This window comes from Phyllobates terribilis, unplaced genomic scaffold, assembly GCF_046119375.1.
Source record: "Phyllobates terribilis strain yellow unplaced genomic scaffold, ASM4611937v1 Scaffold_10__3_contigs__length_209671492, whole genome shotgun sequence".
NCBI lineage: Eukaryota > Metazoa > Chordata > Amphibia > Anura > Dendrobatidae > Phyllobates > Phyllobates terribilis.
In genome coordinates, this window is record NW_027362770.1 from 146,152,338 (window position 1) to 146,224,426 (window position 72,089).

Here is a 72,089-nt window from a genome sequence, read left to right on the forward strand (position 1 = left end):
AAATCCATTTTGGTTTCGTTTTGGTATGTTTTATTGTGAGTCCGTAAAAGTGGCGTAATACTCTGACCACGTTGCTGACAGCAGAGATATGGGAGTCAGAGATACTTCCAGGGGTCTTCCCCATGCTGTTCCCATGTCATTTGAGCACTGTTCCCATCGATTTGGGCAATTTTTAGGCCCTCTGCAGACCGCCGGGGGGAGCCGCCTGAAAAATGCTCGAGTTTCCCATAGACCTACATTGGGCTCATTGCTCGGGTCGAGCACCCGAGTATTCCAATGTGCTCGACCCGAGCATCGAGCACCCGAGCATTTTAGTGCTCGCTCATCACTAGTTACTACTACTCATATAGTAACAGTTAGTTTGTAACCATGGATACCTAAGCTACTGCAATGCCCTGCACATGGGGTAAGTGACACAGCGAATCAGAAAAACTATACTTCTGGAGGTATTTGCTAATATTATTATTATTACACCTTCTACATATTGGGATAGGATATTGGAGATGGGAATACCCCTTTAAGTTATCCATCTGCAAACAGCGATGGGAATTCATACCACAGTCGTTTCCTTGTTATTTCTGGTCAGGGACCAACATGTAGATTCACTAAACTAATCCCTAGATCCAGACTGAATCATGAGCCTATAAAGCCGGGTCTCGATGTCTTTCTTGGCACTCGTATATAATCCCATTAATGGTGCACAGTGTTACATCCTGGGCAGAGACAGGGAAGACATCACACAAGCCACAGCTAACTAAAGCAAATACAAATAATAGGAGTCAAACACAACGTGCAGACGTAGGACCGAGATGTATTACACCGGACTTATAGGAAAAGACACGGGAACGGAGCAGCAGCTCCATCACGGCATACACCAGAGGTGTCACCTCGTTTTAAAGATTCAGTTTAGCGCCTCCCATCCAAGCTATTACATTTCCAGATCTTTATAAACAAATACAATCTCCAAAAAAGATCCCTAAAATAATTTAGACCCCAAACCAGACCCCTAAACTAATTAGCACCCCAAACCAGACCCGTAACTAACATCCCAGACCAGACCTTTAAACTAATTAACACGCCAAACCAGACCCCAAAACTAATTTAGACCCCAAACCAGACCCCAAAACTAATTTAGACCCCAAACCAGAACCCCTAAATTAATACAGACCACAGACCAGACCCCTAAACCAATACAGACCCCAGCCAGACCCCTAGACTAACTCAGACCCCAGATAGAACCCTTAAGTTAATGCAGAGTCCAGACCAGAAGCCCTTAAATAATAAAGACTCCAGACTAGAACCCTTAAACTAATTCAGAACCCAGACTAAAACACTAAACTAATATAGACCCCAGACCAGAACCCTAATCTAATGCAGACCCCAGGACAGAACCCTAAACTAATACAGACCCCAGACTGAAATCCCTAAACTACGGTAATACAGACCCCGGACTGGAACCCTAAATGAATACAGTCTCCAGACCAGAACCGCTAAACTAATACAGACCCCAGACGAGACCCCTAAACTCATACTCCAGACAAAACCCATAAATTAATGCAGAGTACAGACCAAAACCCCTAAACTAATACAGACCCCAGACTAGAACCCTAAACTAATTTAGACCGCAGACCAGACCCCCTAAATTAATACAGACCCCAGACCAGATCCCTAAACAAATACAGACCCCAGACCAAAACTCTTAAACTAATACAGACCCCAGACTAGAACCCTAAACTAATTTAGACCCTAGACCAGATCCCCTAAATTAATACAGACCCTAGACCAGATCCCTAAACAAATACAGACCCCAGACCAAAACTCTTAAACTAATACAGACCCCACTAATACAGACCCCATACTAGAACCCTAAACTAATTTAGACCCCAGACCAGACTCCCTAAATTAATACAGACCCCCGACCAGATCCCTAAACAAATACAGACCCCAGACCAAAACCACTAAACTAATATAGACCCCAGACCAGAATCCCTAAACTAATTTAGACCAAAGACCAGAATCGCTAAACTAATTTAGACTCCAGACCAAAACCACTAAACTAATATAGACCCTAGACCAGAATCCCTAAACTAATACAGAACTCAGACCAAAACCCCTAAACTAATTTAGACTCCAGACCAGACCCCCTAAATGAATACAGACCCCAGACCAGAACCATAAAAAAATACAGACCTCAGACCAAAACGCTTAAACTAATACTGACCCCAGACCAAAACCACTAAACTAATACAGACCCCAGACCAAAACCACTAAATTAATATAGACCCCAGACCAGAATCTCTAAACTAATTTAGACCCCAGACCAGAATCGCTAAACTAATTTAGACCTCAGACCAAAATCACTAAACTAATATAGACCCTAGACCAGAATCCCTAAACTAATACAGAACTCAAACCAGAACCCCTAAACTAATTTAGACCCCAGACCAGACCCCCTAAATTAATACAGACCCCAGACCAGACCCATAAACTAATACAGACCCCAGACCAGACCCCTAAACTAATACAGAGCCCAGACAAAAATTCTTAAACTAATACAGACCCCACACCAAAACTACTAAATTAATACAGACCTCAGGCCAGAACCCCTAAACTAATACAAACCCCAGAACTGACCCCTAAACTAACTCAGACTCCAGATACAACCCCTAAATTAATGCAGAGCCCAGACCACAACCCCTAAACTAATACAGACCTCAGACCAGAACCCCTAAACTAATGCAGACCCCAGGCCAGAACCCTAAACTAATACAAACCAAAGATCAGAACCCTAAGCTAATACAGACTCCAGACCAGAACCTTAAGCTAATACAGACTCCAGACTAGAACCCCTAAACTAATACAGAACCCAGACCAGAACCCTAAGATAATATAGACTCTAGACTAGAACCCTAACCTAATACATACCACAGACAAGAACCCCTAAACTAATATAGACCCTAGACCAAAATCCCTAAATGCAAACCTTGCTGTGTCCACCCATCTTTGAAGTACTAGATGTTGATTCAACATCTTATTTCTAGATATTGTTAAAAAAAAGACTGGCCGGGGACCAGAAGGACGATGACATTTGATGTCAGGGACCAAGGAAGCATCGGCAGACTTTTTGTTATATTATACTATTATCATTTGTAAACTAGTTAATGGAGTCGGGAAAAAAATAAAACCCTAAGCAGAAGGGATTGTGAATCAACTTCACCTATTTTGATTGCAAATAAAAGTGATGATGTGGCGCCCTGCTGCGCATTGGTGCCACAGAACCCAGAAGGGTGCATGGATGGACTTCTCCACAAGAGGCCCTCACTACATTCACACACCTCCACCCTACCACCTCAGACCAGCAGAGGGAGCCCGTTAGGGATATATATAGGGAGGGTGGAGCCAGGCAGCTCAGTTAGTTAGTTCTAGTCAGACAGAGAGAGTCTGAGAGCGTGCTGACGCTCAGAGAGCAGCGAAGAGGCAGCAAGCTGGCTGCTGTGCTTAGGCGAGCCGAGGCCTACAGCACGTGTGAATGCCTAGTGAGGGCCTTGAGTGGCCGAAGGCGAGAGTAGAAGGAAGAAGTAGCGAGGGGGCAAAGGAGCATACCAGGCTCATCCCGATATATATACAGGACACCGGGTCCGCGCCTACAGGGACCCTTTACACCCAGTAGGAACCACCGGAACCCCTGGAGGACTACAGGTCCCAGGATCACCAAATGCTGATTACAGTACCAGGGCTAGGAGTCACGGAGGCCCTAGCGTCCAGGGAGAGTGATCTCCAAGAGAAAGCTCTACCACCAGGTCAGCAGGTGCAAAGAGAGACAGTAACCAAGCTAGACCTGGCTCCAGGCAGGTCAGAAGCTTAGCGAGTAAAGCCACGGGTCAGGAGGCCCTATACCCGCTCACTGGGGAGAGTCCAAAAGTGCGCCCTTCGTCCGGAGTACCCTGGACCGTGCCTGCACCATAACCAGTAAAGGTACTGAAGCTTACCCCCGTGTGAGTGTCCGTCTTTCCTCCGGGACCATCCTGCCGTCTCTCCCCTGCACCACCATCCATTACACCCCACGCTGCCCTGGAGCTAGCTCTACCTGTGGAGAGCCACACCTTAACACCAGCTCCAGAGGACTGCTCCGCAGCGGCGGCACCCCTTAGCCACATTCCCCAGGTGGCGTCACGAACACTTTAAATCCCTTATAAATATTCCCCTTTTTACTGACCGCCCTGGGTCACGGACGGGGCCAGCCACCGTGATATCCCCCACCGGCATACACCGAGGCCCGGCTGCCGAGTACGCCACGGCCCAGGGGGCGCGTCAGCTTTGGCGTCACGAACAGGATTCCGTGCCCGTTGCCACCGGGTACTGTGCGCCTTAAGAGACAGTAATACTCACTGTGGTGAAGTTTTCCCGCCATTCCCGAGATTTCCCGCCTTTGTGCGCCATCTTCCTGTCGCCGCGCGGGAAGAAGAGGGGTGTAACCGCGAGAATCGGAGAGGCGTAACCGCTGGAAGCGCGCGAAGCCCAGGACACGCCCCGCCCCTGACGTCAAACCAGGAAGCGCCAGGTCCTGGAAGGAGCCCAGAGGACGCTCTGACGTCAGACGCGAGCGACGCAAGGTCCTGGAAGAAGACCGTCGCCCGCGGAGCTGCGGCCTACCCAATAAGAAAGTGAAGAAGGTAGGCTCCGGTTCACTAGGGGGGCGCAACTATGGCCGACGACCAGCAAGCCGCCGGAGCACCGGTTAACACTTCAGATGCCCAACCTGCGCCCGGCGCTGCACAGGCCAGAGCAGCCGCTCCACCAGCAGGGGTCGTGACCCTGTTGATACCCATGGCCCTGCCATCCCTGGATATATCCCTGGATCGAAATGGCTTCCCCAGTATAATGGCAAACCAGACACCCTGTCCGGGTTCAAGAGAAAAATATGCGGTGTGCTAGACATGTATTTTGTGACCGGTAAACAGAGAGCCGCCGTTGTGCTGGGACAATTGACTGGTGCCGCAGAGCGTGAAGTTGAAACCTGGCCAGCCGCAGACCAGGAATCAGTATCCATCATCTTTAAGAGACTGCAAACTGTGTTTGAAAACCGCACTGAGACAGATCACCGGATGAGGTTCTACCATTGTGTCCAGAAACCTGAGGACAGTGTCCGGGACTACGCCTGGCATTTACAGGAAGCCCTGCGGGCCCTGAAACAGGTTCGTCCAGCCAGCATACAAAGTGAAAATAAAATGCTGACGGAACAGTTCATCCGGGGGTTGAGGTCCCAGGAGGAGAGCAGAACTGTATGGTGGTGGGCCTTAGACCATCCAGATGCCACCTTTGACACCCTTAAGGACATGGCTATAAAGGGTCTGCAGCCCCTGGAAACATCAGATACTGCTATCCAGAGTTACCAGGGTGGGGCCACCCCAGTGCCCGCAGCACCCACTGCTCTTTCACTAACGGCGGAAACAAAGATGCAAACGGTGCCTCCTAGCAAGCTGGACAGCCTACGCTCTGAAGTGCGCCAGTTAAGTAAAACCCTGGCCACTGTCCTGAGCACCCTGCAGCTACATGAGGAGCTCGAGCTGGATGGAAGGATACTACTCGCCGACAGCCCTGAGGATGTCCCCTGGATGAGAAGAAGAAGAAGGACAACGCCACCCCGTAGGAGGACAACGCCACCCCGTGGGAGGATCAACGAACAACGTTGCCCTCCAGGAGAATTCATCTGCTACCGCTGCCAGAAGGCAGGCCACGCAGCGCGGAACTGTCCTTTAAACGAGCAAACCCTGGGGCCAAGGGCCGACACCCAGGAGAAAATCAAGCAGGCCCATCAAACTGGTACCATCGGTTCGTGGGAGGAAGACCTTTCCTGTCCATTGTGCTGGACGGCATCGCGACACCTGCCCTGCTGGACACTGGATCGCAGGTAACTATCATACCTGATGTCCTTTACAAAAGGTACTGGTCCGTAGATGAACTCCAGCCGCCAGCCCCGAACCTCTCCGTGTATGCCTCTAACGGCCTTCCTCTTAACCTAGTAGGGGTTAAGGATGTGACAGTGAAGGTGGGGAGAGCGGAGCTAAAGGACCAGGGACTGATTGTAGTGGAGTCTAACCCTGGTGATACAGACTTGTATATGATACTCGGTACAAATATTGTCGGTAACTGTTTGGGAGAAGTGTTGTTTTTGCTGACACCGCCAAACCAGGGCAGAGGAAGGTGCTCCAGAGGGAGATACGAGCCCTCCTGTACCAGCAACAGGTAAAGCTAACAGGTGGTGAAATTGGTAATGTACGGGTGACAGACCCGATACCCATTGTGATTCCCCCGATGAGTGAAATGCTGATTTGGTGTAGGGCAGCCATAGGTCTCAAAGGGCAGAACTACCAGGCGGTAGTGAAGGCCATTAGCTCAGAGCACAGACCTACACTCTTAACTGCCAGGGGGGTGGTTGATGTACGCAGTGGGAGGGTACCCGTACGTCTCCTAAATTGTGGGGAGGATGAAGTTAAATTACCAAGATACGCCACTGTTGCTAGGTTGTATACTGTGAATGATGAGGCCATACACACAGTGGAATCCTTGACCCCACCAGATACAGTGGAGGACAATGACTCCGAAGCTCAGTTGGAGGATTGGTGTCAACAGCTCCATGTTGGGACTGACGCCTCTCCTGTCCATCAAAAACAAGGTGTATACAGGGTGGTCCAGGAACACCCACTTGATTTTGGGAGGATTAAAGGGGTACAACATCATATACCCACAGGTGACCATCCACCCATCAAAGAACGTTACAGGCCAATCCCACCAGCACACTACCAGAAAGCGAAGGGAAATGTTGCACGACATGCAAGCAGGGGTAATAAGAGACAGCTGTAGCCCCTGGGCAGCTCCCCTGGTCCTGGTCAGGAAAAAGGATGGAAGCATGAGGATGTGTGTAGATTACAGACAGGTAAATCGCATAAAACATAAAGATGCATACCGTTTACCCCGTATAGAGGAATCCTTGGCTGCATTAAAGTCTGCAAATTACTTCTCTACCCTTGACCTCACTAGTGGGTACTGGCAAGTAGCAGTTGCGGAAGAGGACCGGGAGAAAACGGCCTCCACTTCCCCGATGGGACTCTGCGAGTTCAACAGTATGCCGTTCGGACTCTGCAACGCCCCTGAAACGTTTCAGAGATTGATGGAGTGCTGTTTGGGACACCGTAACTTCGAGACCGTGCTGCTATACTTGGAGGACGTGATAGTATACTCCAAGACGTATGAGGACCATTTGAAGCACCTGGCGGAGGTATTGGGATGAAATTGGTATGGGATGGAATTGAAGCCTTCCAAGTGCCACCTGCTCAAACAGAAGGTTCAGTACCTGGAGCACATAGTCAGTCCAGAAGGAGTAGCACCAGACCCGGAGAAGGTCACTGCCATCCAGAAATGTCCGGAGCCGAAGAATCTCAAGGAGGTACGTCAGTTCCTGGGACTGGTCGGGTATTACCGGAGGTTTGTAAAGGACTACACCAAGAAGGCTGCGCCTTTGCAAGATCTCCTGGTAGGACAGTCCCACAGAGGCAAGAACCCCCCCTTCCAGTGGGGTAAAGAGCAGGCTGAGTCCTTTGCAGTGATGAAAGAGATCCTGACTGGCGAAGAAATCCGGGCCTACCCTGACTACAGCCAACCATTCCTGCTGTACACTGATGCCAGCAACGAGGGACTAGGAGCTGTGTTAAGCCAGAAGCAGTATGGCAAAGAGAAGGTGATTGCCTATGCCAGCAGGAAGCTCCGTCCTACCGAGAGGAATCCAGAAAACTATAGCTCCTTCAAGTTGGAGCTCCTGGCCTTGGTCTGGGCCATCACTGAACGATTCAAGCACTACCTGGCCTCCACTAAGTTCACGACCTACACTGACAACAACCCCTTGACACATCTAGAGACAGCCAAGTTGGGAGCCATGGAACAGCGTTGGATGGCCCGTTTGTCAAACTATCAGTTCACCATCAAATACCGGGCAGGCCACAAAAACGCCAACGCCGATGCCCTATCCAGAATGCCTCACCAGTTGGATACTGAAGAAGAAGTGGATGACCTGGAGGAGATTGAGCTACCTGCCTTCCACAGAAATGGGATGGTCCACGAGCAGCGCACCTCCAGGAGGTATCGTGGTAAGACACTAAACCCTTTCCCTCATCACAGTTGGAAGGAGACCCAGGACAGCGACCCGGTTGTCAGCCGTATCAAAAAACTGATAACCCAGTAAGGTTCCTCCCTGGAGAAGGACGCTTCTCCACAAGCCAAGCAACTGTGGAATGAGAGAAGCCGGCTGTTCATCTATAGAGAGAAGCTGTGCCGAAGGTATGTCAACCCTAGGACCCATGAGATGGTATGGCAGATCGTAGTGCCCAGGACAGACATCCAGATGGTGTTGGAGGCCTACCACGATCAAGCAGGGCACTTTGGCTGGAAAAAGCTGGAAACTCTCCTGAAGAGTCGGTTTTATTGGGTTGGAATGTGGAGCTCCATAGAGAGGTGGTGCCGGAATTGTGGACCCTGTAGCCTCAGAAGAAAAGACTACAGCAGCCAGAAGGCACCCCTGCAGTCCATCAAGACAACCCAGCCCCTGGAGATCGTCGCTTTGGTTCACGTCAAGCTGTCACCCAGCAGGTCAGGCTACTCTTATGCCCTGACCATGGTGGATCACTACTCCCGGTTCCTGGTGGTAGCCCCCGTCAAGGATCTGACGGCAGAAACTGCAGCAAGGACGTTTCAAGCATACTTCTGCAGGCCCCATGGATACCCGGATAAGGTGCTGACGGATCAAGGCCCTGCCTTTGAAGCCGAGCTGTTCAAAGAGTTTTGTCATCTGTACGGGTGTAAGAAGATCTGGACTACACCGTACCACCCCCAAACCAATGGGTTATGTGAAAAGATGAATAATATAGTCATCGACCTGTTGAAGACCTTACCTCTAGAAGAAAGGAATCAGTGGCCAGACAAACTACCTGACCTGGTAGACCTCTACAATCACATACCTGTGAGTTCCACCAATTGTACTCCAGTGTACCTCATGAGAGCAAGACCCGGAAAATTGCCCATGGACCTGGAGCTTGGAGTGGTAGAGCCAGAAGCAGATATGTCCACTGAAGACTGGGATGTGACCCGACAGGAGCAGTACAAGAGAGTACAGGCCTGTGTCGAAGACAGTCTAAGTAGGGTGAGAAATAAGCAGGGAGCACAGTACAACAAGAGTGCACCAGCCGAACCCTTGACACGTGGAGAAGTTGTGCTGAAACGAAAGAGAAGAAGCCACAAGCTTGACGACCAGTGGGAAAGGGAACCTTACACTGTGTTGAATTCCAGATTCGACAATAGAAAAACCTGTCTAATTAGCAAAGACGGAGGAAGAACAACTGCAACAGTATCAAGAGACCATCTGAAGTTGTGCCCAAGTCCGCTGAAGCCCCAGGAGGAAGTGCCTCTCGCCGTACCGGAGGAGCCTAAAGAAGAAGTACTCCATACTGTCTTAGGAGATTTCCCGGCAGATTGGCCTCAACTGGATGGAGCGGTAATAATACATGTGCTACACTTCTATAGACAGCCAGAAGACTCTCCACTGCAAGCAAGACCTGTAAGTGCCCCAGAAGAGCCTGCTCAGGAAGAATCCCCAGAAGAAGGATCACCGGTAGAAGCAGAGCCAGTAGGCCCAGTAACCAGTGAACTTGCCAGTCCCGTAGAGAGGTTAAGGCAGTCTTGCAGTCCATCAACACATAGAGCGGAAAATAGCGCAAGCATCCACACTACACGCATTCCAGTACTACATAGGTCATCGCGTAGCACAAAAGGCCAGACCCCTGTCAGGTATAGAGAGTAAACAGAGGAACGCTGACAGTATAAATAGTTACCCAGTAGGGTATTGCATAATGTTTATTGTATAAACTGAAATTAAATATATGTGTTTATTTAGTTACCCGTAAGGGTATATATAAAGGACTCGGTGGCTGAGGATTGTGAGCAGCCCAAAAACTGTCATGTACATAGTTGCACTCCCTGGACTGCCCCTTAAGTGACCATGGAACAAAAACCTGTTTGGCGTGACGGAAGCCGTAGTCCAGCACCTGGATCACCTATGCCCTGTAGCCACGCCCAGGGCCTACGTTGAGGGTTTTCAGGCGGGTCCCTCATGTTCCTTCATCAGTGAAATGGACACCAGGTTACAGGACTTGCTGTGACTTAATTAATGTTATTTATAATTGCTATTATTGTATTATAATGTTACTTGTAACGTTCAATAAAAGTGCCTCCCATAAAGGGAAGAAATGTTATTGTTTAACCTGTTTTGAGAAAAATGCTTCAGTCCAGGAGTACTGAGTTTTACTAGGGGGGGATGTGGCGCCCTGCTACGCATTGGTGCCACAGAACCCAGAAGGGTGCATGGATGGACTTCTCCACAAGAGGCCCTCACACATTCACACACCTCCACCCTACCACCTCAGACCGGGAGAGGGAGCCCGTTAGGGATATATATAGGGAGGGTGGAGCCAGGCAGCTCAGTTAGTTAGTTCTAGTCAGACAGAGAGAGACTGAGAGCATGCTGACGCTAAGAGAGCAGCGAAGAGGCAGCAAGCTGGCTGCTGTGCTTAGGCGATCCGAGTCCTACAGCACATGTGAAGGCCTAGTGAGGGCCCTGAGTGGCTGAATGCGAGAGGAGAAGGAAGAAGTAGCGAGGGGGCAGAGGAGCATACCAGGCTCACCCCGATATATATACCAGACATCGGGTCCGCGCCTACAGGGACCCTTTACACCCAGTAGGAACCACCGGAACCCCTGGAGGACTACAGGTCCCAGGTTCACCAAATGCTGATTACAGTACCAGGGCTAGGAGTCACGGAGGCCTCAGCGTCCAGGGAGAGTGATCTCCAAGAGAAAGCCCTACCACCAGGTCAGCAGGTGCAAAGAGAGACAGTAACCAAGCTAGGCCTAGCTCCAGGCAGGTCAGAAGCTTAGCGAGTAAAGCCACGGATCAGGAGGCCCTATACCCGCTCACTGGGGAGAGTCCAAAAATGCGCCCTTCGTCCGGAGTACCCTGGACTGTGTCTGCACCATCACCAGTAAAGGTACTGAAGCTTACCTCCATGTGAGTGTCCGTCTTTCCTCCGGGACCGTCCTGCCGTCTCTCCCCTGCACCACCATCCATTACACCCCACGCTGCTCTGGAGCTAACTCTACCTGTGGAGAGCCACACCATCCCTGCTGCCGTAACACCAGCTCCAGAGGACTGCTCCGCAGCGGCGGCATTCCACAGGTGGCGTCACGAACACTTTAAATCCCTTATAAATATTCCCCTTTTTACTGACCACCCTGGGTCACGGACCGGGCCAGCCACCGTGATATCCATCACCGGCATACACCGAGGCCCAGCTGCCGAGTACGCCACGGCCCAGGGGGCGCGTCAATTGCAGGTGCACTGGAAATGACCAGCAAGACATCCCCCCAAAAAGGAATGGTTTTGCAAGTAGTGACCACTGAAGACTTCTCTTTCCTTATCATTCTTGACTGATTATTCTCTAGTTTTGCTAGTGTCCTCATCACTACTGGTAGCATGAGGTGGTATCTGCAGCCCACTCAGGTGGCACAGGTAGCCAAGTGTTACGCTCGCGCCCGGACTGATTGGCGTGAGCGTGATTAGTGATCCCACTGTACCATGAACCGAGGAGTACCTGGAGGGGCGTAACTAAGTACTAGCAGGTTGGAGCGCCGGCTGGATAGGGTCCAGTACAGACTGGGAGACAGGAACAGAGCCGCAGATGCGGTAGACAAGCAGAGCGGAGCGAAAACCGCAGGTGCGGTGGGCAAGGCAGAGCAGAGCGAAACAGCCGGAGCGGTGGACAAGGCAGAGCAGAGCGAAACCGCAGGTGCAGTGGACAAGGCAGAGCAGAGCGGAACCGCAGGTGCGGTGGACAAGGCAGAGCAGAGCGGAACCACCAGTGCGGTGGACAAGGCAGAGCAGAGCAGAACCGCCGGAGTGGTGGGCAAGGCAGAGCAAAGAGAAGCCGCCGGAGCGGTGGGCAAGTCAGAGCAGAGAGAAACCGCAGACGCGGTGAGCAAGCAGAGCCGAACAGGGCTGAAGGTGCAGGCAGAGAGGACTGGGCTCTGTTCTCATGGAACAGACTGGAAAATACAGGAAGATGGCTAGAACACAGGAGGTAGATACGGAGGAGGGGAAAAGGGACAAGCAGAACCAGATACACACAAGGTACTTACAATGAAGTAGCGAGTGGACACAAAACTCACAAACAGAAGTACAGAGATGATGAGTTGGAGTTAGGTGCAGGTTCAGACACTGCAGGAAAAGGGAAGGTACGGACATAGAGACAAACAGGTAACAGGCTAGGAGACAGTTCAGACAGGAACTGATACTGCAACGAGATACAGGAACGAGCCTGGGTATACAGCCCCTAGAGTGGCGGAAACAGACTAGAAGTCACAGGTAACAGGCCTAGGTATACAGCCCCCAGAGTGGCAGAAACAGACTAGAAGTCAGAGATAACAGGCCTGGGTATGCAGCCCCCAGGGTGGCAGAAACAGACAAGATACAGGACAAGACCTGGAAACTCCGAGGCAAGGAGCACACTGATAGATAGTGTTGCTCAGGCACCTCCTTCTGGGTGGAGGGGGTTTAAATATCCAGTGACTCACAGCAATAGGCTGGCGACGCATTAGGAGTGCGCCCACAGCAGCTATAAGAATCAGGAAGTAACCGGGCCGCCGCCCTAAGCAATCAGACAAGAGACATGCACACAGCATGAACTGGAGCAAGGTTTGCAGGCTGGACTGATGGGTAAGATTGCAGTCTTGCATAGTGGGAGGTGATGCACTATGCAAGCACGCCGCCAGTGATGTTACACCAAGCTCTTTCAGGAAGGCACATCCATATGTGTTGTTACTAAGAGGATCAAATGTGTCTCCCAGCACATTCTCAAGAGCGTGGCCAAATACCAGGACACTGTCCTGCACACCGAAGGGTATCAACCCAGCAGCAGGACTGGTATCTGCTCCTTTGGATGAGGAGGAAAAGGAAGAACACTGCCATAGTTCTACAAAATGATCTCTAGAAAAAGACCACAAGGGTGGCTTGAGGCCCTGATGTCCCATAGTAGGACCTGTGATAACAGTCCAGCACTATGGAGCTTGATTAGCATCTGCCAGAGAACACCAAAATTGGCAGGTCCATCATTGGTGCCACTTTTTCTTCACAGATGAGAAGAGGTTCACTCTACGCACATGTGACAGATGATTAGGGAGATATGGTGAAGGTTATGCTGCCTGAAACTTCAACTACCGTGACCAGTTCGGCAGTGGGTCAATGATGGTCTGGGGAGGTATATCCTTGGAGGGTTTCACAAACATCCATGTGATAGCCAACGGTGCCCTGACATCTGTTGATGAAATTCTCAGAAACATTGTCAGAGATCACACAGGACCATGGGTTCCTTCAGGTCCCCTATTGCCAGAGTGTTGAGACAATTTTTGGATGACAAAGACATTGATGCCGTTGAATATCCCTCAGGTACCTGACCAACTGAGAGTTTCTGGGACACTACGTATCAGCGCATCAGACAACACCAAGTAGAGCCACAGAGCATGGCCAGACATTGCCGGGAGTGTATACAGGCACATGGGGGTCATAACACTATTGAGTTACTTTTTGAATTTCCATGATGATTTTCACTCAAGTTCTATCTGACTGTGATTTTATTCTCAACGATTTACACAATTTATATCAGTGAAGATTTTCAACTTCAATCTTTTGTTCATCGAGATCCGATGTGTGATTTACTACGTGTTCCCTTCATATTTTTTTTTAGCTGCGTATGTGTAACCTTTATACATTTTTCACTAGTTCTTATCTCTGTATTTCAAGACTTTGGAACTTTTGGCAGCCAAAAATGAAGTTGGAGAATGGAGAATTCCGAGCACCCAACAGAAATGTTCAACTTCTTGGCTATATCAACGATCTGATGAGTGGGTTACATTCACAAAGCAAACTAATGAAATGCTGCACAATGACTATGTGTTTCCATCTACAGGAAATACCGCTCCATATTAATGACTTTGTATTATTTACTTTATATTTGCATTATTAGTTTTCCTTTCTACCCATTTTACATGCAGTCATTGTTTTATTGTTTTCAACTTTTAATAAATTATTAATGAAATAAGTCGTAATTTTAGACAAATATTGATTGTTTTTGGTGAAGAGTGATGGACCTGGATAGAAGACCGAGCAAGAAGTTTATGTGAAGAACTGAGGTTGTAGGTTGTAAATGATCACCTTGGCAGGTTAATGATGCAACAATATTTTATTACTTACATCAAGGTTTTACAACAACTCCAGGTAAATGGCCAAAATACAATTGTCTAAGTCCACAAGATCCCCTCCCCGGGACAGTAGTTGAACTGTCTTTGTGTCAGGCGATACTCACTGTTTCCCACCTTTTGGTTGGCCCACAGATTTTGTATCTCCAGCCAGTATAGTCTGTATTCACATTCCACAATCCTCCAAACGACAGATAAAAGGATAGAAGCACAGGTATCCAGTAGCAACAGTCCTTAAGAAAGCTTAAATCCAAACGACAGATCCCACAACTGTAGCACGTTTACCCAGCCTAGTTGGTAACTGATCTCCAAAACTCCATAGGCCACCCATCCATCCATAGTAACATAGTTTTTAAGGCTGAAGGAAGACTAAGTCCATCTAGTTCAATCCATAGCCTAACTTGTTGATCCAGAGGAAGGCAAAAAAAAACCATGTGGCAAACACTAAGCTCCACATTGGGGAAAAAAATTCCTTCCCGACTCCATACGACAATCAGACTAGTTCCCTGGATCAACGCCCTATCAAGGAATCTAGTATATATAACCTGTAATATTATACTTTTCAAGAAAGGCATCCATGCCCTTCTTAAATTTTAACAGTGAATCACTCATTACAACATCATGCGGCAGAGAGCTCCATAGTCTCACTGATCTTACAGTAAAGAATCCCCGTCTGTGATTATGATTAAACCTTCTTTCCTCCAGACGTAGAAGATGCCCCCTTGTCCCCGTCTCAGGCCTCAGAGTAAAAAGATCAGTAGAAAGGTCTTTGTACTGTCCCCTCATATACGTGTACATAGTAATAAGATCACCCCTAAGCCTTCGTTTTTCCAAAGTAAATAACCCCAAGTGTAATAACCTGTCTTGGTATTGCAGACCCCCCAGTCCCCTAATAACCTTGGTCGCTCTTCTCTGCACCCGCTCTAGTTCAGCTATGTCTTTCTTATACACAGGAGACCAGAACTGTACACAGTATTCTAAGTGTGGTCGCACTAATGACTTGTATAGAGGTAAAATTATGTTCTCCTCATGAGCATCTATGCCTCTTTTAATGCATCCCATTATTTTATTTGCCTTTGTAGCAGCAGCCTGACACTGGCCACTAAATGTGAGCTTGTCGTCCACCAATACACCCAGGTCTTTTTCAGTTACAGTTTTGCCCAGTGTTTTACAATTAAGTATATAATTATACATTTTATTTCCTCTGCCCAAGTGCATTACCTTACATTTATCCCCATTAAAGCTCATTTGCCATTTATCAGCCCAAGCTTCTAGTTTACATAGATCCTCCTGTAATATAAAATTGTCCTCCTCTGTATTGATTACCCTGCAGAGTTTAGAGTCATCTGCAAATATTGAAATATTACTCTGCATGCCCCCTACAAGGTCATTAATAAATATGTTAAAAAGAAGGGGGCCCAATACTGACCCCTGTGGTACCCCACTGTTAACTGAGACCTAGTCTGAGTGTTTTCCATTAATAACCACCCTTTGTTTCCTATCACTGAGCCAATTCTTAACCCACATACATATATTTTCACCTATCCCCATTGTTCTCATTTTATGTATCAACCTTTTGTGTGGAACCGTATCAAAAGCTTTTGAAAAGTCCATATACACAACATCCACTGCATTTCCTTGGTCCAGTCCAGAACTTGCCTCCTCATAAAAACTGATCAGATTAGTTTGACAGGAACGGTCCCTCGTAAACCCATGTTGATATTGGGTCATGAGGTTATTCTTCTTCAGATACTCTATCATAGTATCTCTTAGGAAACCCTCCAGGATTTTACCCACAGTAGATCCTATCCCTTCGATGTAATTCCACCAACTCCCTGGACTAAACATGTAGCTTCTTTTCCTCACTCCCTGGGATCAGCCCCCTGGGTGGGCAGAAGTATTCACACCTCCCCCCCAAAGCTAAGTGTGAATTAGTGGAGGTATTTTTTCTCAGGCAGAACCCATCACCTGAGACTGCATGTGAGATTCTCTGTGGTGATGGCTCCGCAGGGTCTACTCTTCCCATCCACACAATGAGCCTTGTGACTGAGAGAACAATGGCTTAAGGCCCCTGAGATATGGTCACTGAATGGAAGCATTGATTCCTGAAGCTGAACACTTTATAAATGAAATTAGTGTACCTAAACAGACGAACAAGTAGAACATTAATAAAACACAGCAAGCAAATCTCTCATAAAACACAATAATAAGATTGATAGAACCGGTGCTCCATGCTGGAAAAGTCTGCACTCCTTAGAGCCGTGGACTCCGCTCTACGTGAATTGGTTCAATAGTCTTGGAACAAGGCCAGCTCCTCACAGTTTGGTTCTGACTACACTGAGGAACAAAGTCTAAAGAATCCATGGTCATCAATGTCAGATCATTGGGGGCCTGATCAGCTGTTTTCAGCTCCGGCGATGGCCGAATGTGAACAGTGAACAAAGCCGAATAACATGAATAAGAGTTAATCTACAGTAACTTGGTGAGGCCACTACACAGTGTATGGAGCCGTGCTATGCAGCTTTGTTCACTATTTCCATTCAGCTGCCGCGAGAGCTCACAACAGCTGATCGGTCCCCTCCATCCCCCAAGGATGGGCTTCTGGGTTCAAATCCGACAATATCTGAATGGAGTTTGTATCTTTCTTCCATTCTCTCCAACAAAAAAACCTAGGGCTCCATTCATCAATTTAGATTTTTTTTAAGTAAATTGTTTTTGGCCTTGTAGAATTTCTTGATGTTTTTTGCGCCTAATTCTTCAAAATGGTTCCTGAATTTTACGCAAAATGAAAAATACTCTTCCTTTTTGCGACTTTTTAGTCCTCTAAAATGCTGCAAAATATGAGAAAATTTTTCAGACATACATGAAAAATATTTTCCATTCTGGAGTACGTTTGTGCGAACATTTTCGTTTTTTTTTTAAAAAAGTTGCAATTGACAAATCAGCCAAAAATCCCCAAACACTGTCCGAAATAATAATAATAATAAAAAAAAAGTGAATATGTATGAAAAAAACTTAAAAAAAGGTGCAAATACAAAGAGTAGGCACTAATGACAAACAAGTAAAAAAAACACCTAAAAAAAAAGACCTCAAATGTGGCGAATGCAATAATAAATCAGGTCTATAATGATTTAGATTTTGAGAACCAATGAGGATAGTGAGTGACGAGGTCTATAAGGAGCTGTGATTTATATGAAAGTATAATAAGTAGTAAATGTGTCTATGTGAATTTCACACTTCAGACAACCTGGCTTTGTCTGGACACTTTTGCAGCAACTTATGTGTTAATTAAACACTAAATTTCCCATTGTCTCCGAGCAAACAAATACAAATACAAAGTATTATTCACATATTGTAGAATCCAAACTCTAACGACTTCTTATATCGTTATCATAGGTTACATTTTATTAATTAACCTATTTAATAAAAATTTCACAAGTAGAGACTTTGGTAATGATGTCATAAAGGGACGTGTCAGCGCAAATTACTGATATTTATTTATGTGTTCACCTATCATCACAAAGTCATTCATTAGGTAGTTGTACATGTATTATGTAAATGTAGCGCAGACAAGTTTGGTGTCCAGTTTGTGTTTTCTTCTATGTTCTATCCAGGGTGCCAAATATTGGCCACCAAAAGAATATGCCCTATAGTGGCCAAGTATCAATGCCATACAATACAAAGTTACAGTGCTCAAAATAAAACTCAATATACAGTGATCATACAATAGTATTAGGCTACAAAATGTCTAAATAATCTTCCTTCCCGACATCCACCATATATGTTGAGTCCCGGGAGTATTAAACAGCTTACAGCCACACGAGGTGGACGAAAAAGTCCAGCGTTCATGATGGTAGTGCAAAGCCCTGTGAACCTCTCCTATCTGTGACATCCTGAAGACTCTTCTGATTAGTGGTCAATGTAAAAACGTAGAGGTGCCCTACTAATCAGAAGAGGAATGACATTGGTAGTAGTTGGTTCACATTGGTCTAGTCTAGTGGTCAAGGACTTCCGACATGGCCACTGGACGAGGGTCCTGCAACTCTTTTTGTTCAACGCTACCACTTGGTACTAATAAAAAGAACAGCTCACCTCATTCAAAAAGTAAGCCGTCATAAAGCTAAGCTGATGATAAAAATTACAAATTTTCAGGTGGCGACCAAACCCAAAAAGTTTATTTTTTTTAAGTAGTAAAAACATAAAAATGTCAAAGATTTCAAAATCTGAAGCACAAACAGGACTTCCTAGAATGGTAATTTTACAACATCGTATAAGGGATCGCAGGTTCAAGTCCCCTAGGGGGAGCCAAAGTCTACCAACTTTTTCCAGTATGGATCGCAGGTTCAAGTCCTCTAGGCGGGAGCCAAAGTCTACCAACTTTTTCCAGTATGGATCGCTGGTTCAAGTCCTCTATGGGGGAGCAAAAGTCTACCAACTTTTTCCAGTATGTTGTTAAAATCTGAAAAATAAAAAACATATTTTGCTGTTTTAACTACTAAAATTATATAATACTTATCACATACGATGAACGCTAGAGTTGGGCTGATAGATTTGAGGGACACCGGTCCATCAGCAAGGTCAGTAGTCTCCAGCCACTGGATGGGAGGTTCAATAATCTCTGACTTTCCGGAATCTCCAGCGTGGCTTTTGATTAGCCAGACTGGTGCAACCTCACCATTGTGGCGTAACGCACAAATGATATCACGCCAGCCCAGCTAATCAAAACCTGAATCGGGGACTCTTGAAGGTAAGAACTTCTTTACAGTGGCCAGAGACTACTCATCTGGCCCATGGATCGGAGTCCTGTGATTCGATCCAATCAATCTAATGAACACCAAAATGGTGGGGGGGGATATCAAAATGGCAGAATTGCAGTTTTTTGGTCACTCCACTTCCCAAAAAATATTAAATACAAAGATATCAGAAAGTGGTATGGACCCTAAAATGGTGCCAATAAAAAGTTGAGCTTGAGTCTTCATACACTCTACCAACCGAAAAATTAAAAAAGAATTCTGGGAAGGTGAGAATGAAAAATCGAAAGTGATGAAGGAGGAAGGACCCACTGGGACTTTGTTGCCCAAGGGCCCGCATAGGCCAGAACTGGAAATGATCTCAAAAGGAGAACATCAGCAGAACAACCTGTACAGAAATTACTTCACCTGAAGCAAGGGGATAGATAGAAGCGTATTGAAATTGTCTCTTGGATATGATCTTGGATGGCCATTGCAAAAAAATCATCGAGCCAAGCAAGGTAAAGTTTTTTTTTTAGTGGCTTTTTTTTATGTTTTATGTAATTTATTGTCCTGATACTTAGAAAGACAGCAAACATTTAAGTCCGGAACAGCGCGGTCTTCTCCAAACGGGCACACGCCCATGGCACTCGACTCAACGCCTTTGCCAAATGTCTTCTGTATAAACACTGACTCAGCTCTAATGCCCCCGGGGGATATTACTATAACCTGCTCTTCCCACCACCAGCTCGGCACAGTCGCAGGCGTCTCAATTCATCCGATACTCCTTACATGAAGATGTATTTGTGAAAAGTCTTTAAGGTACTTAGGAAATGTTTCTCTAAAGGTCAATTTATGTTACTACAAGGAGGATCAAGTTTCCAACCACGTTCACTGACGGAAAACTATGAAGTATGTCACCGCAGGTCCATGCGTGTAAATATAATCTATAAATCTTCAAAGAGACACCGACATCTCTTCCAGGATTTCCAAAAGACCAATTCCAGAGCATCTATTACTCCTCCTGGAAATGTATAAATACATGGACAACTAGACGTTACCATTCCCAATTGTCAATAGGGTGTCTGTATAAAGTAAAGCCTTGTTCAGACAGGTGTATTTCAAGGTCCGTATAAGGACCACAGGTCTCCTGGTCTGACCTTATAGCCTCATAAACACGCATGAGGCTGTTATTAAAGAAACCCACTGTCAGTCGGGGCATGGTGGTCCGTACATGGTCCATAGAATGTGCCCACCTGAATCCAACCTTAGGGAGTAACCGTTATTTTAATTTTTTTCCACCCATAAATGAATAGTACACGTGAAAATATGCAACTTTTTAATATATCTTATTAGAGAAATCCACTTTTTTCTCCTCCTGGACTGATCATTCATTATCAAACCTGCTGGTAAAATCAGAGAATTCAGATTTCCCAATTACATTCTCTATGGAGAACCGTAACTGTCTTTTCAGGGAATTATCTCAATGTCTGTGTCTGCCTCTAGCTCCTCCTCCTCCATAGAATCTTAAAAGCACCAACTGTCATATCATTATTCAGCTCAGTACCATTACTACAATACCAAGCTTCTCTTTTCTTTTTTTATTTTAGTGGCGGAAGAAAAATTCAGAGTTTAGTTAAAAAAAAAAAATTTATGCATATTCCCATTTTCTAGGACACATAATTTATTTCTCTGTCAATGGAGCTGTGTGAGGTCTGGCTCTTTGCGAGGAGAGCTGTAATTTTTATTTGTACCATTTTGGGGTACATAGAATGTTTTGATAGCTTTTTATTGCATTTTTTTGGAGGAGGTGCATTGACCAAAAATGGCAATTCTTGGGTTTCAAATTTATTTATTTTGCTTAATGGCATGTACCGTATAGGATAAATACCTCTTTATTTTTCTAGATCGGACATTTACAACGAATACATTTGTTTATTTTTATTTTTTAATGTCTTTATTTTTAAAGGGGGGAAAGTTGATTGATCTGATTTTTTTAGGGGACTTAACCTGTTGTGTATTCAATAGTGCACGCCTTAAATGCCACTGTCAGAAATTGGTAATGGGGTAATGTCCAGACATGGGGTGTAATGATTGCCATCACAGAGGGTCTGACCGCAACCGGGCCCGTGCCGGAGCTGTGCATGCTGACGCCAGCATCAATTTCACCAGGATGTGTGTCCTTGGATGTAAATTCAGCTGAAATGTATTGCAGCGCATGGACCCCCTGGCTCCCTGCACTGCAATATAAGCTGCCGTCCAATCAGAAGCTTGCCTGTGACAGGCGGCACATGGCAGTAACATCATGTGCTGCCAGTGCCGGCACACCAAAGTCACCTGCCGGCTTCTGTGCCGGATAGAGAGGGGGACGCCGAACGTCTTTGGAGTGCTGGAAGGTAAGAATAATCGTTTGTTTCTTCTGGAGAAGAACGGAAGGGGCCCAGGATAGGGGCATTATGCCAGGAAGGGGCCCATGATAGGGGTCAGGAAGGAGCCCAGGATAGGGGCCAGGAAGGGGCCCAGAATAGGGGCATTATATCAAGAAGGGGCCCAGATGGGTGGCTTTATCCCAGGAAGGGCCCAGGATGAGGGACATTATTATAGGATGGGGCCCAGGATTAGGGCATTATTGCTGGAAGGACCCAGGACAGAGCATAATATTACTGAAACGGCCTGAATGGGACAAAATTACTGGAAGCTGCCCAGGATCGAGGACATTATTATAAGAAGGGGCTCAGGATGGGGGACATTATTACATGATGGGGAACATTATACAAGGAAGGGGCTGAGGATGGGGGACATTATTACATGATGGGGAATATTATGTCGGGAAGGGGCTCAGGATGGGGGACATTATTACCTGATGGGGAATATTATATCAGGAAAGGGCCCAGGATGTGGGAACTTCATTATAGCATGGATTATACAGGAAGCAGCCAGGACGGGAAATATTATTACATGGGGGGATGAACATGCATATCTTTATGGAATCCAGAATGCTACAAGGTCCCATACATCTAAACAAAATTCAGATGGGGGACAAAGTCCAAATTTTGCACGGGGGCCCATCAAAGCCAAGTTATGCAAACTGTGTACAGATATTTACTCAATTTCAATCTATCAAGAACACAATTACCCATACACCTCACAACACTCATTCAGCTGACAACTTTTACTCCCGACTTTCCCATATACTTGGCCATTTAGCTGAATATTTATGTGTTTTCTAGGGGGAGAAAGTCACGGCCAGACAGCGTCTCTCGAAGAAGACCAAAAATATTAGGTGATTAAATTCAACAAGCCTGGTCCTTCTTTCCCCTTTATTAGCTGTTGGGGGGAGAGTCGGAAGTCCCCCATAAACATCAGGCTATCCTGCTGAAAACAGAGGGTCCCAACTACTTTTCTCAAACATATATAGGGGTCCTCAGTGTTAGATATCACTCCCCCACTCCCCATTAAACTATGTTTTTTTGGGACCATCACAGCACATCTCCATCTACACACAACCTGTGCATGTCCATGTTTACTACAATGGTCCCCAAAGTCATCCCCAAATGGGGTCCTCTTTGTCTAGACCACTGGGGCCTTGTTGAATTAGCGTCCCATTTTTGTCCAATCATCTGGCAGGACAGAGTGGCTTCTCCATGGCTTCTCCTCCGCCTCCGCTATCACTGACTATCGGCCTTATCCATAGCTGATCTACAGAAATTATGAAGTCCCGTAGACACATCAGCTGAAAAGGGATGGTCCCCTTTCAGAAATGTTTTTTCCTATAAGCTTCCTTAGTAGTAAAAAAACAACTATTCTTTACTCACTTTCCCCTGGTCCAGTGCTGAGTCTCTGCCGCTGCCCAATAATCCCTAATAAAATGCAATATAACCAGAAATGTGCTCCAGAAATCTCGACATCACTCAGATATATCAAGAAGCACCCGTATTGGCAAAATTATATGGAAAAAATCATGGATAAAAGTATTGGCTCAAACACAGTGGTAAATATTCATGTGGGCCTATAGGGGCATTGACCGGAGGTAAACTATCATTATAAGGATTTACTTCTGCATTTAATCTATTGATTTAACATATTTCCCTTTAATTGATTTCACCCTTTCAACGATGCAATAATTCATTATTGACGCTGATAATAATTTACGGTCACATTTACGAGTCACTCAATAATGGATTTACATACAATTTATGTCACAATGATCCCACTGATCCGTGCATAAGTGCTAAATATATATACAGTGGTGGCCAAAAGTATTGGCACCCCTGCAATTCTGTCAGATAATACTCAGTTTCTTCCTGAAAATGATTGCAATCACAAATTCTTTGGTCTTATTATCTTCATTTAATTTGCTTGCAAGGAAAAAACACAAAAGAGAATGAAGCAAAAATCAAATCATTGATCATTTCACACAAAACTCCAAAAATGGGCCGGACAAAAGTATTGGCACCCTCAGCCTAATACTTGGTTGCACAACCTTTAGCCAAAATAACTGCGAACAATCGCTTCTGGTAACCATCAATGAGTTTCTTACAATGCTCTGCTGGAATTGTAGACCATTCTCCTTTGGCAAACTGCTCCAGGTCCCTGATATTTGAAGGGTGCCTTCTCCAAACTGCCATTTTGAGATCTCTCCACAGGTGTTCTATGGGATTCAGGTCTGGACTCATTGCTGGCCACCTTAGAAGTCTCCAGTGCTTTCTCTCAAATCATTTTATAGTGCTTTTGGAAGTGTGTTTTGGGTCATTGTCCTGCTGGAAGACCCATGACCTCTGAGGGAGACCCAGCTTTCTCACACTGGGCTCTACATTATGCTGCAAAATTTGTTGGTAGTCTTCAGACTTCATACTGCCATGCACACGGTCAAGCAGTCCAGCGCCAGAGGCAGCAAAGCAACCCCAAAACATCAGGGAACCTCCGCCATGTTTGACTGTAGGGACCGTGTTCTTTTCTTTGAATGCCTCTTTTTTTTCCCTGTACACTCTATGTTGATGCTTTTTCCCAAAAAGCTCTACTTTTGTCTCATCTGACCAGAGAACATTCTTCCAAAACGTTTTAGGCTTTCTCAGGTAAGTTTTGGCAAACTCCAGCCTGGCTTTTTTATGTCTCGGGGTAAGAAGTGGGGTCTTCCGGGGTATCTTACCATACAGTCCCTTTTCATTCAGACGCCGACGGATAGTACGGGTTGACACTGTTGTACCCTCGGACTGCAGGGCAGCTTGAACTTGTTTGGATGTTAGTCGAGGTTCTTTATCCACCATCCGCACAATCTTGCGTTGAAATCTCTCATTAATTTTTCTTTTCCGTCCACATCTAGGGAGGTTAGCCACAGTGCCATGGGCTTTACACTTCTTGATGACACTGCGCACGGAAGACACAGGAACATTCAGGTCTTTGGAGATGGACTTGTAGCCTTGAGATTGCTCGTGCTTCCTCACAATTTGGTTTCTCAAGTCCTCAGACAGTTCTTTGGTCTTCTTTCTTTTCTCCATGCTCAATGTGGTACACACAAGGACACAGGACAGAGGTTGAGTCAACTTTAATCCATGTTAACTGGCTGCAAGTATGATTTAGTTATTGCCAACACCTGTTAGGTGCCACAGGTAAGTTACAGGTGCTGTTAATTACACGAATTAGAGAAGCATCACATGATTTTTCAAACGGTGCCAATACTTTTGTTCACCCCCTTTTTTAGGTTTGGTGTGGAATTGTATCCAATTTGGCTTTAGGACAATTCTTTTTGTGTTTTTTCATTGAAGACAAATTAAATGAAGATAATAATACCAAAGAATTTGTGATTGCAATCATTTTCAGGAAGAAACTGAGTATTATCTGACAGAATTGCAGGGGTGCCAATACTTTTGGCCACCACTGTATATATATATATATATATATATATATATATATATATATATATATATATACAGTATATACATATTTACAGTATATATATATATATATATATATATAAATTTTTATTTATTTATTTTTTTACCGTAACTTTCCAGAGACCAAAATGGCTAAGTGGCCCATACATACCATATATAATTATAGGTAATCATATATTAAGATAGGGCTGGAAGTTTCTTACAGTGGCTTAGTTATGAACATGAGAGGCTTCCAGCAAAAAAAAAGTTCCCCTCAATTGCATGTTTGTCTTACCACAGGAATTTGTCTCGGAGGATTAATTCTGCGTACAATTATCAACCTCGTCTTCATTGACCTTGCAAGGGAATATGGTGAACCTCGCAGTTTTTAGCGAAGGTGCTTTAGATTCTGTGAAAACGGAAAATAAATCCCACCGTATAGCAATCTGTCAAGGCAGGGGCAACACATACACATTGTGGGCAGAACCCGCTAGTTTTGCTTCTCGGAGTTTTGGCTGAGATCAAGTGTAGAGTCTTCTGGTGTCAGTCCATTTGGCCTCAACAGCTAATGTAAAAGTTCAGGGTGTACGCCGGGTGGTTTACATGGTCACCCAGTTTGGTGACCCCTATCTCAAGGATCTATGCCATGGGACGGGTAGTTTGAGAGCCCAAGATGCAGAATTGTCCCAAGAGTTGTGACGCTGAACTCATTGGGTGATGGAACCCACTTGAGTTTCGCGGAAAACTTACACACACTTCAACTTTCTTACTTTAGAGCAGACGCCTTATTTTGGACCATTTGTCTAGCATGGGAACAGTCAGTATTACACTGTAAAACCTCCAGAATGTATTTTGATTGTGTGTCACCCTTTTCACATGGACTTTTTGGAGTGGATTCCCTCCTAATTGGTCTAGGGGGAGGTATGTAGTCACCAGGTTCTTCTCCTCCTTGCAAACCGGCTGTCCTCTTTTTGGGGGAGAGACAATCTAGATCTAGCTCCTAGTCCTTCTGGGGTGGTAACCACAAGCACGAACATCTTTCCCTAAACTTCGGTGGGGGAGGCCATCAATCATTGACCTTCTGGTCTAGAGGCATGGGGAAAGTTTTATTGGGGGCCCATCTGCTTTCCCACTTTATTGTGGCACTATTTCTGGGTGACGAGCATGAAAAAAAGGCCTCCAAACACACATTGGATAAAAGTCTGCTGAACCCATTGGTTTGGTGGGATCAGAAGACCAGCTAATGTGTATGTGGGCCTCCTAACTCTTCCCCATCAGATAAGGTTGGGGAGAGTAGGATTCGGTCTGTTGAATTCCAATGTCCGGTCTGTTTGCTCGGTGCAGAAATAAGCCACTGTCGAAGGCCATATAATGTCCAAAGTGTCTCCATCTGAGCTCTGTCGGGGTTTCCTTTGTTTTTCGTCGATTCCAAAGGAAACTCGGATGCAGTGCTCAGCAGAGAGCACTGTATTTCTGTGAACCTATCGTAATGCGTATGGCCAGCATGAGACCACAACTCAGGTCCCATGGCCAACCATCGCAGCATCCCGATCACACCATAATCAAAGGGAATTTGGTTGCGTGGCCAACTGCACACATGCCTTCAGAAATACAAACCTTGATGCGACCAAATTGAGGACATTTTTGGCCATGCGTTTTATACCCAAAGGCTGCAAGATTTAATGCCACTGTGTAGAGGAGTATCATTGATATTGCTATTGATAAGGTATCATGTTACAGCTCTGCTCACTTGTTCTCTTCTTACATTGTGCATTGACAGTGCGCTCTGTTGCCGGAACATCTTTTCTGATCAGAACCAGTGAGAGAGTGCACTGTCACTGTGCACTGAGAAGAATGCCGCAGGTCAGTTTACGCTGAATAATAAAGGAGCACAGTGGGTATGAGATCTCTATAAATCCCATCCACTTTGCTGGAACTATAAGCAAAAATATGCAATGTCAAAAACTGACCAAAAATCATCATGGGCACAGCCTTAGACCTCATTTACACATCCGTGTTGAAACAAGTACATGAAAACATGGTACCGGTGTCATCAGTGTGTCCGTTTTTTACCATCAGTGTGTCATCAGTGTTTTTCAAGGATGGATAAAGAAATAAAGTAAGAAATATGTGCAACACGAATTTCCGAATGAGGCCTTAGGGTAGCTTCACACATTTCATATTTGGTGCAGATTTGCATGCAGAAAATTCTTAAGACTCATAAATTACCAGATAAGTAGATGAAACTCCAACAAATCTCATCTACATATTCCTGAAAATTTCTGCAGAGAAATTTAATTTATTTGTTCGTAGTTTTATTTAAATATCAAAAAGAGACAAAAACCACAGCAGAAGAAAGCTTAATAAAAATGCATGGAAAACATAAATAAATAAAAATGCAATTAAAAAATTAAGGTATTTGGTACAGAAATGCTGCTGAAAATCCGCAGCATCAAAAACGCACCCTGGCAACTTTGCCTTCCAATACGTTCACATTGCATATTTGCTTCAAATTTTTTTGAAGAAAGTTCTACATCTGCCTTATTCATCTGAAAACTACCCAATGGATGCATTCTTGGAACCAAGTTGCAAAAATTTCTGCAACATCATCCGCAGCGTGGGAATTCACGCTTTGTGCAGATTTCACCCTTTGCAAATGGAAAAGGTGAAATTTTCAATAAGATCTATGCCAAAATCATGCAGATTTTGCTGCGAAATACGCAATATATGAACTTACTCTGGCTCTCATCTTGCAGTTAACCACTAAATGACGGAGGTAGCCAGAGTCTCTTGTTAGATAATAGTCTGCAGATCCCTCAGGTCTTGAACATAATAATTAAAATCCCTGATCCAGCCCTGACTGCAGCTGTCACTAAGATTTGTTTGCCTCGTTGCTCCCTCTAGCGGCCACTCCAAAGAATCTGGCATTGGCAGTGATGTCACTTCTAAGAAAGGCAGCTGCTAAAAGAGATTTTTCTTAAGATCCCTGAGAAGTGCCGTTAGTTAGTGGAGCAGCATGTCATCCCACCTACAGCTCAGCCTTCCTGACCATTTGCAGCCTGGCTCTACATCAGTGGCTTCTAGATGTCAATCTGTTCCAGGTGCAACCTTGCAAAGGAACTAGAAGACTCCTCAGAAGAAGAAGTTGGGCATGTATTTCTGCCATGACAATTTGAGCAACTTCACATTTCTCGTAGCTCTTCTTGTAAAACTTTAAGGTGGCATTACTTGCTTTCAACTTCCCATCATCCAAGCTATGGAGGACTCATTGAAGATGCCTGGTGAGAACTCATCAATTCTGGAGACTTCACCATGGAGCAATATAAGTTCCATATCGGATAACCACACTGACACCAATAGGACTGAACCTATAGACTTTACCAGGGCTATGCTCCTTGGATTCACTCTTGGAGCCTTCATCTGTGTTGCCATAGTGGGCAACATCATGGTCATCATCTCTGTGGTCACCAACAGGCAACTGAGGATCCCAACCAACTACTTAATAGTTAACTTGGCCATTGCTGACTTGCTTCTAAGCACCACAGTGCTACCCTTCTCTGCCACCCAAGAGATTGCCAACCGCTGGATCTTTGGCAAGATATTGTGTGACATCTGGGCTGCAATGGATGTTCTATGTTGTACAGCATCCATTTTCAGTCTTTGTGCCATTTCCATTGACAGATACGTTGGGGTACGTTACTCTCTTCGATACCCTATTATAGTGACCAGGAAGAGGGTCTTATTGGCTCTGTTGGGTGTCTGGATCTTGTCCATAGTGATCTCCATCGGACCATTACTGGGGTGGAAGCAGCAGACTGTTACTCATGCCTCAGGGTGTGAAATCACCACAGAAACTTTTTATGCCATCTTCTCCTCATTGACTTCCTTCTACATCCCCTTGATTGTCATCCTGGTGATGTATTGCAGAGTCTACGTGGTGGCCAAGAGGATCACCAAGAACCTAGAAGCAGGTGTCATGAAAGAAAGCATGGACTCCAAGGAGCTGACTCTGAGAATCCACTGCAGGAACATGCACGATGGGTCTCCGAACAGTAAAAGCAAAAATCATCAGCCTCGCAGCTCCTTATCTGTAAAATTACTCAAGTTCTCCAGGGAGAAGAAGGCAGCCAAGACTTTGGGAATTGTAGTGGGCTTGTTCATCTTATGTTGGCTACCATTCTTCACAGCTTTACCTTTCGGTAAGTTCCTTTGCTATTTTATTCATCAGTGGTAGTAGTGAGATCACTTGATTTCATAAATCTCCTCACCAATATCTTCAACTGGATTTTTTTCTTAAATTGTTAAACTTCTGAGGATTTTAGGGCTCATTCAGACATCAGTGATTTTTCTCGGACGCAAAAAAATAGTCGGAGTTTCATCAGCTTTTGGTTAGTGTGCCGATTTTTACCATGAAAGTTTCATCAGATGTTTCATCCATATTGTCAACCGTGTAGCATCCATTTTTTACGTCCGTGTGGCATCAATTTTTGTCCTTAACAAGAATTAATTAGTTATATCCATGAAAAAACTGATGTTTGAACAAGCCCTAAGGATCTTATATGGTTAGTATGTCATCTGAGGTCAAAAACGTCTTCAGCCAAATGAACCGATATGTTACTTGTCAAGTTAATGATTGGCCTTTAGAATGAAGAAGCATCTTCAAGAAACTGAATTTGTTCAGGACAGAAAAACTTTTCCAAAAACTCTCCAAAAAGAAGTTTCTGCTTGAAAAACAGATAGTTTTTGTATGCCTGAATGTCTCAACATAGGCTTAGGAGTAGCCATCAATAAGGGCTCACTCAGACCTCCTGTTTTTTTCACGTATGAGAAAAACAATTCTAGTTTCATCAGTTTTTTCTCAGATGAGAAACAAACAAAAAGTTTCTCTACCTTCTGTTATCTAGCAGTCTGCATCCGAGTGCAGTCTGATTTTTTCACTGAACCATAGATTGACACTGCCAATTTTGATCCAACAACCAGATCAATATTGAACATGTCTCCATGATTTTGCACTAGGTCCCCCCCAAAAAATCAGACACGTAAACAGCCCCATAAACTGTTCTAGGTTTGAGCTTTATCCATGAAAAACCCATATAGAACTGGTACACGAAAAACGGACGTCTGAATGAGCCCTAAGAGTAGGAGAACCTGTTTGAGAACCTGTTTGAGATGTTGGGTGCCGTCTTCTAAGATCTTCAGGGGATCATGTTGCAAGTTTGGTGCATATTTTATGCGCAGATTTTCCGATAAAATTCGATAAGATGAGATTCGATAAAATCCACAACCATTAAAGTGGATGAGTTTTAACTAAATCTGATCCACATGCTGCTATATTTTTTGCTTTTTGATAAGGAATCCATGAGGAAATAGTGTTATGGTGCATTTCTTAAAAACTGCAACACATCTATTTGTGCAGTTTAAGCGCAACTTTTTGGTGTGATTTTTACTAGGTTTGGTGCAATCCAGTCCATTGGCCACGACATTGGTCTGTGGCCACTGGACAGGAGCGGTAAAACTGCCTCTTACCTGACGGCACCTAAGGCTCTTCACTTGATTGATTGACATGTGCATCACGCTGTAACGATGATACTGCGTCAAAATCAAAAGAAGAGTCGCATATGCCTTCAGATAAGAGGCGATATATCACTTACTAGGCTGTGTTTTGCAGTTTCAATAAAATCAGTGTTTTATCAGCAGGAGATTATCACTACAGGACTAGGTGTCTCATGCCTCCAAGTCCAGTCACACCCCCACCACTGATTGGCAGCTTGCTTACAGTGCACGCAGGAAGCGGCCAATCAGGGGTGTGGGCGGGGCTATACACAGCTGAGCATTCCGAGCTCTGCTAAATCTCCAGCAGAGAAAACTGAGATTGTATCAAAATAACAGCATGCAGACCAGTAAGTGATACATCGTTGGAATCAGGCTCTCAGCCTCTACATCATGGTGTTCTCAGATTACATAGTAAAATTATGCTGACAGATTCCCTTTAAATCCCCTTTAAATCCCTATGCAGAAATATCTGTACTCTATGAATTACAGCACATATTCCTATCAAATAAATGGGCGTGCAGAATCTTCATGAAATTTTCATCGTGTGAACATGCCCTAAGGAGTTTGTTCGGTTTAATGTGAAAAAAAAAAATTCTTATATACTATGTGTTTCAATTTCTAACAATTTACAAAATATATTCTTGCTGTCAGTAGTATCTACAGGCTGCAAACCTTTACATAGCTAGTCCTGCTCTCTGCTGAGAAGTGGATCCAATTCTATCCAGTCTAGACAGGAGCTGAACAAATCTGGTAATTTGCTACAATGTATCAGTCCACATTGTTTAGCTCACAGAGCATTGTCTACATTGGATGCAATGTATCACTTCTCAGCCTAGAACTGAACTAATTACTGCCTTTGGATATAAACAATAATCCTCTCATTCACTGACAGCAAGCAGACATATTGAAAATGGCGGAAAAAAAAAATAATGCAAAGTATATTAGAAAGTTGGAAAAGTTTTATTCATATAAAACCGGAAACCCCCTTTAATAAATTTGCGGAATCCGGTTCTGTATTTTTCTTGTTTCTTTTCTTTCTTGAGTCTTTTTTTCAGAGACACTGATGATTTCTAAGTTCTGTCAAAAACGAAATCTTCAGGATGTTTTAAATCATCGAATTTTTGAAAAATTGTACTTTTCGTCCATGTTCTTCCAAGTAGCTGGTAATGATTGACGGACCGTTGCAGAGATTTCCGAAGGTTATTGATTAACCACTGACATAAAGTCAGACAATATTTTCTCTTATTTTCCAAATAAAGTTAGAAGTTCAGCTTTCGGGCAATATTAATACTCAACGTATGACGGTATTACTAAGGCTTCCCGTCATTTCTCATGCACGGTTCTGGGATGGGCACCCAGTGACGCAGAGGTTATGTAGTACATAGAAGCTGGTGGATGGTGACGAATCCATTACTCATGTGTAGGAACGGATTCTCACGGGCCATTTTTAAAGAAAAATGTGGCAGAGAAAGTAAAGTTCATCATTTCCTAAATCTAGAGTATCAAGTTGTTGCAAAATCTCTAATATTTGTGTTTCTGCTGCTGCAAAAGTACAACTCTAATGCAGTGATGCAGGGTGGTCAACATCGAAACACTATTAGGACAACCCCTTCTTGATCTAAATGTTTGGCCCGATAAAATAAAGAAGCCTATACTCACCTCTCGTGCCGGCACAGTTCCAGCAGTGTCAGCACTCACGGACCCGGGGCTCCCATGCTGATTGTGATATGTGTGTCACGGGTGTGTCAGGTGTAATAGACAGTCGCTATGGATCTAGCTGTAGAAGGTCACTGCGCTTGGCATTACAGACACCTTCTTAATCCTTCTGCCTTTAGGACCCAGCTGCTGTTGATTGACACACCCTTGCCTTGGAGTTTAAAATACTCAGTTTCCTCCAGGGTATAGTCTGTGATACTTCTATGTACCTTTTGTGCAAGCTTGGAGCACTAGAAGTCAGCTAGCTTCTTCTCTGGTGCTCTTGGAGGACAGTTTGCGCTACTCCTCTGGTGTCTGCACAAGCTAAGTTTATCCCCTTTGTTTTTCTACCTTGTTGTCTTTAGTTTGTAGTGGGGCCTGACCAGTGCTCACCTCTCCCCCTCCCTATCTAGGGTCAAGCACTAGGGTCATCCAGGGCTTAGGGTCCTGTTCGACGATTGGAGACGGAACCTATATAGGGACGGTAGGGTAGGCAGGGTGATATTAGATCTGCCTAGATTTCTCCACTCCCCCTTTCCCTAGTTTTTGGGCTTCTCCCCTCTATTTCCTTCGTGTTGCACGTGTTGTCTTTCCCACATCTTGCATAACAGTGTGACCATAGTGCCCAATCAGCGCTGGCGTCACTGTCCCCGCCTCCTGTCAAATTGAACATGGAGAAGAAGTCCAGGCTGCAGCTGATTTCTGACTTACTCTTAATGCTCGATTTGTCTGAAGGCGGGGACAGTAAAGCCAGCACTGATTGGGCGTCAGACTCACGTGTCACAACAACAACACGGAGACCCAGGACCACGAGTGCCGACACCGCTGGAACGGCGCCGGCACAGGAGGTGAGTATGAGCTTTTTTATTTTATTGGTGTCAAGCGTGGGGTATGACAAGGAGTTGTCCAAGTAGTGGACAACTTATTTAAATGGCACTAAAGTCTGCAGTCTATGTGACTGCAGACTTGTGAATAAGTATTCTCCAGTGCCGGCGGTGAGACCGGGCGGTCATGTAACCACAAGTATGCAATATGTATATATGAATTGGGGCTGCATTTTTTTTTGCTAGATGGGAACGTGGCCTCTGGGTCTGAAAGCAAAACAGTTCTGGTTCCAGGTGGACACCATCAGCATATGATTTCGCTCTTACTGACTGTTTCCATTTTAAAAACACTTTCTGATTTCCTGCTGAGAAAGTAAGATTGAATTCATTATTATTATGTCATTTTATGCCCCTAAAGGTAGGTTGGTATAACAAGTCGTTCAGAGTTTCATCCAGAAACTCATACGATTTTTTTTCCCACTTGTCATAGATGGTCCGTTTTTACAGCAGCAGCTATTAATCATTTACAAGACCATTTACAGTTTCCTATGTTACAGATTTGCAATGTATCCGTAAAAATCGGATGCTAGACTGTGGCTCCGTATAGCATCTGATTTTTTTTTTGCACACCCATAAACTTGAATAGGCGAGTCTCTTCCGATTAACGTGCCATTGGCTGCAACACAACCCCAAAGCATGATTGATCCTCCTCCATGCTTAATGGTTGGCGAGATGTTCTTTTCCTGAAATTCTCCGCCCTTTTATTCTCTACACATACCTTTGATCATTGTGGCCAAAGAGTTCTATTCTAACCTCATCGGTCCACAGGATTTGTTTCTAAAATGCATCAGGCTTGTTTCAATGTTCTTTTGTATACTTCTGACACTGAATTTTATGGTGCGGACGCAGGAGAGGTTTTCTTCTGATGACTCTTCCATGAAGGCCATATTTGTGCAGGTGTCTCTGAACATTAGAACAATGTACCACAACTCCAGAGTCTGCTAAATCCTTCTGAAGGTCTTTTGCAGTCAAGTGGGGGTTCTGACTTGCCTCTCTAGCAATCCTACGAGCAGCTCTCACTGGAATTTTGCTTGGTCTTCCAGACCTTATCTTGACTTCCACTGTTTCTGATAACTGCCATTTCTTAATTACTTTTCAAACTGAGGAAAGGGCAACTTGAAAACCCTTTGCTGTCTTCTTATAGCCTTCTCCTGCTTTGTGGGTCTCCACCATTTTCAGAGTGCTAGGCAGCTGCTTAGAAGAACCCATGGCTGCTGTTTTTTGGCACAAGGTTAGAGGAGGCTGAGTTATTATAAAGCTGGGAAATTTTCATCACCTGGTCTGGAATTTTGACCAGGGGTGCCCAAACTTTTACATATCACTATAATTCACATTTAGGTATCGATGAAGATTTGTCATGTCTGCAAATTTTTGACCAGAATGAATCCACCATAAGGTACCGATTCATTATTGGATAAGCGCCATTTTTCCATCTAGATTTTAGGAGTTTTACACCAGTCTTTTATTTGCGCACTATTCCTGTTTTTATTTGCGCCTTTCTTAAAGTCACCTTTTTATGTGTCCTTCTGTTTTTTTATGTATTTATTTTTTTTAATTTGCCATTGATTGAAGGGATTAGGCTTTCCATATGTATTCACCTGATTAGTCATTTGCCACTTTTCAAAATCTGGCAAAACCTTTGTTTTCCACACTGGAGTGATTTTAGGTATGTCAGAAATTTTTGCTCAATTTTTGCACTCCTGTTGAAAAATGTGCAACATTTTTTGCACTGAAAAGAAAAGGTGAAAGACAATTATTTTTGACTTTGCGCAAATTTTATGATAAATTAAACTGTCTCAGAAATTTCCGCACCCAGTCTGTGTGAATATGGAAGGGATCTTTTGTAGCAAACTACATGTAGGTCGTATAGTTGACATTCTAAACTGATTCGTTGTGACATAGAAAACCCAAACTTACGGGCAACCAACATTAATGTTTGTATCAGGGGCTGCCTCAGGCCATGTGCACAGCGTCTATTTGACACCGCTGTACAAGCTGAGATTTTGGAGCAGACAATGTCTTTTTTGGCATCTACCATGTTTTTGTGGTGGCTTTGCCACATCTGTCAAAGCCTGAAGCTTTGCGCACACATAGCCTAAAGATTAATGCATCAAGTGTTTTTCGGAATCTGCCTGAAAAATCACTAAAAAAATAGCAAAAAATTATGAACATCTGCGCAGCAATGCATAAATGACTTGCTGTGCACATGTTCTGTCTATTTGAGCTTCTAGTTTCCCAAACCGCAAAGTGGTTAAAAGAAGTGGCCGATCCATTCTTCAGGTGGATTTTACTTGGAAGCAGCTCCATATTTTAAAGGGAATCTGTCAGTAGGTTTTTGCTGTGTAATCTGAGAGCAGCATGATGTAGGGGCAGAGACCCTGATTCCGGCGATGTGTCACTTACTGGGCTGCTTGGTGCAGTTTTGATAAAATCCCTGTTTTTCTGCTGTAGATGTAGTAGTTCTCTGATTGCTGAACCCGATATAACACCGCCCACACCACTGATTGGCAGCTTCACGTGTACACTGTCAACAAGCAGCCAATCAGTGGTGGGGGCGAGATTACACAGAATAGGTGGATTGCTGTGCACATGACACCTAGTCCTGCAGTGTTCATAAAACACTGATTATATTGAAACTACAGCAAGTTGCTGAGCAAGTGACACACCGCTGGAGTTAGGGCCTGTGTCCCTACATCATGCTGCTCTCAGATTAAATAGCAAAAACCTGCTGACAGATTCTCTTTAACGTAGAAATTAAAAGATAAAAAAGCAATTAAAAAAAAAAAATACGCTCTAAAAAATGTAAAAAAGCGCATTTTCCTGACTTGAAAAACTCGGCAGCTAAGGTTACGTCTAAAAGACGCCACGTGTACATACCCTGAGGGTGCGTTAACACTGAGTGTATGGAGCAGCAGCTGCACAGACGCTCCAAGTTTTGAAAAGTTTAAGTTTTTAAGGAGGATTTGTGGACAGTTTCTGCTCCAAAAACTCCTGAAAAACTCAGTGTGAACACATCCTCGTTTTGAGGCTGCTTTGCCACCGGTGTCTTTTTTTTTTTTTTTTTTAAGATATATATAAACTAGTGAGTAGCTTCATTCCCTGCAAAACCATAACTAATAAAAGAAAAACAGGAATAGGTAAATGGGCTATATGAGATTAGAAAAGTTTGGGGGGCCGATTGATCAAAGCTGTTATGGCAGAAAAGTACAGTAAAAGTTTTGAAAAGTAGTAACATTTTTGCTCAAAAATTATGCCACTTTAGGCATTTTCACACCAGTTTCAATCAGCTTTGCCAAATGTAGTCCATTCATCTTCACTGAATTCTTATTTATCGGCTCCCACGCAGCTCTGACATTTTATTCCCCGAGAAACTTATCAAGCAAAAGATCAATTAGTAAAATAAATCACCCAACGCGCCAACGACTAATTCATCCAGTGCTTAATTCAGATTATAAAGTAGTACTGCTATTAACATTGTGTGCATTCATTAAGAGGCGCACACCCAGGGGGCGGACATACCTTTTTGACGGAGCTGCCGAAAACTGGCGCAAAAGTCGCAAAATTTCATTGCAATTTTGCATTGCACAAAAATTTTGCAATTTTTCAAAGTTTTAATCCAGTTTTCTGACGTAAACACTTTGATGAATCGGGACTTTTAAGGCGTAAGGTTTGTTTTATGAAGTATTTAACCCGTTTAATTCGAGGTGGGCAGAACAATTAAGAGTGGCATTGCGAAAGTGAAGGGGTCACTGGAATACGATGCGAACCACTTAATTGAGAACCACTTAATGAATTTGGCGCATCTCCTCTGTGCGCCTTGGCAGAAATGTTACTCCAGTCAGGGACTGGAGTAGTATCCCGGGTATAAACATGCTTGGTGAATTTGATGGGTGGGCATAGCCTTGCCTCATCCCACCCCAGCTCCTCCCCAGCTCACCTCATTTTGGTAAGTCACTAAATGTTTTGCGCAACTCCCCAACTTTTCAAAATGTATTTTGATAGTTTTCGATAAATTGCCCCCAAGATCCGGTTATTTTCTGATAGCCCTGCTGATAACAAAAGTGTTGTAAGCTGGAGTGTTAAAAGGAATCTGTCAGCAGCTTTTTGCTATTTAATCTGAGAACAGCATATATAGGACAAGAGAGCCTGATTCCAGGGATGTATCACTTACTAGGCTGTGTGCTGTACTTTCAATACAATCAGTGTTTTATCAGCAGGAGATTATTACTGCTGGACTAGGTCTCACTTGCACAGCAGTCAGGCTAATCTGTGTAACCCCGCCCCCCACCACTGATTGGCAGCTTGCTGACAGCCTACACAGGAGGCTGCCAATCAGTGGTGTGGGTGGAGCTATATTCTGACCACTGCTACATCTACAACAGAGAAAACTGTGATTCTATCAAAAGTGCACCAAGCAGCCCAGTTAGTAAATCAGGGTTTCTGCCCCTACCTCATGGGGCTCTCAGATTACATAGCAATAACAGATTATCTTTAAAAGGAAAGATGTTCTAATCATGTCATAAAATGAAATAAATATTCCAAATAAATTAAAGGGGCAACATTTATCACTATGCACAGAATGTATGATTGCTGGGGTCCGGCTCCCCCCTCCGATGTTAGGAATGTTCACTGATTGGATCCAGAACAAGTAGGGATGACGTGGGTTTTGTAGACTGTAGGCAGGAGCGCGCATCGGGAGGGGGTGCTTCAACACTATGGATTTTTTGACAAATGTAACGCAATATGGTTGGGTTTTCTGTACAGTAATAATATTTTTCGCCACCTTTTGTTAGATTGCAAAGAAATGGGAGCGTTCGGATCTGCGGATAAATAAGTCACTGTAGATGTCTTCTATCATTAAAATTTGTTTAAATTAAAACAAATCAGTCTCATTTTACCCCCCCCCCCCCCAGTTAATGAGAGATAGATCTACAGAGATAAATCCGGACCAAGGCTTTATCGTAATGAGCCAGGAGGTAACATTTAACTTTCCCCGTGATTCATAATTTGGGCAAAAATAGAAGCAAATGTTTGAGATCTTAGTCTACCAATACTTCCAATGCCAAAGAAAATAAGTGTTAACTCTTACATAACTGGTCGATGGAGCCTATCAGCAGAATTCAGGCTGCTGTTCATAGCACTCTGTATTCGGTCACTGAATTCGTACGAACTGATGATGATTGCGCAGAGCTAGAATAGGACAATCAAAAGTCTCCATAGCCTGCAGGTTATGAAATAAATTTTATTTACTTAAAGGGGCTATTCAGCAGATAAAAAATTAATAAATAGTTTTTAAAGGCTCAGACCAGTATAAAAAAATAAAGTAGTAGTAATACTCACCCTCACTGCTACTCCTCAGCTCTGCTTTTGATGATTACCTAGCTCTGCTGGTCTCTAATTCCTGGTCCAGTTTCACCACACCAGAAATAGTAATAAATGCCTGCAGAGCCAATCACTGATTGAGGGGGATCCCAGCTGTGATCCGTGATTGGCTAAGAAGGAATTTTCTGCCACTTCCTGTGAATCAAGACATGATGACCAGGAAGTACAGACCAGCAGGGATCGGGAACGCTTCAGAAAGGGGTACTGATATGGATTGGTGAGGGTGAATATTGCCCCTTTTATTTTTTTTATAACAGTCTGATCCATCTATAAAAGAATTGTTATTTGCTGGACAACACCTTTACTTTGTCGTCGGGTTTGTGCTACCGCATCTGAGAGCAGCGTGATGTAGGGGCAGAGTCCCTGATTCCAGTGATGTGTCACTTACTGGGCTGCTGGCTGCTTTTTTGATAAAATCACACTTTTCTCTGTTGCATATCTATCAGTTCTCTGAATGCTGAGCTCTGTATAACCACGCCCACACCACTGATTGGCAGCTTTCTGTGTACACTGTGCATAGGCAGAAAGCTGCCAATCAGTGGTGAGGTCAGGGTTAAACAGAGCTCTGGAATATGGAGGACTACATGGCGGCAGGTTAACGAGTCCTCTAGTGATAATCTCCTGCTGATAAAAGTTATTTTATCAAAACAACAGCAAGCAGCCCAGTAAGTGACACATCACTGGAATCATGGTTTCGGTCTCTGAATTATGCTGCTCTCAGATTAAATAAGAAATACCTGGTGACAGATTCCTTTTAAATTCTTCACAACACGTGCCATACGTGTACGTCACATGTCAGGTACTTTGTATATGACATACTGAAGGTCCTCGTTGCCTCCATCTTGGTACACCTAGGAAGCCCAGTCTGTGAATGGGCTTCATTAAGAGATTGATCACCATCTACTAAAAAAAAATGGTTAAAAAAAAAGTTTTAATCAACCCCTCCTTCTCCCATTCCGGAAAAAAAAGGATATTGGGTATCGTCTCATCATTCAAAGTCTGATCTATCAGAATATATAATTACTTAACCATTAAGCAAAAAAATAGCAAAACACCAGTATTGAGGTTTTCTGTCACCGTGCCTCCCCAAAAAACGCAATAAAAGCATTATACCAATTAAGCATTATACAGATTACACCAATAAAAGCTACAGCTCACCTCAAAAAATCCAAGTCCTTATACGGCAAAATAAACAGAAAAATAAAAGCTACGAGTCCCAGAAAATGGCGACATAAACCAATTTTTTTTTAAATAAAATAAAAATAAAATTTTGATTTTTTTGGAAAATTAAAAAAAAACAAAAAAAAACTTATAAACTTGGTATCACTGTATTCATATCAACCTGCAAAATCAGGTTCCAAGGTCCTTTTTACCATACAATGAATCCCAAAAAGGCAGAATTGTGTGTGTGTGCGAGGGAGGGGGAAGGGGGTTACACTATTTCATCCCACTTAGAATTTTTTTTTCCACTACATTATATATTAAAGTGAATTTCATTCAAAACCACAAAAACACGACAATATGATACAAAATAAAAAAGTTACGTTTTTTTTTTTTCATAAATTATTAATATGTGAATATATGCATTTTTGCAATTTATATTATTAAGGGAAAGATTGCATCTTCCTCTCTTATCCGCTGAGTTTAGTTGCCTTTTTTCTCCCTGTAGGGAGAAATGTTCAAGACACCTTGTGACGATACAGCTTCTAATCTTAAACAGCCAGACTTCTACATTTGTTAGGTCAAGAGAAATACACTATTGTGTTTGTATTGACTTGTAAATGTATGTGTTTTCCTGAGGCTGGTCAAGAAGGACATACTATTTGTATAACCCTGATTGTTGTCTTCTCTTGGGTCTGTGAACAATGATGTTTGTTAATATGTTAATTACATATTATACTAAAGCCTGCTGAATGTTGATTTAAAGAGCCCCCTGCTATACCAGCTAAGTAAATTGATTAGCTTAAACAATGAGACCTGAGTGAGCTCTGCACCTTTTCCTCTGACCAGTGACTGATGACCTTAGCCACATATGTAAATATAAAAAAGAGTTTTTCTATCCTGCTGAAAAGAGATTTGAAACAGAGATTGGAAAGAGACTTTACAAGGAGAATCAAAGATCAGACTCTCCCAGACCATTAGCTTGGAAGTATGGCTTTAACCAAAGAGACACAGATTTGGATTCTACATGATTCCAGCCTAAGGGTATATAGCCCTGACTGGAAAGATACGGATCTTCACACACCTCACTCACAAAATCAGTCTTGAGTTAAACAGTGCGGCCAATTTTATATGTCTAATATTGATGGTCCGAGTATGGACTGCATTGTCTGCACCAGCCACAGGTCTGCAGATCCGAACTCAACATCCTCATATGTGTCTATGAGACTGTTGAATTTGGGTAATGAGATCAACAGCCGGTGCGGCCAACACAGTTCATACACGAACTGTGAATGTCAGACGTGTGAAACCAGTCTAAGTAAGAGACTGGTAAGAGAGGGGGAAGAGGGGGATGCAGCTGCAGTCTCTCACTAAATATTTCATTACAATGACATTAGGAGGGGAAGGAGGCAGCAGGAGCATGGCATCTGATTAACAGACAGTTTATGCCATCTAAAAAAAGAAAGGACTTCTTTGGATTCCAGCATTTTTTGCCAGAAGCATCTGTTCCTGGTTTATCCCCCCTCTCTTGGCTGGACCAAATGCTTATTTTTGGAGGAAATCAGAGGCGACATCCGCTGACCAATGTGTTTTCAGCCTAAAGCTAAATCAGATTTAAAGGGAATCTGTGACCAGGTTTTTACTACCTCATCTGACAGCAACATAATGTAGGGACAGAGATCCTGATTCCAGCGATGGATCACTTAGTTTACTGATTGCAGCAGTTGTGACACAATCAGAGTTTTTAGATGTAGCATGCAGCAGAGCTGAGAAAGCTAACCCCGCCCACCCCACAGCTGTCTGTGTACATTGTCTATTGACAGTGAGCTGCTTATCAGGGGAGGGGGCGTGGTCAGACCACTTGGCTAGTCAGGGCAGTGATAATCTCCTTTTGATAAAACATCCATTGTATGAAAACAACAGCACACAGCCTAATAAGTGACACATTCCTGAAATCTGTGTCTCAGCCCCAACCTTACACTGTCCTTGGATTACATAGCAAAACCTGCTGTCACATTCCCTTTAATTTCCAAAGAATAGGAGGTCTAGGCACCAATTGCCCTAACTCAACTACAAGAGTGTATACTTACAAAAATGGTTGAGTTCTGCCATACTTTATTTGGGAAGGCTGGAGATAAGCCTCAGACTCACATTATTAGAGTGAGGAGCTTTGTTTCTTAAAATCTGTGGGGGTCTCAGCGTGCTAATTTCCCTATGTCGAAGTCTTCTACAACTGGACGTATATATATTAATCTTTAAGGGGGTACTCTCAAGTTTGAAAGTTATCCCCTATCCATGGGATAGGGCATAACTTCCAGATCGCTCTGGGTGCGTCAGCTGGGTCCCCAATGATCCTGAGAACTGGGGCTCTGAAGGGCCCTGTGTGAATGGAGTGGAGTTCGACCATCCATTAATTCTTATGGGAGTGCCGAAGACCAATCGTCTATCTCCAGTGGTTCCATTAGGAGGAAATGAGACAGCAGTGAGCACGATCTTCGGAGCCCCAGTTCTCGGGATTGGTGGTACTCCCAGTGGTCAGACTCCAAGTGATTCAAACTAAAGAATACCCCTTTAACACTTGATCTATAGTCAGAGCTGGTAAATGACCATCTTTGGGTGATACGCTTGGTTACAATTATCATGAATGTGTCTCCATGGTAACAGACTACAATCACATCTTGTGTAGTCAGATTCTGCTGTCCACACCCTCTTTTCATCTGTTCCCCGCTTCTTGATAACCCATAAATTTACCATAAAGAAGGGGATAGATATAAGGGAGTTTGACTGCTGGGCCAGACTACAAGAAGTTTGATTGTAGCTATGGAAACATGTAGGTCTGCATAGGAGCTGCGTGCACAAAACGGGAGTTTTTTTCCTTCATTTTTCTTTATTTTTAGATGAATTGCCACTAATTGAATAAACATGTTACAGTTATTGGACTTTGTAAAGCACGGACGGGGACGCCATAGCTACCCAGAGGACTCCAGACTGTCTTCTTTAATGAACTAGTTATCAAAGTCTATTTTCAACAATTAAAATGAGATATCCTAATATAGGCAAATGATAAACAAAGCAAAAAATGTCATTATCTCATGTTCTCTGAACATAGACAGATCGCCTTATGTGAATCAATGCGAGACTGACAGTAATAAATCATCCTGTTTTTTTTCTTTAAACCCCCATCCACTGTCTTAATTACGCAGATAGATGGATGCACAGCACGTCATAAGAAAATAGTAATAGAATTGCAACATCGCCACCTAGAGGTACAAGCTATAATGTGCAACACAAGCTTGTGAAAACTTGATCATATTCGATACTTTAGTAAAAATAGAATAAAGCCCAATTTACCGAGCAGTTTTCGCCAGAATTCTGGAATAAAAAGCATAAAAATTTTGAGCAACTTTAATTTTCTCAAAGTTTTTTTGCAACTTTTGCTTATTTATGCCAGTTTCAACCAAGAAAAGTAGAGACCAGACCAGCCCCTGAAACTAACTTCACTTTCAGGGGGTGGGGATGGTCTCTGTTTTTGCTGCTTATCTTCTTACAATGCACGCTGACAGTGCGCTCTCTTACTGACTTGTCACTTCTCATAAGAGCCTGTGAGGGAGCGCACTGTCACTGTGCACTGAGTAGAATATTGCGCAGTAAGAAGATGAACAAGAATACATGGTAAATTACACCACATCATTATTTATTTACCAAAAACTTGGCCAAAACGCAGAAGCAATGTGTCAGAAGTTACGTATACCCTTTCAGCTTCCATAGAGACTAAGAGGGTAAGTAGTAGCCAAGTGTTGCTAATCAAATGACCTTGATTAATCGATTGTTCATCAGCATGTGCCCACCTGTATAAAAGCAGAAGTTCGGGCAGCTGGCTGGTCTGTAGCATTCAGGCATGTGTTAACACAATGCTAAGGAGAAAAGAAATCAGCAATCATCTTAGAGAAGCATTTGTTGCTGCCCATCAATCTGGGAAGGGTTATAAGACCATTTCTAAACTATTTGCAGTCCACCATTATACAGTGAGAAAGGTTATTTACAAGTGGAAAACATACAAAACATACGAGACAGTTGACAATCTTCCCAAGAACGCACTTCCCAGCAAATTTGCTCCAAACTCAGACTGTGCATTGCTCAAAGAAATTGAAAAAACTCCTAAGAGCTACAGCTCAGACTCTAAAGCAATGTTCCTCAATTTCAGTTCTTAGGACCCACAAAAATATCATATTTTCAGTAATTCCATCACCTGTGCAATACTTAGAAATCCTGAAAACATCATCTGTTGGTGAATCCTAAGGACTGGAGTTGAGGAACACTGCTTTAGGCTATGTGCCCACGTTGCATAAATGAAGCAGAAAATTTCTGCTTCATTTCTGCAAGTCCTCTCCCGGAAAAACGCATGCGGAATTCCGCACGCGTTTATCGCGCATTTTTCGCGCGTTTATCACGCGTTTTCCACATGCGGAATTGCCTTGCGTTTTTTATGCATTGGACAAAGGCAATTCTGCTTGCGGAAACGCAAAATTAATTGACATGCTGCGGATTTTTGAACGCAGCATAAACGCTGCGGAAAAATCCGCAGCATGTGCATAGAACTTGCGGAATCCCATTGGGGACCATGGGGTGCGGGTTACCAAGCATTTTACAAGCGTTTCCGCTGCGGAAATTCCGCATCAAAAACGCTTGAAAAACGCTACGTGGGCACACAGCCTTAAAGGCTTTCGCTATTACGTTAAAGTGTAAGCGAATACTAAAGTATTCTACAGCCAAGTCTGAGGCCACATATTAAAGCGCTAAAGCTTGGCCAAAACTGGGTCATGCAGCAGGACAATGATCCCAAGCACAGCTACGAATCTACATCAGAATGGCTGAAAAAGAAAAGAATCAAGAATTAGCAATGGCCCAGAAAAAGAAGTCAAACTAATTGAAATGCTGAGGCAGAACCTTATGAGCTACGCAGAAACGAACCCAATTAACTTAATCAATGTTGTAAAGAAGAGTCGGCCAAAATTCCTGCAAAACTATGTGAGAGACTGATAGTCACACCGAAATTGATTACTTCATGTTATGGTTGCCAAGGATGGTTCTACAGGCTATTGATTCATGGGGTGTAGTGATGAGCGAGCACTAAAATGCTCGGGTACTCGTTGCTCGGGTTGAGCACATTGGAATACTCGGGTGCTCGACCCGAGCAACGAGCCCAATGTAAGTCGATGGGAAACTCGAGCATTTTTCAGGCGACTCCCCCCGGCGGTCTGCAGAGGGCCTAAAAATTGCCCAAATCAATGGGAACAGTGCTCAAATGACATGGGAACAGCATGGGGAAGACCCCTGGAAGCATCTCTGACTCCCAGATCACTGCTGTCAGCAACGTGGTCAGAGTATTACGCCACTTTTACGGACTCACAATAAAACATACAAAAACGAAACCAAAATGGATTTTCCTGGGAAATATGTTAAGGAACATCCTTTCCAGGGTAATGACTTATATATGTGGCGCCCCTGAGGGTTCAGTCGCCACAGAGGTACTGCATCTCACCCAGAGGTGTGGTATCTCACTCTCAGGTAAGGATAGAGTGCTGCCCGGGACCCTAACACCTGCATCCAACACTACACTACTCCAGACCAGCAGGAGGGGCAAGATGCCCTATCCCTGGCTGGAGTGGGGGGAAACAAGAGAGGGGGAACCATATAGTGGGTGTGGGTGGAGGAAGTAAATCAGGGGAGCATTGAAAGAAGAGATATAAATAGAGAAGCCATCTTGAAAGGGGAGTTCAGTCAGTCCAGTCTGGGAGGAGAAGAAGAGGGAGCAGGAGCTCTGCAGGAGCTCTGCTCAAGAGGAGGGTGGGCCTAGCCAGAGAGGCCCAGGACAGACTGAGGAGGAGAGGAGCAGGAGGAAGGCTCCAGGAATGAAGAAGGGATCCCAGGGGTACAGGCAGTGCTGGAGGCCACCCGTACGCCCGAATCTGCCAGGTGGTGGAAGTTGACGCGCCCCCGGGGCAATGGGGTACTCGGCAGCCGGGCCTATGGATGCTGGGGGGATATGTCACAGTGGCTGGCCCGGTCCGTGGCCCAGGGCGGTCAACCAAAAAGGGGATTGTAACTTGGATAGAAAATAAAAATAAAGTAAATAGTTCGTGACCCCACCTGTTGTACCTGGTAAGGTTTACCAGCGCTGCTGCAGACCTCCGGGGGGTGATGGGATGGCAGCTGAGGTGTTTCTGCTCCCCACAGGTGGAGCGAGCCCCCGGGGCAGTGTGGAGTTGGGTGGGTGGTGATGCTGGGACTTGTAGTGCAGAGGGAGAGATGGCGCAGCTGAAATAATTGAAGGAGGCATTGCAGTGCAGTCATCCGAGTTTTTACTCACAGTTCTTATGTAAGTTCCACAGGTACACTGTACGGGTGTCAGCCTCCACGTCGCGCTGCGTTCACCAGACCGGGGGTTCAGCTCTTCCTCAGATGCGTCAGGAGTGCTTGACGGAACCTCGCTTTCCTTATGTTCCTTGCTAGACCGACTTCTCACGCTGGGTCTTCTTCCTCCTACCCTGCGCTTCCCCACTCACAGTCCCGATCTGGTGCTCTGAAGTCCCTCTGGGCAACCTGGAGTTTCCGGAACTACTTGACCCTCACGGTGACTAAGATGAGGCTGTGGCAACTGCACCATAAAGGTCAGAAGCCTCCGGTTTTTCCAGCCGAGACCTGGAGTAACACGGCTGGTCCAGGGGCCGGTCCCCTTCTTGCGACCTGATCCCTCTGACACCTGGCAGATTCGGGGCGTACGGGTGCCGTCCTGCACTCGCCGTACCCCCTGGGATCCCTTCTATAGAACGGAGCCTTCCTCCTCTGCTCCCTTCCTGGGCCTCTATCACTAGGCCCCACTTGTGGAGCAGAGCTCCTAACGAGACTCTGCTCCCTGACTGACTGTCCTCACTCACTGATCTTCTTCTGTCCTAAAACTGCCACCCTAAGATGGCTTCCCTTTATAAACCTCCTACTATGGTGCTCCCCTAGCCTACATCCTCCACCCACACCCACTACTGGTTCCCCCTACCTTTGGATCCCCCCACTCGAGCCAGGGACAGGGCTCAGCAGGAACACAGTGCATCTTGCCCTTCCAGCCGGCCTGGAGCAGTGTAGTGTTGAATGCGGGTGTTGGGGTTCCGGGCAGCACTCCCTCCTTACCTGAGAGAAGGAGATACCACACCTCTGACTGAACCCTCAGGGGCGCCACAGAGGAATCTAGCCACAGAGGGGACCGGCCCCTAATCAGTGAGAATTACAAAGTTCACCTAGGAACTGGAGGCTTCTGTACTTTCAGGGTGCAGTTGCCATATCCGCACTCAAGTTGCCCAGGGAACTCCAGGTTGCCCAGAAAGATCCGAGGATACCGGCTTGGGACATTGTTTGGCAAGGAGCAGGGCAAGAAGGGTGAGGGCCAGCGCAGGAAGACGGCTGAGAAGGGCATATAGAACGGGGTCCTGTCAGCCACTCTTGAAACACCTGGGAGTTTGCTGAACCCCTGCCTGGTGAATGCAGCGCGACGTGGGAGGTCGTAATCCGGAAAGTGCAACCTGAGGAACTTAACAACTATGAGTAAACGCTGAAGACTGCACCCCACTGTCTCTGTCAATTATTACTGCAGCACCATCACCCCCTGCACTACACAGCAACATCTTTAACATCTACACTGCCCTGGAGCTAAGCTCTACCTGTGGAGAGCTAAACCAACTCTGCTGCACTGACATCAGCTCCAGAGGACCTGCTCCGCAGCGGCGGCTCCATATAGCCGCATGCCACAGGTGGCGTCACGAACTGTATATAAAAACTATAAATCCCCTGTAAATAATATTCCCCTTTTGATTGACCGCCCTGGGCCACGGACCGGGTCAACGCTACTGTGACATCTCCCCTAGCAACGACCGGCCCGATTACCGAGTACCCCACGGCCCAGGGGGCGCGTCATATATAAGGCAAAATAAATAACCAACCAAAAACAAAAATACTCCTCCACAACTTGGGCTATGTTCACACATAGCGTTTTTGATGCGTTTTTGCACTTTTGAATTGCTTTCAACCAAGACAAATGCATTCACCAGGAAATGTCATTTTAACATTTTACAACCTTATCTGGCCATGTGGTGTGTGACACATCATCAGACACATGCATACAGTGCTGAAAAGACATGGGAACAGCATTGGGAAGACCTCTGGAAGCATCTCTGACTCCCAGGTCACTACCTAAAAGTGTGCCCATCATAAGTGATCCTAGACGCATGCGAAGATGCCTCCCGCCATGCACCTCTCGTTGCAGACTTGCAACAATCACCGTCCACGTCCTTGTCCCACTGCAGCGTTCAGTTGTCCCTACCCCATTCCTTGGAATGCAAGTGCAAGTATGCAGCCAGCCACCCACCCGCAGGCTGCAATACTATATTGCCAAATTTTTGACAGCTGCTTGCACTTGAAATGTGGCCTTTTAGGCTCATGGAGGCGGAAGCTTTTCACAACCTCATGCCGGCGGCGGCCGGGTGTCCATACTCGGTCCCCAGCCGCCACTATATTTCCCAGTATCGTCTCCGCCTTCCACAAGCACGGGTCCCACAACATTACCCGTGCCCTCCCGAGTGCACTTACTGGGAAGGACCGCCTAACCACAAACACGTGGACAGGTGAATGTGGCCAGGGACGGTACGGAGCCAGTCCACAACTTTTTTTGCTAAGAGTTATATTTAGCTCGGTGAAAGGACTGGCATAGAGGGAAACCGTATGTACCCTGCGTGTCATTTCTCCCAGGAAGTCCTCTAAACCTGCTTGCACTTGAAATGTGGCCTGAACATTACTGCTGGTACTTTTCTGTGGGAATTTGCTTGCCTCCTACCAGCCTAGAATATTTCCAGCAAACTATGGTACGACGCCATGGTATTAGCACTGCCCCCAGTACCAGTAGCGAAGCCATCCCCAATTTCCTTCTCAGGAATTTTATTTGGTAGACTGAGTGGCTGCCCAAATACATTTTCTCACAAAGGAGCTGAAGATAGAGTGGCAGTAGGTGCAAGTTTCTCCAGCCTGTTAGGTATTAGAGGGTGAACGGCAGCACATTGGATCAGTGGTTAGCACTGAAGCCTTGCAGCGCTGGGATCCTCGGTTCAAATCCCAGCAAGAACAACATCTGCAAGGACATTGTATGTTCTCCCCGTGTTTGCGTGTGTTTCCTCCTCAGTAAAAAAGCAGCCATAGAGTGTCCGGAAACCTTCCCACACACTTTTCTTAGCCAGGACTGCTTCTCGGCAGGGTTGTACGGTCCCACCAGAGAATACTCTGGTGTGCCTTGGCTTCTACCTCAAGAGAGTTCATGATAGCGCTAACTTTGCAGCTGCTATGGGGCTCTTGAGCGGGTGAGAAAGGTTAGCCCTCAGAATCAAATCCTCTGGTGGGCACAATGTTTTTCATTCTGAAACAGCTTCTCAGTGGGAGTTGTATTTCACCACAGCCATATTCTTTAGCTCGGTGAAAGGACTGGCATAGAGGGAAACCATATCAACCCTGGCTGTCATTTCTCCGTCACCAGGTTCCGCCCATTGTCACACACGACCATGCCTGGCTGTATGTTCAGCGGTGAGAGCCACAGATCAGGCTGCTGTGTTACAGCTTTCAACAACTCTGCAGCGCTGGGCGGTTTGTCAATTAAGCATTAAGTATGTTATCTTCAGCACAGCCTGTTGCCGCTTGGCCAAGGCAGTGCTGCAGTGCTGTCAGCTTGTGACTGATGTGGTCATTTCAGAGATGGAGGAGGAGGTGCATGAGCTGAACAATGTGATTACATTGAGGTTAAATTGGTGACGCTGTATTTTATACTAAAGAATGATCGTATTGTTTTGTTTTTTTTACGTTATTTTTTAAGACAAATGCATTCACCGGGAAATGTCATTTTAACATTTTACAACCTTATCTGGCAATGTGGTGTGTGACACATCATCAGACACATCCTGTTTTATTTATGATGGAGGGACTCTGAAAGTCATAAAGCCTATTTTTATAGGGACATCAGACGGCCCTTACTATTCTTAAAAGGCCAGCAGTCGGCCCTAGCTATTGTTAGAGAGCCATCAGCCGGCTATGCTTTGTTGTTCCCATTATTAACAAGTGGGTCTCCTATACGGTTATTGCATATCCAGTGACTGCAAGGACTGCCAAAAATTTGGTTGCAACCCAATACCCCTTTGAAGAGACATAGAGGAGGGTCTCAGTAAAAAAAATATTCCCATTATAAAGGAGTGGGTCTCCTATAGTGGTAATGCCCATGCTGTGACTGCAAGAGCTGCCAAAATTTGGGAAAACCCCACTAAGAATTTAAAGACACACGGAGCAGGGCCACAGTAACAAGGTACGACATGTTCCCATTAGAAAGGAGAGGGTCTGCTATACAGTTATAGGGTATGCAGTGAGTCCAATGGCTGACCAATTTTAGGAAAAACAACACTAAGAATTTAAAGACACATAGAGCAGGGCCACAGTAACAAGGTACGACATCTTCCCATTAGAATGGAGAGGGTCTGCTATACAGTTATAGGGTATGCAATGAGTCCAACGGCTGACCAATTTTAGGAAAAACCCCACTAAGAATTTAAAGACACATGGAGCAGGGCCACAGTAACAAGGTACGACATGTTCCCATTAGAATGGAGAAGGTCTGCTATACAGTTATAGGGTATGTAGTTGTGGCACCCTGCTATTCACAGGTACCACAGGACCCAAAAGGGTGCATGGATGGACTTCTCCACAAGAGGCCCTCACTACATGCAGACACCTCCACCCTTCCACCTCATACCACCAGAGGGAGTCCTGTTAGGGATATATATATGGAGGGTGGAGCCAGGCAGTCAGGAGAGTCTCTCAGTCGGAGAGAGAGTGTGCTGCCACTGAGAGCAGTAAAGACGCAGCACGTCTGCTGCTGAGTTGAGGGCCCCGAGTGTGGCCGGAGGCAAAGAGGAGAGGAGAAAGGAGTTGAGGGGGCAGAGGAGCAGCATAGGCTCACCCAAAGACACAAACAGGACACCGGGTCCGCGCCTACAGGGTCCTTTATACCCAGTAGGGATCACCGGCATACCAGGAGGACTACAAGTCCCTAGTCGACCTGAAGCTAAACCCTTGACAGGACTAGGAACCACGAAGGCCCCGGTGTCCAGGGATAGTGGTTGCCAGAAAAAGGTCCTACTACCAAGCGACAGGTAAAGGAACAGCACGACACAGAAGCTAGGCCCAGTTGCAGGCTGGCCAGGAGCTTAGAGAGAGGGAGACACGGACCAGGAGGCCTTATACCCGCTCACTGGGGAGAAGTCCTGAAGTGCACCCTTCCTACCGAGTACCCTGGACCGTACCTGACATCCGCACCATTAAAGGTACTGAAGTGAATCCCCTGTCTCTGTCAGTTACTCCTGCTGCGCCATCTGTCCTGCACTGCAAGCCCCAGCATCACCACCATTTGCACCTACACTGCCCCGGGGGCCCGCTCCACCTGTGGGGAGCAGAAACATCCCAGCTGCCATCCCATCACCCCCCGGAGGTCTGCAGCAGCGCCGGTAACCATTACCGGAAACCACAGGTGGCGTCACAAGACAAACTGTACACTAAAACCCCTTTTTAAAGAGAGACCCAGAGTACGGGCCCGGGAGCCGACTGCCGTGACCTCCTAAACAAGGTAAAAGGCCCGGGTACTAAGTCCCCTATATTCCCCCTGGGTGACACATAGTGAGTCCAACGGCTGACCAATTTTAGGAAAAACCCCACTAAGAATTTAAAGACACACGGAGCAGGGCCACAGTAACAAGGTACGACATGTTCCCATTAGAAAGGAGAGGGTCTGCTATACAGTTATAGGGTATGCAGTGAGTCCAAAGGCTGACCAATTTTAGGAAAAACACCACTAAGAATTTAAAGACACATAGAGCAGGGCCACAGTAACGACAAATTCCCATTAGAAAGGAGAGAGTCTGCTATACAGTTATAGGGCATGCAGTGAGTCCAACGGCTGACCAATTTTAGGAAAAACCCCACTAAGAATTTAAAGACACACAGAGCAGGGCCACAGTAACGACAAATTCCCATTAGAAAGGAGAGAGTCTCCCATAGTGTTGGCCTATGCAGTGAATGCAAGGGCTGCCAAAAATTTGAAGGCACTTCAATGCCCCTTGGAAGAGACGTGGAGGAGGGCCTCATAAAAAAATGTTCCCATTAGAAAGGAGCAGGCCTCCTATACTTGTAATGCCATGCACTAAGTGTGTGGGCTGACAAACATTTACCCCTGGGGGGTATACATGAACATACTGTATAAAAAAAATTTTTTTACGGGCATCATAAACACCCTTTAAAAAAATTAGGTGGGTGTTGCATCACGGACCACGGTCACCCTGGTGATATGGTGGTGGAGGATGAGGAGAAGGAGGAGGACAAGAGCAAATAGACAAAATCAGGAAGCATATACCCATGTGTGGGTGTGAAAAGGTGCATGAGAATACAACTCCCAAGAAAAGACACTGGATTTGAGTTTATGTTACGCCGCTATCATTCGGTGGTGTTGAGAAGTCTGGCCCAATCCAGCCCTTGTTAATTTTTATAAGAGTCAGCCTGTCAGCATTTTCAGTTGACAGGTGGATGCGCTTATCAGTTATAATTCAACCAGTGGCACTAAATCCCGCTCTGATAAAACGCTGGCAGCAGGGCAGGCCAGGACCTCCAAGGCATAGAGAGCCAGTTCATTCCACGTATCCAGCTTGGATACCCAATAATTATAAGGCACAGAGGAATCACGGAGGACGTTGGTACGGTCGGCAAGATACTCCCTCAGCATCTTCCCAAACTTTGCACTCCTTGTGAGAGTATCCCGCGCCTCAGGGCCTGTGCGATGGGAGGGTCTGAGAAAACTCTCCCAGAACTTTGACAGTGTTCCCCTGCCTCTGCTGGATTGAAGTTGTGTCTCTCTCGCCTGTACTCCTTGGTTGTCCAACGAAGTGTGCCCTCTGCCGTCAGCGTTTTCAGTTGGGAATTTTTTTAATAGTTCCGCAACAAGAGCCTTCTGGTACTGCCCCATTTTTGTAGACCTGTCCGCCTCAGGAATAAGAGATATAAAGTTCTCCTTGTAGCGTGGGTCTAGAAGTGTCACTAACCAGTAATGACTGTCACCCAAAATTTTGAGAACGCGAGGGTCATGGGAAAGGCAGCGTAACATAAACTCAGCCATGCGTGCCAGACTACTAACAGGCAAGACTTCCGTTTCCTCACCAAGAGGATGACTGACCATGCTCTCCTCCTCCTCCTCCTCCTCTCTGTCCTCTGGCCATCCACACTGAACAGACGGTATGACAGCTGTGCAGGTAGTACCGTCTATAGTGCATGAAACTAGCTCCTGTCCTTCTTCCTCCACCTCCTCTTCCTCATTGTCATCCAATCCACGTTGGGAAGAGATGAGGCTTGGCTGTATGTAATCACCCTGTATGGTTCCTTGCTCCATCTCATCGTGCTCCGCCTGCAATGCATCCTCTTTGATTGTGAGCAGAGAGCATTTCAGAAGACAGAGAAGCGGGATGGTGACGCTAATTATGGCGTCATCTCCGCTCACCATCTTGGTGGAGTCCTCAAAGTTTTGGAGGATGGTAGATATGTCTGACATCCATGTCCACTCCTGACGTCTTATGTGTGGAGTCTGAACTGAATACCGACGGCCTTGTTGATGCTGGTACTCAACAACTGCCCTCTTCTGCTCACAAATCCTTCCCAACATTTGCAGTGTAGAGTTCCAATGTGTTGGGACATCACACACCAGTCTGTGAGCCGGAAGCTGTAAACGCTGCTGAAATACTGCAAGGGCGGCGGAAGCTGTAGCTGACTTTCTAAAGTGGGCACACAGGCGGCGTACTTTAACAAGCAGATCCGGCAGCTTCGGGTAGGATTTGAGAAACCGCTGAACCACGAGGTTAAGCACATGGGCCAGGCATGGTACGTGTGTGAGCTCGCCTCAGAGCCGCCACCAGGTTCCGGGCATTGTCACACACGACCATGCCTGGCTGTAGGTTCAGCGGTGTGAGCCACAGATCTGCCTGCTCTTTCAGAGCTGTCCACAGCTCTTCAGCATTGTGTGGTTTTTCACCTAAGCATATTAGCTTCAGCACAACCTGTTGCCGCTTGGCCAAGGCAGTGCTGCAGTGCTTCCAGCTTGTGACTGATGTAGTCATTTCGGAGATGGAGGCTGAAGAGGAGAAGGAGGCTCAGGAGGATGAGGTGCAAGAGCTGTAGACCGCGGGGGGAATCCTGATTGACCTAGGGCCCGCAATCCTTGGCGTCGGGAGGACGTGTTCTGTCCCAAGGTCCGACTGGGTCCCGGCTTCCACTATGTTAACCCAGTGTGCCGTCAGCGGGATGTACCATCCCTGCCCACAAGCACTTGTCCACGTGTCCGTGGTTAGGTGGACTTTACCGGTAACTGCGCTGTTGAGAACACGGCTAATGTTTTGGGAGACGTGCTTGTGTAATGCGGGAACGGCACACCGGGAGAAATAGTGGCGGCTGGGGACTGAGTACCGAGGGACGGCCGCCGCCATCAGGTTGCGGAATGCTTCCGTCTCCACGAGCCTAAAAGGCAACATTTCTAACGCAAGTAGTCATGAAATGTGAGAATTTAGTAGTGTGGCCTGTGGGGCGTTGGCTGCATATTTGCGCTTGCGTTCCAAGGACTGGGGTATGGACAACTGAACGCTGCGCTGGGATAAGGACATGGACGTGCTTCCTGATGCTGCTACTTGAGAGTGTGCAACGACAGGTGCAGGGCAGGAGGCATCTTCGCATGCACCATGGACAGGGGATTGGCTTGCATGCACAACGGCGGAAGAAGCAATGGTGCCACCTGCAGACACTGTTCCTGGACCCTGGGGTTCAGCCCACAAAGTCGGAGGCTTTGCTGCCATGTGCCTGATCATGCTGGTGGTGGCCAGGCTGGTCATTTTGCCACCCCTGCTGATGCTGGCCTGGCAGGTGGTGCAAATGGCCTTTTTGTGGTTATCAGCAGAGTCTTTAAAAAACAACCAGACTCGGGAAGACCTAACAGTTGTACTGGCAACTTCCTTCGTGTTGGTGTTTCGGGGAACAGTTGACTGCCTTCTGTCTGCGGCCACCACACTGCTTCTTCCTGCCTGTTGGGGTGCTCTGCCTCCCTCCCCCTGTATGCTGCTGTCCTCCCTCTGCATGTCCTCCTGCCTGGTTGGGTCAGTTACTATATCATCCACCACCTCGTCTTCCACTTCCTCACCCTGGTCCTCCTCCTGACTTTCTGGCAATTGTGTCTCATCATCGTCCACCTCTTGTGACACTTTCCCACCTTCGATTTCGTGTGACCGTGGCTGCTCAAATATTTGGCCATTGCTACACGCGATCTCCTCTTGCCCTGCTTCAAGTGGACCGGGCAGTGGGATCAGTTGTCTCTGGGTACTCGGCATGGTGGGAGGAAGGAGAATCAGGATGAGGAATATGCGGTCCAGACTCACGGCTACTGAGACTTTACCGTGTGGAAGACAGGGTGGTGGTGGCTAAGTGACTGGAAGCATTATCCTCTATCCAACCAACAACCTTTTGACACTGCTCTGGGTTCAATAGTGGTGTGCTGCGGTCCCCTAGAAATTGGGACAGGAAGGTCAGGCGAGAAGATGTGGGTGTTTGTTGTGGCACAATTTCGGCTTGCCCACGGCCTTGTCCTCGGCCTCTGCATGCACCATTACCATCACATCCAGTTCCCCGTCCCTTGCCACGTGCCTTGCCCATTTTAAATGGAGGACAGTATCTTGCACACTCACTACAAATGACTGAGTTTGGAGCTAACTTATATGTGATCCGTGTGACGGAGAAAACAGAGTTTTAACTACCTGGCCTGTAGGTAACTAGTTTGAACAGCAAACTGCGGTGAATTGCTTCAATGACACACTAAAGAAAATTTTTAATGGAGGCCAGAAATGGCAGTATTTTCTGACAACCTATATGTGATCCGTGTGACGGAGAAAACACAGTTTTAAATAGCTGGATTTCTAGCGCTGTAATATGGAAAGGACCTGGCTGTATTCTGCAGTGCCAACAAGCAAATGGCACAGAAAAACTGTGTTCTCTGGATTGCTTTTTAATCAAAGAATGAGGATTAAGATCCAAAGTATTCCTGGTCCCTGAGACCTGGACCTTTGTATAGAAATATCTAACAGCAGCAGAAGACAGAATTGGAATAGAGCCTCTTGTGCTATATGCACTGCAATCTGCTATACACACTGCCTGCCTATATACACTGCCTGCCTCATATCTCTGCAGATGGATTAGTCCTCAGAAGGACTGTTTGTTAACATGGTTATGTGTGATGTACGGTTTTTCTCCCTACACTACCTAATACACAATCAAATCTCTCCCTGACACAGCAGCACCTCTCCCTACACTGTCTGATCCGGAGTGACTGTGACGAGCATGGCGGCGCCAGGTCTGATATAGACCTGATGATGCTGTGCGGCCAGCCAATCACTGTAATGCCCACAACCAACATGGCTACGGCATTACAGTGCATGGCAGGCAATCCCTGCATGTTCATTGGCTCTCTAAAGAGCGCCAAACATGCAGGGAGGGGACCCGAGTTCCCGCCCGAGCAACCCGGAAATACTCGGCGAGCGCCGAGCATCTCGAGCAGTGAGATGCTCGGGCGAGCACCGAGCAGTAGCGAGAATGCTCGCTTATCACTAATGGGGTGTACTTAATGCTTCACTCTCATTCTTTATTTTGGCCTAGTTTATGTTGAATATATCATGTCACGGTCTAATTTGTCATGTGTTTGTTCTTCATTTCAGGTTGTATTTACCTAATTTTAGGACCTTCTAAGGACCACGGCCCCCCATTTATTATTGCATTACCACCTGTTTTTTTTGTTTAGTTTTTGGTATTTTTCGACTGTTTTTCACTTATGCCCAATTCTTCTTGTGGTTTGCGCCTGTCTTAAAGTCTATTTTATGTGTTCGTCTGTTTTTTCTTATAGTTTAGGATTTCCTATTGTTTTTGCCTGATTCCCCACTTGAAACTCTTTAAAAAGTCGCACAAATTGGCGGAGTGTTTTTGAGTATGACAGGTTATTTTTGGTGCAATTTTTGAATGGGGGTTACACAGTTTACCCTCCTTACACAATCATCACAACTTTTTATTCCTACAGTATAACATTAAGATCACAATTTTATCATAAAGCTGAGCCTAAGGGAGCAGTCAGACCACCGTAGAAATCGGACCAAGAGCGGACTGCAATGTACGGACTGGCCGGTGGGTCTCCCGGCAGCTTTATAGAAATATATGAAGCTGTCATGCTCGGGTTGGGAGACCTGCTGGCCAGTCAGTGCATTAAGGTCCGATCTCAGTCTGATTTATACAGTTGTCTGACTTTGCCCTTAGCGTTTGGTCAAAGCAGAAATTTCTATTTCAGAGTGACTTTCTTCTACTCTAGCACATATATGAGGGTCATGTATGCCCTGATAGGTGGTGGATCTATGAATAGATAAAAGTCCCCATATGACTTTGCAAAATTGAATATATTTGGGGACCTCAAGTACAATTAACATCTATTTATGGGGACAGTCTAGATAATCTACTTTTCTTAGAAGGCTTCATTAACAACAAGATGATCAGAGGGTGTACTGTTGCTGAGACCCTCAGAGATCAGCTCTGTGTTGGGAACTTGCAGTAACTATTCGGTTTCCCTATTGCGCCACCCTAGGAGAAATAAAGCATTGCCCCATTCCCATTAACATAAATGGACTGTAGATGTAATTCATGGACATGCTGAGTCCTCCAGAAAAGGAGACGTTATTGTAGCTTTCTGCCCTGGCTTATTAGAGGAGGGTCCTGAACATCATAGTGTAAGGGCAGCTCTTAATGTCCATTAACGTTGTGCAAAGTTACTACCTAAAATCTCAAATAATAACCCCCAAAATGTTTTTGTTTATTTATAGGATCACTATTTCCAGCATTGGAGCCACCATTAACCGTGCAAAAGGTGATCTTCTGGCTTGGGTATTTCAACAGCTGCCTAAATCCCATCATTTACCCCTGTTCTAGTAAAGAGTTTAAGAGAGCCTTTATACGAATCCTAAAATGTCAATGGGGAAATAGAAGACAATCGGTTATGCGGAAAACCCAGCTACGTCATCGGAATAGCAGCACCTACACCCATTCAAGGAAAGAATCCCTGGATGAAAGGACCTTCATGAACGGCAGCCAGAAGACTGTGTTATCTGTTGCTCACAGTCCAGGCTATATGAAAAAAGTACCTCTCAAGGAGACCAGTGCCAACGACTGGAAACCTTCCTACATACCAGTTGATTCAGATCAAAAACAGATCGGAGAACACAAGGAACAGGACAAAACGAACAACGTCTTCACTTTCCCAAGTCCGTTGGACTATAGCGTACAAGGCACAGGCTCCAAAACTACTTGAGATCCTCTCGAGGGTCTAAAGATCGAAAATAAGTTTCAAGCATTGTTCTTGCAACTTTATCTACGGGCTGAATGTCCTAGATTTGATTGTTGCCAGCTGTAAGACGGCAGAATGGTTAATAGGGGTAGAAAAATAAACCCATGATTCATTTTAGAGTAACAGAGGTACAAGAAGAGAACTGGTGAAAAATCACAATTTTTCTATGTGCAGCGTAACCTTACAGCCAGCGATTGGCGCCGTCGTGTGTTTTGTTTTTCTGAGAAGCTCTGCATACTGCAGTGAATACAGGGAGTCTGCTTTATCTATGATCTATGTATTTTATTGACAGACGTGTTCGCTAGAATTATTTCAGTGGATCCTTCACATCCAAGTAAAATCACAAAGGGATATTAAAACGTTATTGCTTAGCTTAATGGTTCGAATTGTTGCTCCATGGCATAATCTGTATTTGGTTATGGTGATGGCAGTGGGAAGTAGACATGAGCCAATTGATTCCTAAATAGTTGAATTCTTTACAAATTTCCACCAAATTTTGGATCCTAGGGAATCTAAAATTTTCAGCATTTAATTGGCACAACATCCAGCCAGCCGCTATTTTGGTTGATTCTTTGGAGGGACCGGTAAAGTATTAAAAAATAATAAACATTATACAACATATTATACATTATATTCCTATCCCTTTCCTGTCCTGCCACTCAGCTCCCCATCGAGTTCTCTGCTCACCCCCTCCGGTCTCTGGATCCTCCGGTACTGACTAGATCTCATGCGAAGATCGGAGAGTGCGAATGGCGGATCGGAACTGCTACCTTAAAGGGGATGTCTTCCAATAAGAGTGATACACCTGTCTGAAAGTTGTGTGTGGTGTTGCAGCTAAGCTTTATTTAAAGGGTTTATCCAGGACTATTTTTGTTTTTACTATGGGCCTAAAAAATAGCAGACAGATAGTTGCTATCTACCTGTCTGTTCTACTCGGCGCCGGCTCAGAAAGGTCATTGACAGCTCCAGCTGCTCCACGTGAACAGGGCAGCTTTTTCTTTTCCAGGCTGCTCTGTCAGTGGGGCGTGACTGCCAACGTCATGCTGATTGACAGCCGGCTTCCTGCAGTTAGACAGAAGGGAGCCGGCTGTCAGTCCTTATGACATCAGCAGTAATGTCCCATCAACTCAGTAGAGTGGAAGAGAAGTCGCTGCTCTGTTGACGTAACATCAGCAGAAGCTACTGAATTAATGGCAGGAATGGTCTGTGACAGCTCTGTGGCAGCAGAGATCAGTGCCATCAGTGTCGGACTGGGAAGGCAAGGTCCCACCAGTAGCCAACTCCAGGGCCCCACTTTTAAGCTACTTTCAAATGTGACATTATCCTCCATCACAAATGTTTATAACAATGACCTGGTTAGATTGTTAGACGAATAAGATGCTGCCTTTATCTGTACATAGTGACTCAAGTACTGCTCATATAAGAGGGTGGTGGCCGACTCTTGTAGAGGGGCCCACCGGAGGATTGCCCTGTTTTCCTGTAGGCCAGTCCAAGCCTCAGTGCCAGGCACTACCTGCCTATTCATTTTATACCCATAGTAAAAAAAAATAATAAAGTCCTGGATAAACCCTTTAAGTGGTTTTCCCATCTCAGACATCCACATAAAATTTCAAAGTGGGCATGCTTGGAAATTTTCGAAACACCCTTGTGGAGAGAGACGTGCACACACTACCACCACTCCATTCCACGTAGCGTAAGATAGGGCACCTTCTCAAGTTAGAGATGGCTCCCAAAGGAACCTGCATCTATCTGTGGACAACCATAAATGCCCTTTTACTGTGGATGGAAATGATTACCAGTACCACACACAACCTGTGGACAAGTGTGGTGCTGTTTTTGGAAGAAGGTAGCCATCTTTGAATAAACTTGGAATCCAACTTTCGATGTAAATACGTTTATGCCCAAAAATGACAAAAATATTCTCGGAGTGATACTTTTATTGGCTAACCAGAAAATATATATATATATATATATATATATATATATATATATATATATATATACAGTTATATGAAAAAGTTTGGGCACCCCTATTAATCTTAAGCTTAATGTTTTATAAAAATTGGTGTTTTTACAACAGCTATTTCAGTTTGATATATGTAATAACTGTTGGACACAGTAATGTTTCTGCCTTGAAATGAGGTTTATTGTACTAACAGAAAATGTGCAATCTGCATTCAAACAAAATTTGACAGGTGCATAAGTATGGGCACCTCACCAGAAAAGTGACATTAATATTTAGTAGATCCTCCTTTTGCAAAAATAACAGCCTCTAGTCGCTTCCTGTAGCTTTTAATGAGTTCCTGGATCCTGGATGAAGGTATTTTTGACCTTTCCTCTTTACAAAACAATTCCAGTTCAGTTAAGTTTGATGGTCGCCGAGCATGGACAGCCCTCTTCAAATGATCCCACAGATGTTCAATGATATTCAGGTCTGGGGACTGGGATGGCCATTCCAGAACATTGTAATTGTTCCTCAGCATGAATGCCTGAGTAGATTTGGAGGGGTGTTTTGGATCATTGTCTTGCTGAAAGATCCATCCCCTGCGTAACTTCAACTTTGTCACTGATTCTTGAACATTATTGTCAAGAATCTGCTGATACTGAGTGGAATCCATGCGTCCCTCAACTTTAACAAGATTCCCGGTGCCGGCATTGGCCACACAGCCCCAAAGCATGATGGAACCTCCACCAAATTTTACTGTGGGTAGCAAGTGTTTTTCTTGGAATGCTGTGTTTTTTTGCCGCCATGCATAACGCCTTTTTGTATGACCAAACAACTCAATCTTGGTTTCATCAGTCCACAGGACCTTCTTCCAAAAGGAAATTGGCTTCTCCAAATGTGCTTTTGCATACCTCAGCCGACTCTGTTTGTGGTGTGCTTGCAGAAACGGCTTCTTTCGCATCACTCTCCCATACAGCTTCTCCTTGTGCAAAGTGCGTTGTATAGTTGACCGATGCACAGTGACACCATCTGCAGCAAGTTGATGCTGCAGCTCTCTGGAGGTGGTCTGAAGATTGTCATTGACTGATCTCACCATTCTTCTTCTCTGCCTTTCTGATGTTTTTCTTGGCCTGCCACTTCTGGCCTTAACAAGAACTGTCCCTGTGTTCTTCCATTTCCTTACTATGTTCCTCACAGTGGAAATTGACAGGTTAAATCTCTGAGACAGCTTTTTGTATCCTTCACCTGAACAACTATGTTGAATAATCTTTGTTTTCAGATCATTTGACAGTTGTTTTGAGGAGCCCATGATGCCACTCTTCAGAGGAGATTCAAACAGGAGAACAACTTGCAAGTGGCCACTTTAAGTAGCTTTTCTCATAATTGCATACACCTGGCTATGAAGTTCAAAGCTCAATGAGGTTACAAAACCAAAAAAGTGCTTTAGTAAGTCAGTAAAAAGTAGGTAGGAGTATTTAAAACAAGAAAATGATAAGGGTGCCCATACTTATGCACCTGTCAAATTTTGTTTGAATGCAGATTGCACATTTTCTGTTAGTACAATAAACCTCATTTCAAGGCAGAAACATTACTGTGTCCAACAGTTATTACATATATCAAACTGAAATAGCTGTTGCAAAAACACCAATTTTTCTAAAACAATAAGCTTAAGATTAATAGGGGTTGCCCAAACTTTTTCATGTAACTGTATATATATATATATATATATATATATATATATATATATATATATATATATATATATATATGCAAGCTTTCAGAGCACAGAGGCTCCTTCCTCCAGGCAATATTACAAATTAATTGATAACACAATTAGCAACATTTATGAGATGTTACAGCAAGACATTTGTAAATGAGGTGTAAGGGCTGATGCCTCCTAATGATAAGCCAAAGAAAATCAAACCCCTCATTAAAAAGCTTTCAGGCTTGACAACCCCATATAAAAGGCTTCCTGACAACCATCCATAAATGACTGTCAAATGGTGCCACTATTCCACCTTAAAGGAGTTATCACCTATTGACATGCTGATTGCCATCACCCTCAAAGATTAGCTGTAATCTTTGGGCGAACCTGGCAGCAAGTGGTTAATTCCTCTCTAGCGCCCCCCCACATGGTAAATGCAGCAATACCCGGTTCCCATTGAAAACAATGGCTGTCAGTGTAATATATAGATGAGCTGGGTCCTCAATTGACAGATATACTCTTTGGAGCCAATCTGGCTAATTAATAGCATCATGTGGTTGCCTTGGTACCCAGACTGGACAGCATCACTTTAGAGGTATTGCATAGGGTAAGGATCTGCCATCAATGTGTAATCAATGCCATTAATGTGCTACAAAGAGGTCATTATGCTCCATCGGGAGCCATGTCCCCTTTACTCCCATGATTGTCACACCTGCCTGCCCAAGGATTTATCAATAGTGTCTTTGTTGCCCATAACAACCAATCACAGTGCAGTTTTCATTTGCACAGAGCATTTGAAGAAATGAAAGCTGTATTCTGATTGGTTGCCATAGGCAACAAACATACTTTTTTGAGGCCTACTGTTTATTATGGCACCACCAATCCTATATTCTAGGCTTATACCATCAATGTTTAGACTTCTACAACCCTAAACATTTGCACAATTGATCACAATATGGCATTTTGCTCCCAATTACAAAGACTTGAGTTTACAACTGCAAGAGGGGTGATGACCTCTCTTCTCTTCAGTCATTTCCAACCAATATGGCCGCAATTACGTATACTATAAAGGCTGTTGCTTTTCCTTTCCAGATCCCTCATCTCTCTTGTTGCATAGTACTCCATGGGGAAGCACAATATGGCATGGCTGCATTGGTGAACAGATGTACCATGCAGGCGATGGGAAAGCTAAGAGCTAGTCATTTCCATAATAAGGTCACGTTCACACGGTCAGTATTTGCTCAGTATTTTACATCAGTATTTGTAAGTCAAAACCGGTAGTGGGTGAAAAAAACAGAAGTGGTGACGTGTTTCTATTATACTTTTCCTCTGATTGTTCCACTCCTGGTTTTGGCTTACAAATACTGATGTAAAATACTGACCAAATACTGAACGTGTGAACGTAGCCCAGTAGTAGTCATTTCCAGCTGCCAACTGGCCCAGAATTCCCATGACAACTGAGCCAAAATGGGACAGCCCCAATGTCGCTGGAAAAGTGGGTTTTCCAGGGTAGATCAGGGCGTTACCGGGAAGGGTGGCGGTGTGTTCCCGCAAAACCCCAGAAGTGTTGCCAATGGGTTTCCGCTACCTACACAACGTCAGCAAACCCCAAAAAATACAGAAATTCAAATCTCTTTGGGGTGGAGCAGTATTAACAAGCATCATAATGGCTAGAAAGAAATGGCTGAATGGGATATTTAGATTTTGGCAGGACAACAGCCAGTAAGCCCCTTAATGGGAGTCTGTCACCCTCCAAAATACATATTAAACTAGCTGTACAGTGAAGTAGGGGACTTAGCCCTTGTAAAAAACATAATAACACAATACATTTTAGTGGTACCTTGCTTGAAAAAATACTTTTAATTTAAATACATATGAGGTGGCTTCGCTGCACTGTTATACCCCTTTAATTAGCATTTTTGGGATATTCCCTGTTTCTGATTGATAGTGCTCGTTTACCAGAGCGAGCGCTGCCTGATCTCAGCCTGCATGTCTGTGCATGCGCACTGACACTGCTGTGAGTCCAGTGAACGCGTTCACACTGACACTGTGATTAGACAGTGTCCACTGACACTGTGATTAGGCAGTGTCAGTGTGCATGCGCAGGCACAAGGGCTGAGTGTCACGGGTGTGTCAGGTGTGACAGACAGTCATTCTGGATCCAGCTGTAGAAGACCATTGCGCTTGGCTCCGCATGTACCTTCTTGATCTTTCCATCTCTGTAGTGCAGTGATATCCTTCTATCTCTAGGACCTAGTAGTTACCTTCACCTCCTGCTGCTAATTGACACATCCTTGCTCGATGTTTAAATACCCTCAGTCTCTCCAGAGAGTCGCTGGTGATAGCTCTATTTTCTTTAGTCCCGGCCTGAAGTACTAGGAGTTGGCTAGTGTCTTCTTGGAGTTCCCTTGGAGGATAGTTGGCGTGATCTCTCTGGTGTCTTCTCAAGCTAAGTGTTTCCCATGTCTGTTTACCTGTTTGTCTTTAGTTGCAGAGGGGACTGACTAGTGATCACCCCGTCCCCTCCCTATCTAGGGCCTATCGCTAGGGGCAGTCAGGGATTAGGTTTCCTGCTAGGCAATAGTTGCGGAACCTATTTAGGGACGTGAGGGGAGACAGGGTGTAGTCAGATATGCCTAGGGGTCTCCACTCCCCCTTTCCCTAGTGTTTGGGCTTCCTCCCCCTCTTTCCGTCGTTGTGCACTTGGTCTTTCCCTCACCTTTCATGATATTGAGACCAGGCAGTGCTAAGTCTGAGTGTAATCAGCTCTGTAAATTAAAAGCGGGAGAAGTCCCCCAAATGCTAATTGGGGCCACGACAGTAGTGCACCGCAGCTACCTCATTTGCACATCAATTAAAAGTAATTTTCTCAGGCACCGCACCACTAAAATATACAGTGCTAGTATGACTTTTATAGGGGCTAAGTCCCTGATATCACTTTACAGCTAGTTTAATATGCATTTTGGGGGGTGACAGACTCCCCTTACTACCCTCACTTAGGTAGTAAGTCTTTTCCAAACCTCTCTGGCGGCTTTTATACCTAGGATCAAGCATGCTCAAATCCATCTGCCCAATCCTTTTTTCCCTCACCACCTGCTATTGAGGAGAGTTGTCACGTAATCCATGTTAGATGGTCGGCCTGCTGAAATTGACATTCTCGCCTGACATTAGTCTAATATATAAGGTACTGGGTGCAGTGTATGGTTACATGGGTATTCTGTTGTTGTTGTTTTTTATTAGGGGGCATGAATACACAATATTCTGGTTGTATAGTTTTGTGTGTATTTGAATTATATTTATTGTGTGCATTTAATATATTTTAAAATTCAGTTTGTTTTTTTCTGGTGTATTTAATAATACCTAAAATAAAAATACTTGTAAATGAAACCTTGTTAGAAAATGACTGAGACTGAAGTCAGACGGCCGTATGAGATCGGACCACAATGTTCGGACTGGCCCTCCCGACCTGAGCGTGACAGCTGCATAGATATATATAAAGCTATCATGCTCCGGTCCGGAGAGCTGCCGGCGAGTCCGTGCATTGCGGTCCGATCTCGGACTGCGCCTTAGAGCTCTGCTCCCATCTGTGTTTCTTAAAGTGAACTTGTCAGCTGATTGATGGTGCACAAAACATGGTCAAAGCCTGGCTGCACTAATACTGCTAGGTATATTTTTCTTTAAGAGAAAATATAGTTTGTAAGCCAAGCAAAGGACTACAGGCAGGGATGAGAATAGTATTGCACAGCTCCAAGTGATTGACAGGTCCCTCAGTATGGGATAGACTTGTCAATCACCTGCATTGGGGCAGGGATAAGTTGACAAGTGGGGCTATAGTGCCAAGTACTGCTTATATAAGAGGGTGGTGGCCTTCTCTTGCACAGGGGCCCACCGGAGGATTCTCCTGATCTCCAATGGGCCAGTCCAGGACTGGGTGGTGGCTGTGCTGGACTAATCTCGTCTCAGGCTATGCTCTCCGGATAAATCGACAAACTATATATATGTTCTTGTTTATCATGTGAGCAGAAGAAATGCAGCTGCTCGCTGGGTGGAACAACTCGGGCTGCTCGGCAGGTATCACGCAGGTGCTGGATACCAGAGGCGCGGGGCAGTTCGACATTTTTGGCTGGATCTGCAAAGTCTCCAGTGGAGATCTAGACATCAATACTGGGAAGACGACAAGCTGCTGGAGTTTACAGAAATCAGCAATTCAATGGCTATAATGTTGGTTAGGGCAGGTGCAGACGAGCGTATTTGTTGTCCGTCAAAACATCGGATTGCACTCTGACCAATGTTATTCTTTGGGGCCGTGCACATGTCCGATTTTTTACTCGGACAGAAACTGTCCAAGGAAAAAAATCGCTGCATACCCGAGCCATGCAAGTCAATGAGTGCATGGAAAACATGGGATTGCACTCGCATGGCATCTGAGTGCAGTTCGATTTGCGCGGCCTCACAGAATGGAGAAGATGGAGAAATTTTTTTCTCCATCTTCTCCTCTTTCGAGAGAATTGGATTGCACTATGCTCACACTGTGATCAAACTCCGATCGGAGTGTGATTATCATAGTCGAGCAGATCCTCTCGCATGAGAGAATACACGGTCATCTGCACCTGCCCTTATGTAAAAAAAAGTAGAGTTATCAATTTATTTATATAGAATTTTCAGTGATATTATCGGATGACTACATTGTAAAAATAACAGATGTAACAATAAAGTTATTATAATTTTTGTGTAGATTGTGCGACAATTATTGTGTTTATTTTTTATTCCCTTGAGCAACATAAAAAAATATTATATTACTGCCATATAGTGCCCACATAATACTGCTGTGTTGATCTTCCTGGAAGTGCTGCGTCCCTTTCATTATTTACAAAGCATTGTGCCGTACTGTTAGCATGGGCTTTAGCAGGTATTAAAGGGAACCTGTCACCCCAGAAAATGCTATTTACCTGCAAATATAGGGTTAATCTGCAGGTAAATAGCGTGATAATACTGACTTAGGCTAGGGTCACACGAGCGTAAATTCTCTCGTCCGAGAGAATTCAGCCGATTATGTTAATGACACACTGATCAGAGTGTGATCTGATTCTCTCAGTTAAGGAAAAGACGGAGAAAAAAAATTCTCCATCTTTTCCATTGTGTGAGTCCGTGGAAATCGCACCACACTCAGATGTCATCCGAGTGCAGTCAAATGTTTTCCATGGACTCATTGACTTGCATGGCTGAGTGAGATCCACATATCAGATCAAACTCGGGCATGCAGCAATTTATTCCTCAGACAGACTCAGTCCAAGGAAAAAATCGGACAAGTGTGGTACCCCATAGGATAACATTGGTCCGAGTGCGATCCAGTGTTTTGTTGGATCACATCTGCACGAGCCCTTACACTGAAAATGGGGCTACCAGGAGAAAATTACCTTATTTCCTCCTGGGAGCCACCGGCTTTCAGTCGTAGGGGAGTACACTGAGCAGCTACAGTCACCATTCACAACACCCCTCACTATGCTGTGAGCGGCGGCTGTTCGCACACCCCAGCACTATGATTGACAGATGCCGGGGAGTGCTTACAATCGCCACTCACAGTATAGTATATGACTGTAATCGTTCCGAGCACGCCCCCATAACTGAAAGCCGGCAGCTCCTGGGAGGAAATAAGTTTATTTTCTCCCAGTAACTTCACTTTCAGTAAGGCGGCCAAGCAGCATTATAACGCTTTTTACAGGCAGATTATCCCTATATAGTTTTCTGAGGTGACTTGTTCACTTTAAAGCAGTTGTGCAGCTCATTTTGTCTTCTGGTTGATATCAGGTATGGAAAAATGTAGCTGAATGATGGACGACTGCCAGCAGATATTTGTATTTCTAAAATACAACTCAAATCCTTATGTACATGACCTAATTTAACACAAATAACCACGACAAAGGCTAAAGTGACCAAAAATTTGGCGCATGATGAACAGTGTTTAAATAAGGAATAATTCATTTTCAAAATGACTGGATCCTCTCTGTTAGGCCATGTTCATATGTTCAGTATTTGGTCAGTATTTTACATCAGTATTTGTAAGCCAAAATCAGGAGTGGGTGAAAAATACAGAAGTGGTGACATGTTTCTATTATACTTTTCCACTGATTGTTCCACTCCTGATTTAGGCATACAAATACTGAGGTAACATACTGAGCAAATACTGAACATGTGAACGTGGCCTTATCTGGAGTCACACTGACCACGATACACTAGCCTGTAGTAATGTGTAATAAAGGAGGATTCTTGCAGGATGTGTTAGAGATGAGGAAAGGTTGCCATCTGCTGGTCAGACGAAATAAAGCGGAACCAAGTTATGCCAGAAGAGTTGGAGGGGGAAGAAATTCAGATACTGCACCTGATCAGGTGACCTCCAGGAAGGATTTCCTAGATATAAAAGCCCAGCGCGCTGAGACACAGGGAGATTTTGGCGCCAGGCTGCAGATTGGAGCTGACGTGCTCCAGTGGGACCACAGATCCCAGCCAGAGGCCTGCGCTGCATCAAAGTCAGATGCCGCCAGAAAAGTTCTGGACTCCTCACAGGAGCGCCGAGCCCTGCACGTGTGGCCCAGAGTCAAGACCTGCGTCCCACACAGAGTAAGTTCCTGGGACCCGACGCCACCTGTCAAGAGGGCGAGGTCTGGATCCCTGCACCCCAAGCGTGAGAGACTACCGTCGATGGTCAAGCCGAGAAGAGCTGAGACAGCCCAGGACCCGCAGCCTCACAGTGCCAGGACATCCCTTCCTCCCATCTCAAGGTTCGCAGCATCGCCTCACTCCTGACGCCACCGCCAGCATCCTGCTACCAGAAATTTGACTATAAGATGCACCATCATTTTATTAAAATAATTTTTTCCTATAGTCCTCCCCAAAATTTGGGGTGCGTCTTATGGTCCGGTGCGTCTTATATTCTGCAAAATAATCTGTTTGAATCAGAGGAGGTGGCTAAAGGTTTTGTTGGAAAAGAACTACCATGACATTATTTTGACAAGTGGAAGTAATTGCAATAACTATTAGTAGTATACTGTAGTTTTTGGATTGTTATTTGTTTGGTTTGTGTATCAAAGTTGTACGGGTACAAAGGGCTGGTTACCTGATGTTGATATTTCCTAGAAATTCTTATCTTGCAAGAACAGTGGTTTTGGGAATTGAAATCCTTCTCTTGTGAACAAATTGATGCTGGGAGAAGAAGGGAAGAGCCTTCTGCAAGAAAGACTCTATGGGCCCATTCAGTTCTTCGGATAACTGCGGGCATTAAAGTTGCAATCTCAGTGATACAACTGTAAGGAAGTAAGCAAGCAACCTCAGAGGTACCAGCCTTGTCCCTGCATGTGATATAGTAGAAAGACTAAGAAGGAATTTGAGAAGTCTATTTGGAATTGGGAAGGATGGCTGAAAGATTGATAAGAGCAAACTTGAGCTGGATAGGATGTGGTCAGAAATAGTCAAACCGTCTATCAATACGTTAACATAAATCAGGAGAAACCAGACACAGAACTGTGTGTGCAATTTATGATAGTATAATAAACGCAGAGACCCCTGTAGTCTCTGTACTTGATGTAAAATCTGCATCTTTTTTTTTTTCACCCCTGCCTTATGCAGGAATGATGGGATGGATCTGCAGAGATTGTGGCCATCAGAATCCCCGTGGGGTTAATTACTGTGTCCTGTGGATAACACCCAAAGAGCCTCTGCTCCTCATGAGGACCACGAGTCATGTACACTTTTTACCTTCTAGGATAGGAAATAACCTGCTCATACATGATCCACCCCAGGTATGGCCAATAGCAATACATTGGCCCTGGTCCCCCAGTGAGCTCATTGCTCTCGCTACCCAGCTCCTGGCCCCCCTAACATTTAGAATGCCTCTCCATGGTGTCCAGGAGGCATATCGGGCCACATGGGATGATCTAGTTTCAGTCATTTTACAGAAAGGGATTGACCCCTTACTTATTATTGTTGCAGTGTTTCATGAATGGCCTTAGACCTATAGTCCAGACCATAGAATGCACCAGTCACCCAGAGTGGCGCATTATGCAATGGGTTGATATAAAGGAAATAGCCCGGGGTGCTGAACTAGAAAGCATGTCAAAGAAAGAGTTCATTTGGCCTTGTGACTGTAGGAATGTAGAATGTTAGTGTTGTGGGCAAAAAGGACATTTTTCAGCCAAAATGTCCTACAAAATCAAGAGCTTCTATCCTGAACCCCCTTCTCATAGGAAACTGGCAATCCAGATGTCTCCCTGTGTCCCGCTGTCACCCCCCAGGGACCCACACTCGCTGTTCCCATTTCTCTGGGGGAGGGATGAACTGTTTCATTCATGATAGACACTAGAGCAGCCTGTACAGTATTAATGCAAGAACAGAAATCAGAGGATATACTGTCCCAACAATATGTACTGTAACTTGTGAAGGGGTAGTTGGACAACCTACTAAATTACAAAATGACTCAGCCACTCCTATTGAATTTGCATGACAAAATTGTGACCCAGGTTTGTCTCCCTGATGTACCTACCAATTTATTAGGGCTAGATGTGTTGCAGAAAGTTGGAGCCTGCATAGAATTCACTCCAAATAGCCCCAAGATGACTACCCCCTTAGACGAATGTATCCTATTGAGCCTCTTGTCTTTGACAATTCCTACAGCCATGGACAGTACACGCTCCGAACCCCATTCCCTATATACCCAGCCAGCTGTGGGCACATAGAAAACTTGATGGGTGAAAACTACCCATTCCACCGGTGACAGTAAAATTTAAACCAAGGGTCCTGCTGCCCAGGATGTGATACATGATAACGTCTGAGAGCTCCAGACAGGGGGTCTTATTGTCCCTGTAACCCCTCCGTTTAACCTCCCCATATAACTATCAAACACTGTAAAATTCAAAATCCAGCTACACTACTATAAGTGGATTTAGGAAAGAGAGGAGAATATGAGGATGGCGAAGATGGTGGGACCATGAGTCAAGACGTGCCCTTGCTTTTCAAACTAGCAGATGGCAAGAGGCTGAGCTGAAGGCACTCGCTGCAGCGTGCAATCTGGGAAAAGGTAAAGAGATTAATGTATTTTCAGACTCGAGATATGTTTTAAAGTGTCGCACATGACTTTGGTATCATTTGGGATAGCTGTAATTTCCTGACCTCTGATGGCAACCTACCAGCTTCTCACAGCATTCACCCTTCACCGAAGGGCAGCTACTGGCACACACACGGGAACAAACTCCCCTTGTAGTAGGAAAAGCTTTGGCCAACCAGTCAGCTAAGGAAGCAGCGTGACTACCTCTGACTGGTATACTGGCCATAGCAGACATGGCTGCCCCAGGGAACTCAGTAACTGGATGTGCGCAAAGCCCCCTTTTAACAGAGGAGACTGTCATTGCACCGGCCCCAGTGGTCATTGATTGCAAACTACTGCAGGTCTTCCAGACTCAGGCCCACTTCACACAGACAAAGCGCATGGGTCAAAGTGGGTGCCGTACAGTAAAGGGTATAGCAGGTAAACAACAGGATTCGCCTCCCACACTGCCTGCTCCCCATGATGGCTGTCCAGGCACATTCCCTGGTACACAATTCGCAGTGGCTCCAGTCAGGCTCGGGTGTGCGGGCGTCCACGGCGGGTGTCATACGCTGGGAGCTGGTTCACATGTTGACACACATTGGGCAAGTGCTTCACCAGGCTCAACTTCAGTTCATCCTGGTTATTCCTCCTGCCGTAGCACCGGGTGTGTGTGTATAGGTGATACAGCGCAGAGCGGTGACCGGAAGCAGGAAGCAGCGGGACCGGAAGTGGGACCGCGCGGGGAGTGTGCACGTGGGCTGTGGTGAGCGGCTAGAGAGCACTGTGACAGCGTGCAGCGCCGGCCGGCGGAGGGCGCCAAGTGGTGGTGACCAGGAGGACCGGTAAGAGGCGACCGGAGGGACGAGCGCGCTGTGATAGCGTGCAGCGTCCCTAGAGGAGGTGAGTGAGGGGCAGGAGGCCGCGATAAGCGGCCCTACTGAACCCAGTGTGTGCTGTACTGTATTATATTTGTATCTGTATTGTAATTGTATTGTATTCCCCAGTCCATATTTAATTGATCACCCCCCCGTCCATATTTAATTGATCACCCCCATCCATATTTAAATTGTTCCCCCTGATCACCCCCCGTCCATATTTAACTGATCTCCTGACCACATTTAAATTGACTCACCCGTCCTCATTTAATTGATCCCCGACCACCCCCCGTCCATATTAAAGTGATCCCCCTGACCAC

The 72,089-nt window shown here is 45.1% G+C and overlaps 1 protein-coding gene across 1 annotated transcript; it reads left to right on the forward strand.

Moving 5' to 3' along the window:
* Positions 1–27,903: 27,903 nt before the first annotated feature.
* Positions 27,904–60,120, forward strand: ADRA1B (adrenoceptor alpha 1B). Its single transcript, XM_073649886.1, has 2 exons — positions 27,904–29,157; positions 57,645–60,120. Exons 1-2 carry the CDS (start codon positions 28,215–28,217, stop codon positions 58,127–58,129), a joined length of 1,428 nt encoding a protein of 475 aa, XP_073505987.1. The 5' UTR covers positions 27,904–28,214; the 3' UTR covers positions 58,130–60,120.
* The last annotated feature ends 11,969 nt before the right edge of the window (positions 60,121–72,089 follow it).

Bases quoted from the DNA above. Each gene is read 5' to 3' on its own strand.
- ADRA1B (XM_073649886.1), top strand. From the start codon at position 28,215: ATGGAGGACTCATTGAAGATGCCTGGTGAGAACTCATCAATTCTGGAG. The intron at 29,158-57,644 runs GTAAGTTCCTTT...GTTTATTTATAG, and splicing joins CTTCACAGCTTTACCTTTCG to GATCACTATTTCCAGCATTG.